This window comes from Sorex fumeus, unplaced genomic scaffold (genome assembly GCF_029834395.1).
Source record: "Sorex fumeus unplaced genomic scaffold, SorFum_2.1 ptg000191l, whole genome shotgun sequence".
Taxonomy (NCBI): Eukaryota; Metazoa; Chordata; class Mammalia; order Eulipotyphla; family Soricidae; genus Sorex; species Sorex fumeus.
Genome location: NW_026606248.1, coordinates 661,768 through 733,856, shown reverse-complemented (window position 1 = coordinate 733,856; position 72,089 = coordinate 661,768). Strand labels below are relative to the sequence as shown.

The 72,089-nt window shown below is 44.2% G+C and overlaps 1 protein-coding gene across 1 annotated transcript; it reads right to left on the bottom strand.

Annotated features, from left to right (window-relative positions):
- Positions 1-25,253: 25,253 nt before the first annotated feature.
- On the bottom strand, positions 25,254-52,145 carry EIF4E3 (eukaryotic translation initiation factor 4E family member 3). The gene is made up of 6 exons (XM_056108034.1): positions 52,126-52,145; positions 39,894-39,988; positions 37,987-38,047; positions 34,565-34,631; positions 30,059-30,214; positions 25,254-25,863 (listed from the first exon to the last, which is right to left on the bottom strand). The coding sequence occupies exons 2-6, from the start codon at positions 39,917-39,919 to the stop codon at positions 25,817-25,819; spliced, it is 357 nt and encodes a 118-aa protein (XP_055964009.1). The 5' UTR covers positions 39,920-39,988; positions 52,126-52,145; the 3' UTR covers positions 25,254-25,816.
- Between the last annotated feature and the right edge of the window lie 19,944 nt (positions 52,146-72,089).

The following is a 72,089-nucleotide window of genomic DNA, read 5'->3' as shown; positions in this document are numbered from 1 at the left end:
ATGCACAGAGCCAGAAAAAAATTCTGAGCACAGCCAGGTATGGCCAAACAAACAAACAACAACAAAAGAAAAACTAAAAGGCAAAAAGTAAAAATTCTGCCACCTCATCAGATTTGCTTAAAATCATAACAAAAATGATTCCTCTTAGGGAAAGAGCAAACACTCTGTTTCTCGGGTGAAAAGGAAATAGCGTTCCAGGTCACTCCACGACTGCCACACAGAATTGCTAACAGGAACAAGAATATTGATAACTTATTGCAATTCTCGGTCATTTCCTTCAGGTGACTTGAATAATGTCAGAAGGAACAGAGCTCAAAAAATTTACCTAAAAGTCAACAAAATTACAACATGGCATCCAACAAGTTATAAATGGCTACTCAGGATGGGGTCATTTCCAAGTCAGTTACTTAAAATATTTTGGTTTTGTTTTTGAACCACGCCCAGCAGTGCTCAGGGGTTACTGCTGGCTCTGTGTTCAGGGGTAACTCTTCGTGGTGCTTGGGGAACCATACAGGATACCGGATATCGAACCTGTGTCGGCTGCATGCAAGGCAAGCACCCTATCCACTATAATATTGCTCCAACCCCTAATTGTTTAATATTAAATAAATTCTATCTTTAGGAAGCTTAGAAAGTTGCAAATATGGAAACATCTTTCCCATTTTCCCACTGTCATACACTATTACCTTGGAATAATGTGTGTGTGTGTGTGTGTGTGTGTGTGCGTGCGCGCGCGCAGTGTTCTCTGCATATTCTCTGCACTTGAACACCACCTTAGATTATCCTCGACAAGAGAGTAAAGGTTATCATTAGCGTGCTGGATAATGGATGGTGTTCATTGTATTTTCTTGTTTAGAAAAATAAATCATCCTGAAGACTTTTATTATGTTCTATGTAAAATGGAAGCACATCAGCACTTGTTATGTTTTCCTCTCCTGAGTCGGTTTGGCAAGGCGCCTTAGGCAGAAAAGAACAGCCAGGGGTTGCCAAGCAAGGGCTGGCTTGATTCTGTGCCCATTCCTCTAGGGGATGTAAACATCCTGCCCTGAAATACTTCACCAACCTGTAGCTAGAAAACTCCCAAGTATGGCAGTGCAGCTGGGATGACTGGAAACCATGAGTCACGGCCCCAGCCAGGCTGGCAAAGGAGGAGGTCAAAGGTTTACATGTGGTCCACACCACACCGTTCCCCAGGATGAGAATTCCTGGAACCTACAGAAGTCAAACATAGACTTTACACTTCTAGTGCAAAGAGATTTCCCAAATAACCTACCAACCGTGGGCTGGACATTATATACTGGACACATTCATGCAGGATATTTTCTGACATACTAAGCACAGTTACCCAGTGGGTGAAGCCCTAGCCGTGAAGGGAGATATCTCTAAGTTACCATGTAGGTTTGTGCTGATGGCATTGAATTAGAAAATTTGTTTCTTCTAATTATTAGTAGTCTCGCTGGACAAGTGGGGACAGAGCAGCTGAAATGCTGAAATGGTTTTATACCATCAGGAGCAACTACCAGAAATTCCCAGAGCACATGCCCTCCCCTCATCTTGAATGAACAAGCCCCTTCTCTAAAATCCATTCTTTCCAGAGTGGGCACCCCACCATGCAGGAATGCTGGCATGAGGCAGTCTCAGTAGTACGCCAGCAAGAGGAGGTGTCTTCTCATGATTGGTGTCCGTGCCATACCAATTGTTAGATAACTTCATAAGACTATCCTCAAGACAGTGGATTCTATAGGCCTATCCCACAAACAACGCCATGATCATTATTATACCCATTATACTGGCAGGGAGAGCTGGGCTCTGAGGTTAGTAACAGCAAGATTAAAGTTCTGGAACCAGGCTAAGGAACCAGACTGAGTTGGTTTCTCGGCTTTACATAGGTCCACACTGATGAATCCTCAGGGGTCAATGAATGAGGGTGTAAAAGAGAATCTCTACTAGAGGGAGCCGTTGGAACAGATAGATTTCACATGCCTGCTCCTCTGGAATGTTCCACTCAAAGATTCCTTAAAAGGCAAGAGTGGACCCAGTGGGGATGTCAATGCTTTAATTACGTTACCAGATTTATCATTATGAGAAGATTTTCTCCAGTCTGATTGAAATGTACTGCTCTCAGCTACAGAACAGAATTTAACAGGGGCGGGATTACTCTTCTAGACCACAAACTGACATAAGGCCATTCTCAGGGTTAGGAACCCAGAGAGGGCATCAACTTATATCTCTGGGATCCTTGCTTTCCCTGCAGGTAGAGAATATGTGCAAAAAGACTCCATTCACCACTTCACTCAAAATCTAATGATTTCTCTAGGCCAGAGAGATAGTAGAGGGAGTAAGGTTGCTTTGCATGCAGCCAAACACAGTTCAATTCCCAGCATCAAGTATGGGTCACTGAGCAGTGCCAGAGGTGACTTGAGCGCAGAGTCAGGAGCAGTTCCTGAGCACAATCGGAAGTAGTCCCTGAGCACTGCCAGGTGTGGCTCAAACCTACCCTTCACCCCGATATTCCTCTCAAAGCTTTTTATCAAGCTGGTATAGTGTTGGACTATATGATAAAACAAAAGACTCATTAATTGGAAATGTGATTCCTATAGAGAGAACTCAGCAGAGGCTCTGTCCCTGCTGTCCCAGGAACTCAACTGATTCTCAATCCTGCTTGTCTCTCAGCTACAGCCACCTGAGCATGAAACAGACCCCTGAGGGGCAGGAGGGTGTTGCCGTAGGACAGAACACAAGTCAGTGGGAGTGTTGGTCGGAGAAAGGAGAAGAGACAGGAGCATTACCGGGAAGAGGCCACCATGGGGATTATTCTAGAAGTAATGAAAGGCTTTGCTGCTCAATGTGGAGCTCAGGGACCCACCACATTGACACCATCTGGCAGCCTGTCAGAAATAGGAATCTGACAGACATCCCCATCTTATAGACCACATTCCTTTTTTATTTTTTAAAGTAAAGGGCCACTCCCAGCAGGCTTAGAGGCTGAAGCCACTCCTGGTCATTTTTGGCCTAACTGTTGACCCTGAGTGAGGACCACCAGGTCACCTGGTAGTACTGGGTGGGCAGTGGTGGGGGAGGGGAATCATATAATGCCAGGAATTGCTCACAAGGCCTTGGATAGTCAGACATGTGCTCTACCATTTACACTAAATGGCCTCCAGAATTCATATTTTTCCTTTGCTTTTGATATTAGAGCCATTCTTGGCTGTGCTCAGGGCTTGTTCCTGGCTCTGTACATGGGGATCACTCCTGACAGTGTCCGGAGGACCAGGAGATAGAGGAAATTGAACTCGGGTCAGCCATGTTCAAAGAAAGCATCTTACCCACTGTATTTTCTCTTGGACTCCAGAATTTAGTTTTTCCATCCAATTCCCAGATAGTTCCCATCTACACTGGGGTTGAGAAGACCCTTTCTAGAGGTCCAGCCTTGGCTCACACTTGGCAGACAGCAGTTGGTGAGGCTGCAGTGCCAAGCAGAAAATTAAGTTGTGAGAGATAAGAAGGTGCCCAAGTGCTTCTGACGAAGAGGTTATCCTGTCTGAGCGGACTGAGGGGAGAAAAAGAAATCTGTTCGCAGATGATGAGCAGGCCATGGCCACAGTTGTGCACAGCATGATGGCCATCTGTGTATAAAAAAAGCAAAGGAGCTGAGGCCGCAATGTAGACTGCGGCAGAGGCTAAGCGTGGCCAGGTGTTTAAACGGGAAAGCCAGTCTTGAAGATCAAAGGCAAGTTGACGGTAAAAGAGAACGTCTTGCCCACCAAACCCAGGCCCTCGGAATGGAGGGAGGGCAACATCTGAATGGAACAGATGTTAGCAGCCAAGGGATCCCAAGAGCCTAGAATAACCTCACCTAAATAGCTCTGTGGCATCAAAACCTCAGTCTCTGCCAGGCCCACCGCTAAAAACAAACATAGTGCTCCAAGCAGATGTGAGCGGAGTCCTCCCAGGCACCCGGCTGTGGCGGGAGGAAATTTCTGTCCTTGGAGTAAACGGGCAGTAATGAATTAGAAGTTAGCTGCCCCACCAGCGGGCTCTCTCAGGGGGAGGCCAGGGAGCAGAGTGCTTGCAAAGAGCTGTGTGAGCATTTCACGCAGCGCGGTCTGGGGACCTGACACACCAGCTCCTGCAGGCCTGAGGGTGGCAAGAAGTGGCCTGATGCCCACAGCCCATGGCCCCAGCCCTGGCCCTGCCACAGCCCTGCACAGAGCCCTGCATCTGGCCTTCAGCGTGAGCTCCGGGACGTGGCGCCTCACCAGCGCCCTGGCAGGCTCAGGGGACGGTGGGGAACTGGGCGTTTCACCCACTACTGCATTTCCCACAAGTACAAGCTGGTCTCCTCTTAATTGCCCCTGTAGAGATTTTCATAAATACATTTAAATATAATAATTATTATTGTTATTTGACTTTGTTCTTCTAGATGGCATCTTTCCCTCAAGCAGCTCAAAGAACTATTCTGAAATTATCCAATTAATCTTTGCAAAGTTCCTGTGAAGAAGGTGGGTGGCAGTTTCTCTCCTCTTCTGGAGGAGAAAGGAGAGAGAGACAAGAGGGCCTGAGGTAAAACGGGGTGGCCAGAGATGTGCAGGGAGCTTCCAAGCCCCATTCTCCCCACGGGCCCGCCCTGGTCCAAGAGTCCCTGCACATGTGCCCCTGTGGGCCCCAGCCCCACCTCAGCAGGCCACGTGACTGAGTGTCTGCCTCTGCGTCTGTGAAAGGTACATTTAGAAGGGCTGTGGGAAGTTCCACTGCTCAGGACAGTCTCTAAGTAGTTTTCTTTATGTAAACGGTAGCACAGCCTCTGGTGTCCAGTGTGCACGGGGCTCAGGCAGTTTTATGCCTTGCCTATGTACAGCATATTCTGGGATAGAATGGAGCAGGAGGGGGTCAGGATGGGGCGTGGGAAACTCTTAGTCTGTTTCAGAGCTTGGCTCCAACACGTCTCAAGTCTTAAGACTTTGGGCAGGTCACAGATCCACACGGAACCTCAGTTTCCTCATCTGGAAGATAGGGGTGGGAAATATCTGGAGACAATCTAAGTGCCCAAGAATAGAGGAGTGGTTCAAGAAACAGGGATGTATATATGCAGTGAAATACTCCTCGGCCATGACAAAGATGAAATCTGGTAAACTCGGATGGAGTGTGTCTTGCTGTGTGAAGTTGAGTCCAAAAGAGAGAAGACAAATCCCAGATGATCTCACTCATATGCAGAGCATAAAGAAACAAAGCAAGTGATTGGGGGTGGGGCAGGAGAGATGGTGGGATAATGGTTGAGGGATTCTGGCACCCCGGTATGTTTGTAGCAGCACCACAACATAAGACAATAATAGTGCTACTCGTGTAATATATATAAATAAGCAAAATTACATGAACTTATGAAAATTCAGTGGCAATGTAGATGCAGAGGACAGGGCATCAAGTAGATGCTCAGTAAGGACGAGGAGAATGAGCAATACTCCAGTAGGTAGGACATTTGCCTTGCATGTAGCTGGCCTGGGTCAATCCCCAAAACCACATGTGGTGCCCCAAGCCCACCAGGAGTGATCCCTGAGTACAGAGCCAGGAATGACTCCTGAGTATCATTGGTTAGTTGTACCTTCCTACCCCCATCCAAAAAGAGGGGAGGGGCCTGTGGTCAGGCCGGCTGTGTTGGCACCATGGCTCCGGGCTTTCTAGCTGAGTGATCCTGGGACCTCGCTAGGTGGGAGAGGCTCTGGCAAGTAATGATGTGTAATTTACAACAGAATTGGGCAGAGTTCGTGCTTGATGCCTGTTATCATTGATCATATCATGACAATTGTTTGATTTCTTATTTCTCTTTTGTCTGTGGAAACATGAACACTGACCTCGACCTTTAAGGAAAGATCTGGGGGGAGGGGGTAACGGGAGGTGTGATGTGTTCACTAGGGGACCATCTCCTACCCCAGCAAATGGGAGAAGTGTCTTTTAGCTCTAATTCCCTAGAATCAGACCATTCTGCTGTTCACTGGCTATATGACACAAGGACTTTCTTTCATCGTTCATTCAACTCTTCTGCAAAATTGTGGTAACAGGCTAACACTTTGATTTGCTAGGGATGTGACATGATCTATGCATACAAGTGCACGCTGCAAACTCTTAAATGCTATATTAGAAAAAAAGTCATGCACTCAAAAAATCACACTCTAAAAACATACAAAGATCTGAATTTTCATTCGAACCAGGGGGCATCCAAATACTTATTTTCATGTGTGCATCGACTTTGTTGCTCTGAATTACGAAACAGCTGAAATGCTCTTGTCTCAGGAAGAGATACTTTTGTTTCCAGCGGTGCCAGCCCCATTCCATCACCTCCAGCTGCTATAAAACCAAACCAAACAAACAGCGTGTCCTCCTACCCCAGCGACTCATAGGAACTCAAGATTTCTTTCTGCTGAGTTTCCTGTGGGCACTTCAAAGCCTGGAGACTCTGCAGATGTCTTGGTGGTGATTTCCCTTTCGCAAACACATGGGAAATAGTCTAATAAGAGAGAGACCAGTTCCATAAACGGAAATGGGGGGTGGGTGGGCAGAGACAGAGGAGGAGGATAGCTTGCCAGCTGAGCCCCCTGAGCACGGGTGCCTGCTATTCATTTCTCAGATGGACAGCATGCCTTCATCGAACGGAGGGCCAGCCTTCAGCCCACCTCAAGACTTGCAGCAGACATTTCTCTGGTTTCAAGCCTGTGAGTAATCAAAACTGAACTCGCCTAGAAAGCATTATCGCAAATATTCACTTTACCAGCAAGAGGCCACCCCTACCCATAGAGAAAACAGTAGCTTCCCTGCCTCAGGGATGGACAGGCAGGGGGGTAGGCACAAAACCATTTTGTTATTTCCATTTTGGGGTTTCTTTTATATTGGTGGCTGGGGCAAGGGGGCATATCGAGGGTTGAACCACACCAGGCAGAGCTCAGGAATTACTCCTGGCTCTGTGCTCAGGGATTACTCCTAGAAGTTCTAGAGATCAGGTGGTACTAGGGATCAAACTGGGGTCAGCCTCAGGTAAGGTGAGTGCCTTAAGCACTATACTCTCTCTCTTTCTCTCTATCTCCCTGGCCTCTCTTTTTTCTTTTCTTTTCTTTTTTTTGCTTTTTGGGTCACACCTGGCGATGCACAGGGGTTACTCCTGGTTCTGCACTCAGGAGTTACTCCTGGCGGTGCTCAGGGGACCATATGGGATGCTGGGAATCGAACCCGGGTCGGCCGCGTGCAAGGCAAACTCCCTACCCACTGTGCTATCTCTCCAGCCCTGGCCTCTCTTTTTAAATAATTTTTATCCTCCTCCTAAAGTAAATTTCCTTTCATGTGTAGTCCAGGGAAGAGAGAGATCAGGGACATTTTTACCTTAAGACACTTATAAAGCTCTGATGAATTAAAATCAGCTTCTAGGAAACTTCTCTGGAATACTGAAATTGGCTTCTTAGAACCAGACAGCTGCTTATTCTTTCCAAATAAGAACTGAATTTGGTTTGCTTTTGTTTTGGGGTGACACCTGGCAGTGCTCAGGGCCTACTTCCGTCTCGGTACTCAGGGATCACTCCTGGAAGTACTCATGGGAACATATGAATCCTGAGGGTCAAACCTGGTGGGCCACATGCAAGGCAAGTACCTTACCCACCGTATTATCACTCTGGTCCCCAAACTGAATTTGCCATTGTCTAACACAACTACCACCTTGTGGGGTTCAGACAAAGAGTTTAACAGCTTGTGTAGTCAGCAAAATGACTGTCACCACACACACACACACACACACACACAGTCCAGGGTGCGCACGCACACACACACACACATACACACACACACACACACACACACACACACACACACACACACACACCAGGGCCTGCGGCTTGCCAAGGCTGGGAAGGGAGCCACGTGAGGGGTGTCCACTCTGTTGCCCAGTTCACCCAGCTGGGCCTTGTAAGGCACTGGCCTGGATTTGGGGGTGATTCCCCCAACAGTTCAGAGTGAAGTCTCTTCACCCCCTTGGGTACCACACCTACAGGGTCTACCAGACCATCCTCTCCGACAGGCCTTCCCTCAGCCGTTGAGCCAAATAGCCCATGAAGACCTGTGATGAGCTAGGCCCGTGGCCTCCTGAGACAGAATATCGGTCTCTCAGGGGAGGGATTGATGCAACCAATCTCTGCTTCATGTGCTCCGTGTCAAGGAGGGTTCTGTGGATAAAAGGAGAGAGGAGAACAAAGGGGAATGCCCTGCCACAGAGGCAGGGCGGTAAGAGGGGTTTGGGGGTGGGTGGGAGGGATACTGGACTAGGATCAGTGGTGGAGAAAGGGCACTGGTGGAGGGATGGGTATTCGATCATTGTGTAACTGAAACCCAAGCACAAAAATTTGTAAATCTACAACTGTACCTCATGGTGTTTCACTAATAAAAATCTAAAAAAAAATTTGGAGGGTTCTGTGGAGCAGGGAGTGGATTTGCCAAGGAGAAAGATCATCCGTGGAAAGAGATTAAAGCAATGGTACCCTGAAGAGGTGAGGCCTTCTGAGGGACATGAGGGGAACGGATGAGCGGAGGGCTGGAGACTTAGTCTCACAAGCTCCTCCATGAGCGAGGGCTCTATCCCCAGGGCAGCTTGGAGTCACAGCCTCCCCATGTTGTTAGCCCACTGTCTTCTCAGTTTATGCTGAAGGCTAAAGCTAAAATGTACTATGCCTGGCTATACACATAGAGCTAAGGATCCTACACAAAATACAAGGAGCCACGCTACAAGGGAAAAGACAGAGGGGATGGTCACATTCAGGAACTCGCCTTTGGGTACCATCTATGAGAATTTTATGATGGGTTACACTTGGGGGGTGTCACCCAGTATCAATGCACCCCTTCCAGCTTCTGGCTCTAGGAGGCATCATCAGGACGTGACTTATGCTTCTCATTCTTCCTATGTCTGGCCCTCATCTAACCATAACAATGAACTCAGATATAAGAATGAGAGCCATGGAGAGTCAATGGTACCTTTCTTGGAACTTGAGGGGAAGTAAAACATTCTCTTCCTTCACTTAAAACTGGGAGAGTGCAGGATTAGAGACAAAAAATGACGTGCCTACCAGGAGAACAGCCAAGAGATTAGAACGCCTGGATCAAACCCTTTCTGAAGACTCTGTCCCACTTCTCCCTTAGACATTCATTCTATCCACCTTAAAACTTTTTAAAGTCTAGGTTGGCTTCTCTGTGCATTGTGATGAAACAGCCTTAATGCAACGGTGCTCCTCCTACTGTTTGCCACATATGATAACTTATGAAATAGAATTCATGCTTGTTTCCTGCTAAATTCTTACATTAAATAATGATGCCAGGGCCAGGGAGAGACTACAGGGGTTAAGACTTTGTCTTGCAAGAAGATGACTCTGATTCAAGAAGCTGACACCTGATACGCAGATCTCTGCCACTGCATATGGTCCCCCAAGCACATTCAAGAATGATCCCCAAGCACAGAACCAGTGGGAAGGCCTGGAACACCACCAGGTATGGCCCCAACCCTTTCCCCATCCCCCAGCCCTTTCTCCTGCCGCCCCCCAGATGATACCAGTGAAACTTTCAATTATGGAAAAAACAGCTCTGAAAATCTGCTCCGGAAATAGAGTAAGCAGGTGAGCAACTGCATGGCATAAGCAGCTGTGGAAGCATGGTTCTTTGGGGAGAGGGGAGCTGGATAAGGAGTCAGAGGGCCTGGGGTAGAATGCCTCTTGGAGCTTTCTGAAATTTCCCTTCCAAGCTTCAGGAAGGACCCCCGGATATAAGGTAAGGATGTGTCACTGGATGGGACCCTGGCCCAGCTCCAGTAATAGCTTCCTAGCTAAAAAAATCAAATATCCACGAGCGGAGATCCAGGGACTTCAGAGGTAAGAGGAAGGCATCTGCCTTCTAGAAAGTTCTCACCTATATGAAACTGGCAATTGCTGCTGAGAAAGGCTCCCTACTGGGTTGGTTTCCAAAGAACAGAAATGATGCAACCGACTGAGCACGGAGGAGCTAACTCACACCAGAATTGGAACCCTCCAATGGCAGCGCTGGGAGGGGAATCCAGCCTGGCTGGAACCCAACTGTGCTCAAGACCACCCTCTGCCACTGTGCTGGCACTAATGAGCTTCTAGGGTGCAGTTGGTCTGGAAGGCACCCCAGAATCCCTGCAGAGTGCTGTGGTCTGCTCACACAGACAATGGACTCTGTAAAGGGCCCGAGGCAGCGAGAATGTGATGTCTGTGTGCTTTTTTTCCCCCCTCCTATCTTTCTTTCTTTTAAAGAAAAACATAATCCCCCACAAATTATCCTGAGTATTTCTACAACTTCTACAAACACTCTGCTCAAGGATTCTGAATCTCACTCTACAAAGAAAGCCGAAGAACTGGTGATAAGAACTCTACCACCACCATTGACTTTTCACAACATCTGCCTCACAGACCTGTTTTCTGACAGAGATAAAGACATTTTGTTCTCCAAGAGTTGACTTGATGAATTAATTAGGTGGTTTTGTCTGCAATATGCATCTAAATTTCTTTTCATTAAAAAAAAAAAGGAAACATCCAAGAGTGTACATGAAGCATCTATTAGAGAAGGCTTACAATAGGGTGTGCCACGCTCAGCATTAAGCCCTTGGCAGAGCTCATCTCCTCAGCCCCCCACTATGCCAGGGAAGAAGCGAACCGGGCTCATGTTCCACATCAGGGCTATTAGAGGGGGCTTAGAGAGTTACTGAGGACAAGCAAGGGCACTGAAAAAGCAATGATCATATTTACACCGGGGTGGGGGGTGGGGCGACCCGGAAGTGTCTTCAGACCAACTGTTTCTGCTTCCTGGTGAGAAGAGAAGGCATCTGTGGGGGAGGAGTGGGGTAGGGAACTCTGTCACCTACAGGCAGGTTTCCAGGTTTGAGAAAGTCCTCCAGAGCTCCTGCAGGTTTCCCTGCCTTCAGGCTTCCCTCCAGGTGCAGTGTTAGGGCCTCCCACTGACTTTGCATCACAGACATGCAGCATCATGGCTAGTGCTTTAAAAGGATTTCCCAGAGGGGAGCGAGGTGTTGCTAATAGCTCTTTCATTGGTACCACTTGGGCACGGTGGGTGCCTCTCCAGGGCTCCCTGTAGTTCTTTGAATATCTCCCATAATTTCCCCCTCTTTCATACCCCTTTCGCTGCACTCCCTTCACTGGGACTGAGCAGCCTGACAGTCTTTGCAAGTCTAGAGCAGCATTTCTTTCTCATGTGGGGGCCGAGAGCCCCCTTTGGGCACCCAGAATATTCCAAGGAGATTGGACCTTGCGACTAAGAGGGTCAACTGGGAGAAAAATGCTGAGAAACACTGTTCTAGCACTATTAGCAGTTACTTCCTAAAAGTATCCATTTGGAAAGCGTTTCTCGGAGCCAGATATACAGTGGGTAGGTCACTGGCCTTGCATATGGCTACCCTGTTTTGATCCTCAGCATGCCCTCTGGCCCCCTGAACACTGCTAGGGGAGGATCTCTGAGCACAGCAGGACTAAACCCTGAGAGCCATCAGATGTGGCCTCCCTCCCAGAAAAAGCCCAAAAAAAGCATTTTGGAGGAGGGTAGCTATTTTCATAAAAGTTGAAGGCTTCTGGACTTGGGAGTTTAGATCCACTCCTCAGTAATGGTCAGGGAGCCTGCGGCTCCTCACCCTAGCACCTGGCCTTGTTGTACGGGCCTACCATTTGGTGCTGGGGCTACCAGGGCTACACTCTTCGGTGCAGGGGGAAGAGAAGGTTGGGGCATGTGATAGCAGGGATCTAACTCAGTCCTGGACATATAAGACATGCACTCTAGCCACTTGGGCTAGCCCCCGCCCCCCCCCCCCCATCCATTAAATACTCTGAGAGGGCCAGGAGACAGTTGATCCGGGCACCACATGGGCTCCTGAGCATCTCTGGGTGCAGGCCTGGAGGCCCCCAAGCATGGCTATGTTGGCTCAGAGGATCCCACATCTCCAGCAATGGCAGAGCCTAAGCAGCACAAACCACATCCACCCCTCTTACCCCGAGGCCCCCTGAATATCACTTGAGACCCTCCCCGCAAACGTCCAAGGTGGTAACATGAATCAGTCATGGAGACCTACATATGAGCCATCCTCGACAGTCTAGAAAGCGTTCTCACAACTAATTTTCTTCATTTCAACTTGCCACTCAGTCTTGGGAACTTCCTTCTTCCTGTTCCTGGGTAAGAAAAACCAACGCTCAGCAGGGAGTTAGGAAGGTCACCCCAGGTCACGACACGGTCTTCTCCCTTCGAGCTTGGAGTTCTTTCCATGTCCCAAGCCTGGAGTATGGGTCTCCTGAAGATGCTAGCTGAGGAACTGCGGTCGCACCTGCCACAGCCCCACAGAGCCTCTGGGGAAGCAGAGATGGTCGGGGCTCCAAGGCCTGGGAATGCTCAAATCTGTGCCACCTTCCAATAGAACATGCTAGAATGCGCCAGGCCACTGAGGCCACTGAAACATTCATGTGGGTCCTGAGCAGGGAGGAAGGAGGCACCAGCTCAGGCTCATAGGCTCAGAACATCCGGGGAGGAAGCTACAGTGCCTGCTCAGACCCCCGGAGGGGTGAGGTCCTGCGGGCACAGGCGCCCTGGCTGCCCACAGCTTGGCACACATATGCCAGAGAGCCGGTGAAGGACATTAGAGCCTGCTCCTTGCTGAATCTGAAATGCAGCGTGAAGTTCTGAAGGGTCCTGGAATGCCACAAACATCTTTTGCAAACTGCCTGTCACGACCCAAAGACACAGGAATCTTCAAACCAAGTGTCAGAAATGAGAGATGGGCTGGCGTGCCCCCACTTCACTCTGCACGTGTTTATCAACCCCCAGCTTGGGTGGCTGGTGGTGGAGCAAACCCTCAAGAACTTACCAATGAGGCCCCCACGCGGCGGCAGCAGGCATTTGGGATACGGGGTGGAGGGGGGGTGCGGGGGGAGGTGAGTGGGTGCTGTGCGCTCTGCCCACATACTCAAGGGAAAATATCATCCAGGACTCCTTTCCTGAATGGCGACAGGAAGACCTGAAGCGTCTGCTTCAAAGGCTTTCTGGACAGAGTGTAAAGTGCTCCCAGGACAGCCAGGGGACCATATTTTGTGCAACAGCAATTCTCCTAAATATAGAACGCAGAGCAATCACAAGAAGGATGCGAGCGGTGTCCTTGGATGCTCTACGGAACAGGCGGATGACAAAGCTGCTAAGAGGGTTTTGCATCGAAATCCTGCATTCCCCGATTTAGCAGAAGGCTGATTTCACTCTCTCACATGAGTGGGCTGCTGAGCAGAACCTCAGCAGTTGCATTTTATAAGCCGTTCCTTTCACCTGGCCGAGGCCTGCCTGAACAGGTAGAGAAAGCCCTGGTCCTTTCTCACCAGGTAGATGTGAATTTTCTGATCCAAACGGGCCCCCACCTCTAATGTCTGCCAGAGATCCCAGGCCCAGGTCTCCTCTGGGTTTTTGAACCTCATCTTCACAGCCCAAACATAAAAGGGGAGATCTATAAACATTTCAGATCCGTAATATACTGCTTCCGCTGGGCTCCTCCAGACGGAAGCCTTGCTCTGGAGAGAAGGTGAGCACGGGCTGGAAAGTCATTTTCTCTGTCAAGAGGGCTCGCTGAGCACGGGGTCGCAGCTGAAATGTGTTTTAATAAGGCCTTTGTCCTTTACAAGGCGGCTGCCTTTCAGCTCTGGGGCCCCCAGCCCTGGAGGGAGGAGATGCTCTCAGGTATTCTTTTGTTACCCTAATCAGAGCCAGAAGGGCCGTACTGACTCCTGGGCCTTAGGGAGTTGTAGTTCTTTTGTAGCCATCTCATCCAAGAAATCAAGTTTGATTAATTTGTCATCAAGGAAGAGTGTGCGATCCAGTCCGAGCCAGGCCTTTGAAGTGAAAGGATCAACGTGGACAGCAACAGCCCAGGTCAGCGGGCAAAACAGCAGTAGTGCCCAATCCAGCAAGTTCCCCGCACAGCTGCCTGTTTTCATTTAGAACTTTAAAAAAAGAGAGAGAGAGAAAACCCAATAAAGCCCCCCCACCCCAACACCCAAAAACGTTTCTCCACATGAGTGGTCAGGATCTCCTTTGGTCTACTGGTTTACTTTAATTTTTAAAGGAGTGATCAGGGCTACAAGGCAAGTGAGACCCAGAAACCATTTAGCCAGGCTACTAAGCTTAGAGGGGCGGAGGGATTTGACCTCCTGCCAATCCTAAAAGACCACTGTGAGTGGAGCGCTCAGGGGCTGAACTCAGTGTCAGCAAGCGCTTCTGGAATGAATAATCGCGAGGGGTCTCCAGCTGGGTCATGGGACAGATGCTCATTTATGATGCTCTGGTCTTGTTAACCTGCACTTAGTGGAGTTCCCAAACTGCTGAAAATGCATAAGGTAGTGGCCCCAAGATATTATTTAATCCTAGACTTAGTGTCATATTTCTTGTTCAGATGCTATATATGCTTTATAAGGAATTACAAGGCTTTAAAAAATTACAGAGTAAGCAATCCTGAGACATTCCATCGTGTAAGAATCCCCATATTTAACATGTTGGTGCACAGGCCTTTTTATGATGGTTACCCCTCAGGTATATATACATATATATAAATTACTGAATTACTAAGCAAAAGTCAAGGGCTCGCTTGGTTTTTAAAGATGTTTGAAAAGCACCAACAAATTATAAACAGCCTTTGTGGTTACTGGGTTCTGTGTCAAAACTATTATTAGAGAATTTTAAAACAATAATGAGATTAGTGAAAACACTCAGCTTTAGAAATGTAAAGATATTTTTACTTAAAAAAAATAAAACACCAAACCTCTGCTTATGACAACACCCAAACATTTCTCTATTCAAATATTCATTGAGTTTCTAATATATGTGGATATACAAAACTCACAGATGTTTAAGATACACTTACTGCCTCTTGTGTTGTCCTGTAGCTCAGATGGGTATTGATTGTTTTATTATTTTAAATCTTGGGGGTGACAATTGCCAGTGCTCAGGGCTTACTTCTGGCTTTGTGCTCGGGGATCACTCCTAGCAGTGCTCAGGGAATCATAAGCAAGGTAAGACTGACACAGGGTTGGCCAGGTGCAAGGCAAAAGCCTTAGCCCCCGTATAATCTCTTCAGTCCGTAGCTTACAGTTTTCATGAAACTCACCAGGCTACTAAATTGTAAGTTCCGTGATGAAGGGACAATATCCTGTTTGTTTTTGCATCTTCAGTGCCTAGGTCATCATTGTTATTTAATAAATATTCACTGAGTAAGTGGGCCAATATCCCATCTAATATATATCTCAGCTATATTAATGCCTCTATCTTTCCTCTAGTGGCATAACAGGATTAAAGGAATTTGTATCCAATATAGGGAACGCTCAGGAGCTACCAACAATTTTTTCCCAGTGACAAATTTGAGTGCTCAATCCATAGGGAATAATACAAGACTTATGTTTCAACAGAAATTTATTCAATCTTAAAAACACAGTTATGAACTAAACAGCCTTCTTATAGTCCTGAATAAGGATGGCAATAATGTCCTTAGAAAATGATGGAATTTCATTGCTTTGAAATTGGTTCATGACAAGTCAACACAGAGATCAGGTAACAGAGCTCAGTTGAGTAAGGCACGCTTGTTTTCTCCAACATGGTGTGTGTGTGTGGATAGGGGGGCTGGATTGGTGTGTGTGTGGGGGGGGGCGGGGGGGTTCAATAAACAAGCAGCTAGGACACTACTGGTTGTGCCAAGTGCTGCCACCAACAATCAACTCACAGCACCACAAACAAATTAAGCTGGACCCATCCCCCAAATGGCAAGTGTGGAAGTTTCATTGGATCCGGAAAGCAGAAACTGTTTGTTCTCTATATTGTATGTATGGATGAACAGACACAGTCAATCTAATGGAAGGACTAATGCTACATATTCAAAGTACAGAACTGGGGGTGAGGGTGGAGTCTTTGTATGTTATTTGCTTTGAAGCAGATCTGTCTCCTTCCCTTCTAAGAACATGTTACCCATTGAAGGTGCTAGCTAATGGGGTTTCAATGCAATCCAGCCAACTCCAGAACGAGCCCTTTGCATGATTCCAGTGAGCTTCCCTTCTGGGACATCCAAGGCTACATCAGGCAATCCCAGAGGATTCAAGCTCAAAAGACTCCGACAGCCTCTAACCAAAACCACCAAACTTTTCACCAGGACACCTTACATTCTGGTCAAGAAACCAAATTCCATCTTCTGTTCTCCTTTCCCATATCTGGCAGACAATCTTTGCAAACACAAATAGTGAAAGGTCACCAGTAAGAAGCAGAAGAGGGATTTTCCACGATCCATCTGTTCTGGGATAATCCAGAGTTGGCCGTGAAGATGCTGAAGGGCCTACACGACACCAGCAATTCTTTTTCACCTGCCATCCACAGCCAGTCGAACACGTTATTCTTGTACATTCTTCAGAGAGGGGTTGGCACGTGCATGTACAGATTGGGCCTTCAGCACGGGAGATGGAGAAGCAAGTTTCATGGACACATTTTTTAAATTCCCAGTTAAAACCTCCAGAAAATAAGTCAGTGGAGGGAGTGTCCTGGTTGTAAACTGCTTTCAGGTCAAATCTCTGTGTGGAATGGAGGTAAAGTAGACTGAAAGATGTGTTTATAAAGTATAGAATGAAGAAAAGATTCTTGATTTTAGCAGTCAGGAGATTCAGGGTTCTGGTTGTAACTTGACCACAGTTGTGTGACCTTAAACAAATTCTTTTAATTTGGGGCCAGGGGTGTTGTTTAAGGGCTGGAGAGAGACAAAGTACAGAGACTCTGGTGCTTGTCTTGTACATAGCTGAAACTGTGTGATCTCTGGCACCACATAGCACCCCAGGGCATTGCTGGTGCCTCCAAGCACAGAGCCAGTGATCTCCCAATCTATTCCTAAATCTTACAGATCAGTTACAAATAAGCTCCTATAAGGAAGCTCAGGAATCTTATGAATCAGAAATTTCAACTTCCATGGAGCCAGTCAAGCCTCAGGACAAACCTTAGAGGAAGCCCTGTTCAGCAACGGTGACCCCAGGCAAATGACCCAAGTCTCCATACACAGCCAACCAGGGTAGCAATGAGAGGACTGCTCATAGGGCTTAGTTGAGGAGAGCAAATTAATTACTGTTTTGTCTGATGATATGGAACTCCAGTCTTAGTGACTCTCAGTTAGCTTTTAGTTTTATTTATTCCTGATCATTATTATTACTGTTATCACAAGTCCGAATAGAAGAGCAGCCCAAATACTGGCTTCCAGCTGTCATTCTGTGCTGAGGTTTAACTGACATAAGTAACTTTTCTGAATCCAACTTTCCTCAGTGAAAAAGGGTCTACACTTAAAATGAAAGGAGTGAGGTCTGTCGAGATGAAGCCAGAGAAAATGCAAAGATGAGCTTACTGTACTGGAAGACAGTTATCTAAGAGGGGCTCCAGGCTATGGTGAATACGGGGTCCACCCGGGGCAGCTTGACTAGCCAGCAGTTTGATTTCTCGACCTGGGAGTTGTTAAACGAGTATTCTCTTTGGAACAATTCATGGCTTACACATTTGCTTGGGCTGTTGTTTTCTGTGTCTTTGTTTTAGTTTATAATAAAAAGGTTTTTAAAAAAGTAATGTTTCATAAAACAAAACCAGTTAGTATACAAATTATGCTTACTGGCTTCCAAAATGTTAACATTTTGCTATGCAATGCAAGTCAGTATGGATGTGTTATTGTTTTTGCTACACTTTTAAAAATACTTCTAGAAACATATTTTACAATAGGAACCTTGTTTGCTGCATCAAAAGTACTTCTGGAGAACCAACCATTTGGGGAACATTCTTTGAAAGCCAGAGGACGATTAACATTTTATTATGATTTCATGAGGTTTGGGGTGGGGGAGAAGGGGGAAATACATTCTGAAAACCACAATCATGTCCTTTATAGCTTGGCTATCTTCATGAAGTCCCAATTACTTTTGCTTTGAAAGGGGAACTTTGTGTTCGTGTATAACTTTGATTTCTATTATTCTCTAGTAAACCCAAAACTTTTCTAAGAACCTTACCCTAGGTTCATTTTTCTAGAATGCTCTATATGAAAAAAAATGATTTAAGGTCCTGGAGTGAAAGAGGAAATTGAGGAGTAAGAGCCTGTCCACATCTCAAGCCTGGGAGGAGCACACACATTTAGTCATACCATCTGTACAAATGGTACCAAAGTTCAACATGCTTGTGATTATGAGGACTTATGATTTATGCTTGCTAGTTAAATATGCTTATGATTTAAACTTATTTTCTCTGGCAAGAAATAAGCTAGTCAGCCCCACAGCCAGCCAGATGATGGGAAATAAATACATATTTCAATGATATACATTTTAACTTGCTGAGCCTTGTAAATGCTACTGTTTTCTTTTCTTCCTATAACAGAAAAGGGGAAAAAAAAACAACGATCTTCCCATAGGATTCCAGAGATTTTTAAGAATACATTCATTAGTGAAAAACAGTTGAAAGTTATTTTGTGTAGTTACTACACGAAAAGAACCAGTGGTGTTGATGTCTTAAAAATAAATTATCTTATGTGGAAAAGCAGAGACTGCTAATAAAACCATCAAGACCAAGTCCCCTACAAAGTATGTGATAACCATGAGAGAATAAGCCAACAGAAGACACAGTACAAATGATCAGATTCAAACGTGAGGGAGTAGGGAATTTTAAAGCCTTCAAAGTCGTATGTCCAGCCTCTCAAAGATTTCACTAAATTCACTGTGTTAAAATTAATTGGGCATCAAAAACATAGTCTTCAACCGCTTGCTTCTATAATGGCAGACAGAAAAGTCTGCAGATAAACGGAGAAATAAGAGTTTGCTAGTATTTTCATTTGTTTTTAAATCAGTGCATCAAGTCACCAAAAAAGAAGGATAAGTTCACTTTACTTGGCTACAAGGGGAGCCTCACAGGCAAACTGGTGAACATGAGAAAGCATAATTACCTTATTGTAGAATAAAAATCACTTTTAGAAAAAAAATTTTTTTTGGAGAATGAAAATGTGCCTCCATGAGGCCAAGACAAGCCCTTCCACTACATGTGTTCAATAGGGGAGAGAAAGAAATAGAAAAAGCTGCTTCCTGCTGGAGTGGCACCATCAATCTACTAGGTATCAGGCACTGTGTTAGAAACCTCACACATATTACAACATCTGGGTACAAAGCTTCAAAGTTGGAGATGTGCTAGAATAAACATGGTTAAGGCAGTCACCACACACACATTTGAAACTTACTGGAAGCAATGCAGTTAATAAAAATTGCATAAAATTTTAAATGAGGGAGGAGAAAACATTACTGGGAGACTCCAAACAGAGTTAAGAATTAGTGGCAATGATTAGAAAAGATCTCACATAAAGTTCTACGAAATGAACACTTCTACAAACTCCATGAAATTATAACTTAAAAAACTAAAGGGCACAAAATTCAGTCACAACACCTCAAATTCGAACACTGCAAAGATCTTTTGTATAACTTGCCCAGATATTTGCACTGAAAACACAAATCACTACATTTTCAAATAAGAAAAGTACAGTCTAGCCTTACCTTATTGCTGCAAAGGACTGGAATAAAAATTACTGACTCATAGAAGCAACTTTCACATGTATCTGAACATCAAACACAACACATAATATAAAATCAAAAATAACTGGAACAGAAAAGTTTTCAGTCTGACCTTAAAAATACTGAGCAAATCACTAGATGAAGCCAGATCAAAAGGAAGGGCATTACACCAGCTTGTGGCCATATGTGGGAAGGCCTCACGCACACAGGGCACAGATGGTACACAATAAGGAGGAAGGGGTACAAGCAGATCCAAAACATAAGGCAAATAAACCTGGTTTGACTTACACAGGTAAGACAGAATGTATAGCTTTGAATGCACAGATAGAGATTTTAAATTTGGGACAAATGTGCTAGATGTCTCAAGGTAAAGCATGCTCACTCGCCGAAACTCTGAAACATTTTTTGAAATAATTTAATGGAAACAAAAATCTTGGGAAGGATATAGGCAAAGAGGTGATTTGTTATTAACCAATTACTGAGAAGACAGTTAACGTTTTTTTTTTTTCAAAAAAATATACTATGGCTATAAGCCTATAACCTAAGGTCTGAGAAGTTTAGAGGGAATTTAAAGCATGCTCACAAAATGAATGGCTCTATTTGAAAATGGAAACTCTTCAAATTTATTAAAATGCTCAAAGTCCTTCATTGTTCCTCACTGATAGTATAATGCAAACTACTACAATTAAAATGTACACCTTCTTAAGCTATCATTGAAATGTTACTTTTTGGCATGTAAAAAGTTAAGGGGGATCACTCACTAAGTTTCCATAGAGAATTCAGAAACTACCATTTCCACTTCATTCTTTCTCTAATACAAAGTTGCCAATTCCAAATAAATACTTATTCCAAAATAAAATTTTAAGGAAAATTTTTTTATTTCAACATCGGAGACAAAATTTTTGTAATGAAATCTTTCACTTGACTAAATATCAGATAACTAATTTTCAGACAGTAAACTCTAAACAAAACTAGCTGTATGCAACTAAAAAACATTTAACACAGATTCCTTCAAATTTATGATTTCTGAAGGACACGAGAGCTTAGAATATCCAAAAGACTGTTTTATTGGATATTCTAATAAAGTACATCCAACACACATATACAATGGGGTCCTAAATTTTAGTCTTAATGATGAACAAAAAAATACGGACTTCACAATGACTTCTGCTTATCATTCTCATGGGTGTAGGGAATACTTATTTGATTGTTTTGACAGTTCTTTGCATTAAAGAGTCCCTCCAGTTTAGTAATGCTTTTGCTAAGCTGAGTCTAGGAGTGGCAATTAATTTTAGTGGAAATTCATTCCCAGGCTACTTTGATAGTCATTTGAACCATTTTGCGTTATTTTACATGCAATTTTATAGCTCTATAATGTTCATTTAATCTTGTTCAATGATGCTGAACCCCAGATGCCGTAAGACATTATAGAAAAGTAGTTACTGCACATATGGAGTAACTACTTTTTCTGAACATTAATTTCTTTTCTCTTAACAGGCTGAAACGGTATTTAGAAAAGAGAAAAGCCCCCTTCTATATTAAAGGTATTAGATTATGGGCTTGCAGAGATGGACTACCTCATACTGTTGTGGCCCTCAGCATAAAGTTCTTATTTATGAGAATCATTGTCTCAAATCTTAGCAACCATTATATCTCTCCAGCCTCATCCAATTGTCTACATTTAAATCAGGTCACCTAGAGGGTGGGTGGAAGCGAAAACGTTCCTTATCTGTCTCAGTGGGGGTGGGCTATATTCGGGGGCTCCTCCGTGTGGTCTGGGGACCAATCACACTAAAACGTCTGGGTTGCTTGCTCTAAAAGCAGAATCTACACATCCCACATCTGAGGACTCAAATCTCTGATAGGAGGGCCAAAAATGCTTCGTGTTCCTTAAGCTCGGTAGTGGTCCCCCTGCATCCTCAGGGCTTAGTGAGAAGCACTGGTCCATGATCTCGAAGGTCCCTTCCACTGTAAAACTCCAAGAGTCTGTGAGTTCTCTTTAAAAATCGGAGATGTGTCAGCAAGATCAAAGGCTTCACATTACATGGTGGCTTCAAGCTGGACTGAGGTCACCTAAATAAGAAGTATTCTAAGAGGGTGACAGACATGTGAAAATAGGAAACAAAGGTGGCATAATCAAGTCTGCAAGGAAGCTGCTCCGGCTTTTTTCTTCATGGAAGAAGTGGAGGAAGAATCCACTCTAAATGTCGCTCTGACTACCAGCTATCGACCCTGTTTCTTGTTTTTTCCTCTTTACCTCCCGACTCTGTTCAGGTACTGAGAAAATTGCCCAGGCCTTTGTACAACCCTGAGTCACCAATTCCCGAGTCAATTTTAATTGGTTTGAATATATTCTTTAGAAAAGTAAACTACCTACAGGCAGTCCTCTACTTCACTTCATAATTAGCAAACTATTATAGAAATATACAATGTAGGAAAAGTGAACAGTTAATACTCATATTTTTAAAAGAGTGCCATATTTAGAAAAACACTTTCACCCCTAATTTTAGTTCTCCCTTCGGACACCGTATTTGATAAATACGTAGTTTTTGGTATTTTCTATAATGTTCAGTTCTTTCTCTTTGGCACACATACCTTCTAGGTTCAATGAGAGCCGAAGACTTAAAATTTTAAAACACATCCAGAGAGTTCTAACTTTGGTACATTTTTATTAAGTGTAGGAAGCGCTACACCTCAGTCTAGTTTTTATAAAACATGAAAGCAGTCAAATCTTAAAATGACACACAGAGGTGATCAAAGTACCATCGGCTGGAGGGCAGCGCCACCAAGTGGCAGCTCTGAATGCTGTCAGTTTGTGGGAATGTCCAAGTCTTACGGTAAAGGCCTGTTTCTTCACAAAATAAGGTAATTTTCAAACACCAAACTCCAATGCCAGCCTGGGGTGCCGAAGGAGATCAGAGGTGTTTATAACAAGGCCATACAGTTACCCTGATCTCGATTGGGGTGACTTGCTGGGAGGTGAGGCTGAAAGACTGAGTGATCCTGAGTTACGGAAGCCAGGAGTGGAATGTGTCCTGCCAACTTTATCATCCTGTTCTCCACTTGCTAGTGCTTTGCCCCTTTACAAGGAGCAGAGGAGCTCGGGGCTCAGTTGGTAGCTCAAATATCATGTCTCGCTGACCTAATCACACCAACATTTCTTTGCATTATAAAGTCTTATGTGATTCATAAACTAAATTCAAGAAGAGTTGAGCAGGCTACAATTAAGTTAGACTCATTTAAGAGTTGTGTTTTCATGTTTTTTTTTCCATTCTATCCTTTGTAACCATGAACTTAATAATCACAGCATATTAAATGGACATTTTTTTTTTTTATGAAACACCCCTCAGTTTGAAAAGTGAAAAAGTTGTGGGGAAGCAAAGGAAACCTTAAAATTGAGTAGGCAATGCAGAAAGTGCAAGCAAAAGACAACAAAGCAAGTAACTTAGAATAAGCATTCTTTGTCTTTAACAACTGTGACTGTCCTGATCTAGAGAGCCTGGAATAAAACTGCCTCGTAGGGAGTTCGGTAAATTAATAGGTGAAGAGAAAAGCATATGGATTTCAATCAGAGTCATAGAACCTGAGAAATGGCAAGAACAAGAAAGTGAGTGCTTGGGCTTCTGGGGGGTTCTTTTATGGATTGATTTTTTGTAGAGTCAAGCAAGCAGCCCCAGCTAGGGCTCGGCCAAGAAATGAAGGAAGCCTTTTCCCACTGCTGGCTTGCCCTGTCCCCTGCAGCCGGAGGGGCGCCGTAAGTCCCTCCCCACAGAGCATCTCCTTGTATCTCAAATGAGCAGTCACTTACTTAATCCAAGGAGTTAAGGAAGGGGTTTCAGACTGATTAAATCCGCTTAGCCTATTCAAAACCTATTATGAACTAAGTAATCAATTAAAACAATTTCCGAAGCAAAATCTGGCAGAGTCCTCTCTTAAAGTCCTTTAAATGATAGGCGCTTAAAATCTGACAAATCAAAGCCTTTACACAGCTGGCATGTTGCACTTGGTTAGAAATAAGTGCAGGAGTTCTCTGGTACAAAACTCTGCTTTGTGAGAACTAGGTAGATCTGTTTCATATAGTATGTCCCATGATCATAAACAACAGAAACTAGAAAACACTCATGTGATCCTAAGATTCCTGTTTATTTTTTTTTTTACTTCAAAGGTGACATACATGCAGAAGTCAAATGTTATCACAATGTGTTGAGTTCAAAATAAAAAATATTTCAAGATCCACTAGCTTATGGAAAATGTGACAGTATAATGAAGCCAATCATATCTTTTTTGTAATTCAGCAGAAAAAATATATTGTAAAAAAATTTTTTTAATTTACGTTCAGAATAATTTTTTAAAATCTTGACAAATAATTTAAAAGCAGATTAGGCATTAGTACATGTTTAGAAAAACAAGCTCCAGACTTTTGAAAAATGGGTCTGATATCTTTATTCCTCATTTTGAGATGACTTTAAAAAAGCTCAGATTTAGGAACAGTGCATTTAAAAACAAAACTATTATTGTCGTTGTGGTTGATGTGGTTATTAAAGCAAAGAAAGGCACAATTTCATAAGTGAATATTGTTGAGAGTTTTTAATGTTTGAATGGGATACTAGAGAGACAACGGGGGGGGGGGGGCGGGGATTGGGCATACAGCTGGCCCAGGCTCCAATCTCAGGCAGAGCAATATGGTCCCTCGAGTGCCCTCAGGGTCACTCCTGAACCAAGAGCCAAGAACAGCCCCTGAGCACCACAGGGCATGACTCAGTGCCCCCTCCCCACTCCACTGCCTCCAAATGTCTGAACATAAGCTTTTATGTGCTTATAGTTTCTTCCTCCCTCTCTGGGTGGGTCAACAGTGCAAGAGGCATGAAAGATCCCGGGTACAAAAAGTTCTGAATGTCCGAGTCTTATGTAAAATGTGTAAGCATGCCTAGCTCCCTGGACTCCCGGAAACCATGCCAACAGGGAGGAGAGTCTTCAGCCAGCCCTGCTCCGCTCAGCATGGAGCAGCACAGGGTTGATCAGAGCAGGAGAAGGAAACGGGCACACTGCAGCAAGTCTCGGGTGTCAGGCAGTAGCCATTTCCTTCGATCAAACCTGGCATTTCTTTGGTAACATATGACCATGTAAATATATTATTATCACTTGCTTGAGTGAATCACATGAAGAGAGAACACTCAAAATTTGACTCGGTGCATGCCCACATCCTCCTGGGAATGATATTTAACTTCCTGTTTCTAAATGAAAGGGGAAGCTGCCAAGTGGGAGAACTCTGGTATCAGAATGTGAGCAGGACAAGGAGAACGTTCAACAATGTTGTCTGAATCAATCTGGAAGACCAAAGTGGGGACACATGCCCCACACTTGGAAGAAGCTTGATTAACACAATAAATATGTCACCTCGTCTTCAAATCAAAAGCAGAAGGTTTCCTACTGGAAAAAAAAATCGCTCAGTACCATCTTATGCCTTCCTTTGCGAAGGCCAAATCAAGTTCCTAGTTAGAAATAGCTTCCCAGAGGATCTGGAGATCTAGACTTGATTTCTAGTCTAATATCCAACAGTGATTATAGGTGAATGTAAGGTAACCCATCTAATATTTTCTTTTGATCACTGAAAAAAAAGTTTCCAAAAGGAGAAATAAAATATGTGTGTGTTCTCAGAGCAAAACCAGATTAAGTATGGTTTATCTTTTCCCTGGGACAGAAAATAAAAAAAGCAATGCCTGGTGCATAGTGTGTAGCAATGTGTCACGATAAATAATCAAAAGACAGGTTTCATCAAGCTAGAATTCCTAGAGTACAGCATGGTTTTCAAAAGCAGTATTGTCATGATTGTGTATATTCTCATTAACTAGGTACAGCAGAGCTGTTTAAAGGGAAACCATTTTCTTGTGCCTCAATGAAAAGAAAGTGTAGAAAACAATAATTAGACTGAATAAGGAATTTTAAAGGGCAAAAAAAAGTTTGAAAAGAATAGAGAATTTAGAAAGCCAAAAAGTAAAAATTAAAAAAGCAAGTAATGTGACGGTAGAACCCACACAGTCTCCCCCATCCTAATCGCCCAGTCTGCACGCGCAGAAACCCACTCTAAAGTGACCAGCATCGGGCTTCGGCAAGTCTTCTCTCCACTCTCCCTCCTGTTAAGACCGTTTCCAAAACCAATCAGCAAAGGACAAAGAATTCTTTACAGAGTGCAATTAGTGTTTTCCACGTCCACCTTCAAAAGCATGATGCTCTTCATGGGCTAAAGGACAGAAAAAAACAAAAAAGAAAAAAAGGAAAGAAAACTTTAAGCAAAGGATGGGGCAACCCTCCTCTACGCATCTCATTCACTTTCCCCAAATGTTGGAAAGAACTCAAATACCTTTTTGTGCCAGTAACTGTTAGCTAAGGCGTGCATTTCCTGAGAAACATAATAATGAAAATTAAAACAAAGAATAAACAAGAAATGGCATGCTGCCTGCTTTCTGGGCTGTGCTGGAGAGGATGAGTAATCCCGGCAAGCTGATTAAGAGAGCATGTTGGGCTGTGGGCAAAGGCTTCGGGGAAAACGCACCCCACAGAACGGACGGGGCGGCAGGGAGGGGGCTGACGTTACCCAAGGCAGGGCTGTTCACAAGTCTAACTTGAAAAACAAAATAAAACTAAACTAAAATGAAGAACAACACAAGGCTGGTAGCAACTGAGTAGGTTACCCTCCCTCCACCTCTCAACACCCTCTGTGGCAAATCGACTTTCATAAAACTGATGACTTTTTTCTGATCATGTCTCCCCGCCCTCCCCAACTCTGTTGTCTGTCTTGCAACAGTACTGATGATAATGTTAAACACCAGAACAATAACAAAAATAAAATCATTCTGCTCTCAAAAAAAAAAATACTTTCAAAGACTTAAAACTTCATAAAGTAAAAGTGGGAAATGGGAGACCCTGGAAATTCATGACATTTCTACCGAGGCAAAGCGCCACATTTGAAAACGGGCTTTTGGGCCAAGGCACACCATCACCACACTGTAAGGGCAGGCCCTCTCTTCTCGGGGTCTGAACAAACCCAGCGTGACCCTGCTCGAGTCTTCACCCTCACTGGCCCTCTGCTGGTAAGTGAGGTCCAACAGAGGTAGAGCCGGACTGGCCTGTGTCACGTGCTAAGTCCCTCCCAACTCCTTGCCTTCCAAATGGACTCAATCTTTCACACTGGTGCTGGGGTGGGAAACAGGACCACCTGCCCCCCTCATCACCTGGATGAGACAGCAGCAGAAGCGCACTGGGTGGCTCCCGAAGGCTGGCCAGATCTCAACTCTGGCCTGGAATCCAAACTGGACCTTTCTCACATAGATGATCTGACCAGTGTTTGACTTTTTATGTTGGTGTTTTGTTGCTATTGCTCAGGTTTGTGTTGTGTTGGCTTAGACTGACACTGCAGTGGTCTGGGCTGCTCAGCAATAAAAGATAAAAAGAGCTTCCGAGGCCAGTGAGGAGCCAGGGACTTCTAAGTGATGCGGGACTCCGTATGACCAATCAGGAACTAGAGACCTCCAGAGGTGGGTTACTTCTAGGTGGGGGCCAGCATAGGTGGTCAGAGAAAACAGTGGAACATTGTGCTTTAGATCTGAGAGTTCTGGGGACAGAGGAGGTTTGGCCCGCCTTAGGTGGGCCTCAGCAGACAGGGAAATAAACGCTTTAGGCCAGGAATCGGCACTTTCTGGAAAGAGGCAGAGAATAAACATTTTAGGGCATCTGTCTCAGCAATTCATAAACACGTGTGGGCTTCAGTCTCTGAGCTGTAGCACTAAAGCAGCCACAGAGGACGTGGCTCACGGGAGCACTGACCGATGCCCGTGTGCTTTAGACATGGAATTGGCCACCTGCATTCCAGACAATCCTCACGGGAGACAGAAAGCCCTTCTTTTGATCTTTCTAATCAATTGAAATGTGAAAACCCTTCTTGGCTGCAGCCCACACCTAAATAAATAAATAAAATAAAATAAAATAAATGAATAAAAGAGACTGGGCAGGGCCAATCTGCCCCAAGGCCCATAGTTTGCCCCATCCACTCTGAACAAGTCTCACATCAGACTTTGTTACTTGGGGTTCTGAAAACCTTAACGTAATTTGGGCAGGAGAGGGCCTGTTTCTGTACAGTGTGCCTTTCTCTGTCAGTAAACGGACCATCTGTAATCATGGAAACCTTATCAGCAGCTTGTTCCATGTCAATCCTGCTGGAGGTATTGTCCCAATATGCTCAGGCTCTTTTCCACATGGAAAATCTGCCAGGTCGCAGGCTTCTGGACACATGTGAAAACTCACACCAGGCTCCCATTAACCAGCCAGCGCCCGTGCACACTGGTGGAGCTGGCACCTCTAACTTATCCCCCGCTGACTGTTCTTCATCGTGCACTAAGACTTCTGTCCAAACCTCATTTTTCCAAACCAGTTCTGCAGCATGAGGTGTACAGCCCTACGGAGTAAAGGACTGCCTGCTTTATATAAAGAGAATTTCTTGCTTTTTCCAATTCAGGTTTTGAGTTTAATGGTCTTTGTGGTTTTAGAAATGTCAGTGTATGCCATCCAAGTCCAGAGCTCAGGAGCCCCGAGTCAGTTCGGCGTTACTCACAAACTTCACGGTGGCCACCGTCCTTAGTGGGATATCCCGTTAGACTGAACTGGCCAAGTGTGATGCAGCCCCCTGTCTAGCTCTCGTCTTGCCACTCCCTGTCGACCATCACAGCAGCTATGGTGAGGACCTGTCCCTGTTCAGTCTTACCTGAGTGCCCTGACATACTAGCCTCGCCACCCTGTGACCTCAAGAGCTAATGACACACTCAACTTGGCTCCAAAACCAAGTTCCCTAGAAATTTAATCACAGATTTGGGAAGCAGAAGGGACCTTGGAGATCACTGAAGACCAACCTCCTCCGTACTTAGATGAGAACGTGAGAGGATGAGAAGCTGTGGGAGGGCTCCAGCCTAGGGTACAGGCTCCCAGGCCTCTCAGATGTTCTTCCCCTCCTCTGAGGCAAGTGTGCAGCTGACTCCAATGGTGGAAAGAAATGTTTTAGCCCCAGCCCTAAGCTGCCATGAAATATTTCCTTCTGGTGAGTTTCCGCTGATGGTAGTCTTGTGGTATAGAAAAAAGGACAAGCCCCTCCATGACCTTCTATTTAATATTTGGACTGAAAACACAGCTGACATTTCCTGAGGAATGAAAACTACATCTACTACTGGGCAGTTTTCTCATAGAACAGCCAATAAACTCTGGTAGTGCCATCTTTTTGAGTCTTTTGTTTAAGCTTTCTTTTCAAATTCAGAGTCAAGCCCCCCTCCTGACTATATATAGCACCCGCTCGGCCTTACTGCTTAAACTCAAAATCATTTGGCCTGTGACTATAGGATTCCTTAGAGGGAGGTCTTAGTTTCAATATCCTCTATTATCTAAGGACAAGCATGAAAGAAAATTTGATTTTTCTCCTTTCTGCCAAGTGGCTGAGAAAAATGAAACAATAACGAAATGTCTTTCAGCAATTCTAAGATGCACTCCTCTCCCATCAACACTTGAAGACTTCTGGAATCAATAATGTTTCAGGGTTTAATTGAGAGCATTTTGTGTTCCTTTCTTAGTAAGACTAAAATCATACTCATGATTAAAGGTATCTTAGAATCAATGAACTAGAGTAGTTTAAAAACGGGGTTATTGACCCTGGGAACATATTGGTAAATAGAAAATTTATCATATATGTGTAGGGCTGTCAATCTTTTCCTCTAATTCATTGTTAAATGTGTAACCCCCGGTTTGTTCTACCAAACATTGATTTAAATAGCACTACACTGTTTTCATTATGAAAAAGATGACTTTTTCAAAAAAGCACACAAAAGCAATGAACATGAACCAGGATGGAAACAATGGGTCCACACACCTATTCATACCGCTCACATTTCACCACTATGCGTGAATTCTCTTTCGGTTCTATGTCACAGTCATCCATAATGAGGAAGTATTAGCATTTCAGTGGAATATTCAATCATCCCTGTACTCAGGAGCTCCTCCACAGATACAGATGTTATACATTATAAATTCCTGTTTATGAAGAGATGATTGAATATCTACCTACCAGCTCATATAATAACGTTTTTGTTATTGTTGCTTCAAATAGATGTAATTTTTCTGATAATGACAAATTTTAGATCTGGTTTAAGTTTTTGAAATAACAAGTACAGCGTGTCTTTCCTTTTCTGAGCCATGCATTTTAGGCAACAATAAAATCTCACTTTGATTTCTGAAATGAAACTTTTTTTTTTTGAACACGGAAATGTATTTTATTGAATTATTTTCTGGCTTGTAGAATTTCAAGTGACTCTGCCTTCACCTCATTTGCAAAACAGTTTCTATCTTTAAAAGTATGACAGAATAAGCTAGAAGGTAATAACTGGAAATGAAGCACTTACGTTTATAAAATACCGCTTTAAAAGATATGTGTGGCAGAAGTTCATAGATCTTTTCTAAAATGGTTGCTTCGCCCACTAAAGAGGCATTTACATTCCAGATTTGGACGACATCTTCTCTGTCCCGAATGCTGACATTAACTCCTATGACTTCGTCATCTGAGGGGAAGGCAGGAAAAAAAGAAATGAGTGATAGTTTCAGCCCCGAGTCCATGGTATTATAGGTATGGGCAGGGGCTAAGGGGGATGGGTGAGGGTGGCACAAGAGACCCTGGAATAAATACTGACTGTAAGGGGAATTGGGGGCGAAAGCACAGTAGAGGGCAGAGCTGCTGGACTCGTATCACATCTACCCACCCAGGGACTTAGATAAACAAAGTGTTCCAGCCAAACAAATTTTCCAGATAAGTAATCTACCCTTCTTTGCACATTACCAAAGCGTTCTGACTATTTCTTACTGTTTCAATGAGACGTTTTCTAAAATGGGTTGCATAATGCCCTGCCCTCTGAGAGCCAAGTGAACTCAGATGAACTCTTTCTCGATGCTTGACTGTCTTTGTTAGGAGCAGCAAATATTCTCCCAATTTCCTGCTCAGGGCTCAAAGATTCTGGGGTGCTCAGTGCTAACTGGACCCCCAAAACTGACTGGACCCAGACTTGTTTTTTTATGCAACCTACTGTGCTTTATCTGCACTTTTCCAGTTAATTCTTTCTGTTCTCTAGTGCTTTGTGATAGTCATACACCTTCTAGTTTGGGGTTTACCTGTGAGCTAAAATCTAGATTCTTAACTAGAGGTCATGATCCTGTACGGGGTCAAAGGAATGAGGAAGTTTCAAGAAAAAACTGGCAATGATAAAAGGCTTCCTCAACTATAAAATGATGAATCTGAGGTGTTTCTGGCAGCACTAACCCTTATTGCATCCCTTGGGGGAAAAGGGACAGCGAGTGGGAAAAGTTTAAGAAACCCTGGACTAGCACATAAATGACCATCTGTTAGCATGTCTATAAAGGAAGAGTAAATATCTTCTGAGTGTGGTTCTGCTATTACAGAAATTCAGGAATGGGCATTAAAGCACTTATCTAACTGAATCATATAGGTTACTGATGAAAAAATAAGCAACTAAATTCTGGTGTTGGGAACATCTTGTTGATATTTGAGAATGATGGCAAGGTTTTTCAGTACTCTCCTGTCATATGCTGTGCCACAAGTCCTTTGTTGCTGTTAATCTGCAGTGAGTGACAGGGGAAAAGCCTTGGGACTCCTGGCTTAGATAAACATGTCATATTAATGAAATAGGGTCAGTGCTCTATACTTGCTTATGTGGCATCAATCATAAAATGCAAATAATCAGCATTATAAAAATCAGGAATTTTTGCTTTAGTTAATATGCTTTGCTTAAATTTCCCAATTTTCTGTAATTTTGACATTTGACTTCATATTTTGCAGTTGTCTTTGGACACTGAAATATTCTGTTATTTAGATATAATAAGAACATATCTAATTTACTAAAGTAATTAATATTTACCAAAATAATTCCTTTCTTCCCTTCTTCTTCTCTCTCCAGAGATGGTGGTGGGGCAAGGGTGAGGGTGAGGGGGTAAGGGCAGGCAGCGGTGGTTAGGTCATACCCAGTAGTGTTCAGGGCTTTTAGTTCTGTGCTCAGGGATCACTCTTGGCTGTGCTTGGGACCTTATGTGGTGACAGGAATTAAACCAGGACTGGCCATGTACAAGGCAAACACCTTTATCTTTTCTTTTTCTTTCTGGGTCACACACAGTGACGCTCAGAGGTTTCCTGGCTCTGCACTCAGTAATTATTCCTGGTGGTGCTCAGGAATAATATGACCATATGACCATATGTGATGGTGAGAATCAAACCCGGGTTGACAAATGCCCTGCCCGCTGTATGACTGCACCAGCCCCCAGCAAGCTCCTTAACCCTTAACCTCTGTATTATCTCTAACCCCAAGGTGTGGGTAATCTATATAGATTATTTATACACACATTACAAAACCAATAAATCTTAATCCCATTCAAACAGTGGGTTATGTGTAAGTTATTATTTTTTAAACTCACACCTTTCAAACAAACTAGTTAGGGCCCAATGCTAAATTTCATGTAATAATAAAGAGTGAAGTTTTCTAGTTTGGCATGTTCAAAGAGTCACCATGAGGTCACTGGCTAACATTTTCCTTTTGAAAAATTTTCCCAAAAGGAAAATATTAGCATTCCTCAATCATCTGGCATTGCCACTATCAGCCTGAGGGTCCTCGAACTGATGGATGCTGAATTTTCCTGAATGGAACTACTTCACTCTGGCTTAGTTTTCAGTAACTAACTGTATACTTCAGGCACAGAACTTTTTTTTTAAAGCCTGGTTAAAGACTGCAACTCATATGCAAAGGAGATGCTTCTACAACTATATCTTATTCATAAGTAGAATCAACCAGCAAAACCCTGATGATTTCAGAGTAGTGCTAGAATAAAACATTAGAGCTGGAAGGTGTTACTGTTAAAGATGAGGGAAATGAAGACTGAGTTGCTTTAAGTTGTGGAACCAGGTTAATGGAAGAGTCAATAGTTATTATATAGTTAAGAGTTAATAGTTATTATATAATAGTTAATAGTTATTGGTATTCAGCCAAATGGCGAGTACCAATAACTATTAACTATTATATAATAACTATTAACTCTTAACTATATAATAACCTGTGATGTATTCGATATGCTCGAGCGGGCCCAGTAACGTCTCCATTGGAGACTTTGTTGTTACTGTGTCTGGCATATCGAATACTCTCGGTAGCTTGCCAGGCTCTCCGAGAGGGGCGGAGGAATCGAACTCGGGTCGGCCATGTTGGCAAACACAGTAACAACAAGTCTCATGATGGAGATGTTACTGGGCCCGCTCGAGCAAATAGATGAACAACGGGAGGACTGTGACTGTGACTGTGAATAGTTATTGGTGCTCTTATTTTTCAAATCAACCTCAGAACAATAGGTCTTCTTTACCCACTACCAACTCTTTATTAATAATAAAGATCATTAATAAAGATGGATTATTTTCTCTATTTCTAGAAACAGGAGTAATTCATACAGAAAATCTCCTCTCCCAGCGATATGTGTGGTTATGATTATACATAAAGCCTGCTTTTGGCCACATATTGTAAATTTGCTAACTACTTCCTACTAAAACAAAAAGAAATTTACATTTTAAGAACAACTTTGTCTTAATTCAGGCTTTAAGTGAAAAGTGATATAAAGAATTTTAAATACTCATGAAATAATATCAGTAAAAATAATATATTTATAGAACTATGACTGTACAATTATAACTGCTACTCACTTCATAACATTTAAAATGCATTTGTGTAGTTAATATTCTGACATAATTATCCATCCACAGTGTATTAGGTTAGTAGTAATGCAGGTCTACTTTAGTATTAATGAAGAGTTGTGTTTCATCCTATATAACTCTTCAAAATCACCACAGCACTTCCAAACCTATCTTATATTACTTAATTTTATCTATTTTTTCTAACCTCCATTCAATATAAATATTTGCAGACTAAAAGAAAGAAGTAAATAAAACAAGAATCACTGAGTTGAATTTAAAATCTTGTAGTGAGTTGAATTTAAAATCTTGTAGAGCTTGCTGGGCCTATTCCCAAAATAGTACAATATGAGAATTCTGAAGCAAATTAGTCTCTACTAATTAATTTGGGGGAAAAAACCCTCTCAAACCCTGAAAGATGAGGAAGAGTGACTAGTATTCTAAATGCTACTTCAGAAGCATTCAGAAGTGACCCTAGAAGAAAACAAAACTTGAAACAAGCAATTAAAATCTTCACTTGGTCTGGTTTTCTGCTAACAACACAAAACAAAAATTAACTCAAGGGACTCTCTAAAATCCACTCAGTATTTGAGAGTGGTCTCCAAAGCAAAGTCCTTAAGACACTGCCCTTTAAATTCAATTGTGGGGATAGTAGGAGCAAATGGTGAGCGTCTCTGCCTACCCTTTAACGCTCCCTTTAAGCAAGGGGACTGAAAGATGAACAGGTAGGAGAGGGGAAGGGGCTAAGAGGGACAGAGAGGACTGAATCTAATCAGGGACAAGCTTTATCTGACTTCAAGGTACTTTTCCTTTCTGGGCAAATTGAGGGAGATTAAGGAACTCTACCCAAACTATTTTAGGTTACCGACGATCTTAAACTTTTTCTGTCTGATTAGTCTGACTAATTCTGGACAGATGGTCATGGGTACTATTAAGACGAGCTATGAGGGAAAAATTCATGCATACACACGTCTACACATCTAATACCCACATATACAAATAAACATATGCACACACATATAACACTATATGCCACAATCACATGAAAAATATCTAAATAACTTTAGTTATGAAACAAATGTCAAAATCTGTAAAATCTCAAACACACAAACACAAATTTATGCAAGAAATAAGCACAAGCTGGACACACGTAGGGATGAGCTGTGAGCGTCTTTACCTGTGGCCACACAGTCTGTGAACTGTTCCCCGGTAGTCGCTAATAACAGCTCTTTCCAAACTGTGGACTTGAATGAGGAAAAAAAATAAAAACAAATAAAAACAAACCAAAAAATTACATATTTTTAAACAATTATCTTCTGGAGCTAAACAAGTTACAATTTCTTCAAATTTATATGAATTTTCCCTGGTCAGAGCCTACAGACAGCCAGCAGTGGCAGAGATCTTGCTGCTTTACAAATGGCTTTGCACAGAGTGACACAAGTGAACCAAAGATTAACCAAACTTTGTGCCCCAAAAACTAGATGTGAAAATTGTTCAATTAGTATCTCATATGGACTCTGATGAAGTTCAGAAGAATGACAGAAAATACTTTCAAATGACAAAAATTTCTGATTTCTTTACCTCTCTGAGATTCAACATTTGAATCTGGTGACATTTGAATGCTATAAAGTAAATCCTCTTCAACCTTCCTTCTCTCAAGTTTTCTGCAGTATGACACTGCAAAGTTCTCACCTAAGGAGCATTTAAGGAAGTGTATGGAGACTCGCACAGTCCATTCACCTGGGGCACACTGGTGAAGCCAAGTGGCTGAATTATGTGTATGGATGTACATTCCCCCCGGATTATAGCACAGCACTAGAATGCCTGCTGCAAGTAGGGAAAACTAGAGTAAAGACCTATTCATGCCATCCACTGAGCTGGCATCTACTTCAGGTTAATGGAAGCCTAAGAGTTCTTCTCATTTCTTCCACTTAAAAAGTTCTTGGTTCCATTTCCTGTCATAGTTCACAGGTTCCAAATGCTCCTGGAAGTAGGTCTGAGTCCTGACAGGATGCTGAGCACCTGTGTCCTTGCAGGTCTCAGTATTTCTGAGCATCAGCTTCCTCAGGTGTACAGGGAGTGATCAGAGAGTAACCCACCAGGGTGGCTGCAGCTGGGAAACTCCTCAAAAGATGCACCACAGGGCACAGTGACTGCAGTGGAAGGACTGGATATTTAAGATCTTTCCATAAATAGCCATGAGAGTCAAGTGCTTGATACAGATGAATCATAATAACGGCATTTATTATTCTAAGAATTTGAAAGCCTAGCTGCATTTAAAAAAATTTTTTATTAATGTATCATGGGGTACAGTTACAGACTTACAGACTTTCATGTTTGCGTTTCAATCATACAATGGTCAAGTACCCATCCCTCCACCAGTGCCCATTTTCCATCACCAATGGTCCCAGCATCCCTTCCACCACCCCTACCCCATACCTTCCACCCCACCTCTGTGGCAGGGCATTCCCTTTTGCGCTCTCTCTCTCTCTCTCTCTCTCTCTCTCTCTCTCTCTCTCTCTTTTAGATGTTGTGGTTTTCAGTAGAGGTATTAAGTGGCCATCATGTTCGGTCTATAGTCTACTTTCAGTCCACATCTCCCATCCTGAGTGGGCCCTCCTAGCACCCTTTTTTTTTTGGTGGTCCCTTCTCTGAGCTGCCTTTTCCCCCAGAATCGAGGCTGCCTTCTAAGCTATGGAGTAATCCTCCTGGTACTTATCTCTACTGTTCTTGGGTATTAGTCTCCTATTCTGTTACTTTATATTCCACAAGTGAGTACAATCTTTCTATGTCTGTCCCTCTCTTTCTGACTCATTTCACTTAACATGATACTTTCCATGTAGAACCATTTGTATGCAAATTTCATGACTTCATCTTTCTAACAGCTGCATAGTATTTCATTGTGTAGATGTACCAAAGTTTCTTTAACCAGTCATCTGTTCTCGGGAACTCGGGTTTTTTCCAGATTCTGGCTATTGTAAACCATGCTGCAATGAACATGTAAGTGCAGAAGTCATTTCTATTATACTTTTTTGCATCTATGGGGGATATATTCCCAGACATGGTATTGGCCTAGCTGCATATTTAAGCAAAATGAAGGTGATTAACTCTTGCAAGGCTCTCACTCTCAGGAGGTGCGCTTTTTTAGACCTCCCTCCTGGTCCACTTGTCTGTTGGGAAAGTCTCTCCCAACTGTGTCTTCTCCACTATTTAGTGACAAAGTTGAGGACTGAGAGAGGAAGATAAGGCAGGGATGCTGAACTACCTGCTCTACATTAACACAGGTGGGCCCAACAGACTTCCAGTTGGTATCTCTTATCAAGACAGACCTGTTGGCATGAGGACGGCTGTACACTCATGAGAAAATTTTTCTCTGCTGACTGAGTGGGGCTAACAAGGAAAGAAAGAACAGATGTGCCCACCAGTCATGTCCCACTGAACATGACATCATGATTGTTTCTACTGGAATTCTATGTATAGTGGGAATAAATAAGAATATGAAAAAGAAAATCTTGCTTTTACGGAAATTTGGAAAAAATCTGCAACCTGTCATTCCCTTATATTCTCTGCTCCTTTCTAGTAGAGAATTAGCTTCATATATTTTGCCTGATATGTTATTTGCCCAGCTGATGTTTATGATGTATGTCGAGTAACAGGCAAATCTTGAAGCTACACATCTGGGCATCATTTAAGCCTATACCTTGAACCAAAGCATTTGATCATCACTTTAGGCCGTGCTCAGGCACACCTGGAGGGATCTCAATTCTTTAGGCTTACCCACTTGAAATAAACCATGAGAAGGTGAAACCAGGAAGCAGTTGCCCTTTGATCCATTATCCGAAAAGCTTTTGGGGGATGGGGAGACATTAAAGCAAGAAAGGCACTTGCCTTGCAAGTAGCCTACCTGGGTTCAATCCCTGGCATTGCATGTCTCGAGTCCTACCAGGAATGTTCCCTGAGTATAGAGCCAGGAGTAAACTCTAAGTATAGCCAGATATACACCACAGCCTTCCCCCCTGCCAATTCCCCTCGAAAAGAAAGAAAGAAAGAAAGAAAGAAAGAAAGAAAGAAAGAAAGAAAGAAAGAAAGAAAGAGGAAAGCTTCTTGAATCCCTAGAGCTCATGAATGTTCAGTTTCAGTCGTATGATGAATTAGAAGCTGCTCCTGAGGATGGAGTTTTCTGAGGTTGAGCATTTGCAAAACAGCATCCCAGCAGACCATCTCCGAACCAACCCCTTCTCAGCCCATAGGAAGGCCATCATTACCTCACAGGAGTCCCCAAAGAGCAGAGTCATAAGATGCAAGGTCTCCCACGCATTCCTCCTTGCATGCCACACCCACTCTCAGCACCAGTCTTTTAGTTTTGATTTTGGCTTTTGCTCCCAGGGGAGAAAAGTCCTGCATGGGAAGACTTCTGGGTTCTACTCTATATAACCAACTTTCACGTGTCACTTGTAGCAGGTAAGCAACCGACCACCAAAAAGTCCCCTCCTAATTGGAGGCTTCCCAGAGTGCTGTATGAAAAGCACGCACACATCATATGCAGTCAACAACCACCCCAGGCTAGTCGGTTCTTGAAGAAGACCAGAACAAACCTACCGTGCTATCCTTGGGAACTTTCATCTTCCATACGCCACCCTGTGCATTACTTTCCTCTTTCCTGGATCAAAGACAATGTTGAAAGTTAGGCTCAAGAAATAAGTTGCTTCAAATCATGTAAAATCACTTTTGCGATGTGCAGTAATTAGGCACAAAAATTAATGGCTCACATACGTGGTTGATAATAATATTTATAATATTTGTGTAGCCAAATAAAAGTGTAAAATTTCAAAAAAAGAAAGAAGTTGCTTGACGCAGAAGACACTTTTTTAAAAAACTCAAATTTTCAATGAGTTCACCTTCCACATCTTTTACTGGAAACTGAAGCAAATGAGAGAAAAAGAAAAGGCAGTAGGATTACATAGGGAAGAAAGCAGAATTCAGTGGCCTGAAAGACAGAGAAAGTAACTGTTCTGACTCTCCACCTTAAACAGGTGATGAGAGGCTCTCCAGACTATCTGGGTATATCCAAGTAAATACAAATAAACTCCGCGTATTGTCTGAGTTCCACGTCAAGCGTAATCTTCACTCTCATTGGAGACACAGCCCCGAAAATGGGTATAAGCTGGGTTTCTCTGTTTAACATTTGTTCCTGCTTTGGGTAAAAGCAGCTACTTTCCATTTAAGGAGACAAGCGTCCTCTATTCTTAATTTCAGACTCACTGCAAAAGGGTTGATTCCACATCCCAGTCGCAAAGATGGGGTTACAACCAGGCTGGCCTATGAAAACCTACCTCTGACTAATCTTTGTGATCAGTTAGGGGTGGAAAGGTAATTACGTTAGCTACAGGAAACCAGTCCTGGCATTTTACTGGCACATCTCGACACTGAGAACATCACAGGGTTACCCTTAGAGAGATAATACAGTGGGTAAGATGCTTGCCTTGCATGTGGCTACTTGGGTCTGATCCCTGACACACATACAGTGCCTTAGCAAAGAGCCAGGAGTAAAACCTGAGCATAATTAAGTGTGGCCACAAAACAAACCAAATGCTATAGGGTTAAGACTGGAGCTTAGGAAAACCATTTTCCTATCACAAATAGGATATTCTACTGATAATTAAATGCAGAAGCAAGCAAGGCGAGACGGGGGGTGGGGGGGTACGGGATGGGGGAGGGCAGCAACTCACAAGCAACATCTGAGCACCTACACAGGCCAGGCTTCAGTGCTACCAACAGACTTCTCAGTTGGGGCTGACAAACTGTTTCCCTCCTCAGATAATGTTCCTGTCATGTTTCCAAATGAGCAAAGATATGATCCCATTTTACAAAGGAGTAAGTAACTGAGACCAGTTAGAGGCTATGACTTCTTACCAAGAGGGACCCCAACTCCAGCAAACCGGATCACTGCCCACCCAGCTCCTCACTCCCCACAGTAACAGAAGAGGAAGAACACCCTTCCCTCAGCCCCGGGCCCCCGGTCAGCACCACAGGCTCTCTGGATGGTTTGTGTGAAAGATGTTTGAAGGTGCCAGGATCTTTCTTCAATCATAAGTAAATGTACATACCGATCTTGCCCCCTCAACCGCTCCTCAGCCTGTAAGCAAATTCCTTTCACTGTCTAAGTCTTTGTTCAATAAATAAACAAAACAGAATGATGTGATCCCCCTCCCCCTTACCATTCCTGACCCCAAAGGACAGCTTCATTCCTTCTGTGCTCCAGTGATGAGCTATATATGGTAACCGTGCAGTGTAGTGTGCAGAGGGCAAGCCTGAAAAACCTCCTCACCATCCTGGAACCCAAAGCAAGGGGGAAGTTATTTCATAATTAAGTAATAGCTAAAATTACTTTCCATCACCAAGAGAAAACTACTTTGACATTCCAATTTGGCATGAAGTAAATATTTTATGAAGTCCATAATCAATTCCCTCCCACCTTAACCTCAAATTATATGTTAGACACTTACCGAAGTGGTCGCCTCTCTCCTCTCATTAAATGATAACTACATCTCAAAGGCAGGCTAGTCACAGGAGCAATATTATTGTATACACTCCAGAATATCTTTAAAAGAAAAACACTTTGTTTAATAACCCAGTATTGACTTACTAAGCCATTAGATTATAAATTAATGCATTAAAGAAGGAAATCAGATTCTCATTAAGTTCAATCCATTCAAAATATTTTTTTTCCTTCGGTGATTTCTCCCCCTCCCAGCTTTTTCTTTCTAATTTTCTCCTAGGAAGTGGAACATCATTGTAAAGAATGTTTCTTGCTAAAGTGGACCAAAATCTCTGTTTCAGGAATCTCTGGTTATAGACATTATTATGCTAAGTATCCTCACCTAAATCTTGGCAAGAATCTTTCTAATGATTTTTCTGACAGGTTGATGGCATCTAATAAAGGCTATAGTGCTGAATATATGTACTGAGTCAATTTCCTTCTAACACTGACTGTGATTTCTCCTATGGCATGAATGAATCCGTAACGCTTTGCAGAATAGAACATGAAGGAGGAGGCAAAGAGAAATCAGCTCTGGTGCTTCATCCTCTTTCTCTTCTCTCCTGCAAGGAACACGGACCAGCTCAGTTGTGAAAGCCTTATGTTGCTCACAGGTATAGTAAAGTTGGTATGGAGAGTAGGCATGGGTCTGCCAAAAATGCATATACTGATGTCCCAGTGCCCTACTGTAATGGAAGCGAAAGGTGGGGCCCTTTGGGAGCCCACATGGTTGGGGATCCATGTCCTGCTAAGGAGAGGAAGAGCTCTTTTTCTATTTGCTCTTCAAGGATTAAGTGAGAAGATGAATGGGTGGCTGGAGATGAGGATGAGGGTCTTATCCAACAATACTAGTACCCAAAAATGTGAGAACCCAACCTCCACTGGGCGAACCATGCAGTGGACCTATTCTGTTATAAAAGCCAGAACTAAGATAAGGGATGGAGAAAAACATATTATGTGAAATTTATTATTAATAATAACATGAGTGGAGCGATAGCACAGTGGTAGGGCATTTGCCTTGGGCGCAGCCAGCCCAGCTGAGCCGGGTTCGATTCCTCCACCCCCCTTGGAGAGCCTGGCAAGCTACTGAGAGTAACTCGGCAAAGCCAGACAAGCTCCCCATGACGTATTTGATATGCCAAACACAGTAACAACAAGTCTCACAATGGAGACATTACTGGGCCCGCTCAAGGAAATAGATGAACAACGGGAGGACAGTGCTACAATGCAAGAATAATAACATGGTAAGAGTCACAGAGCCATATCCACCACTACCGACTTTTATATGGGACATGTTCTAATACCTCCACCTGAAATGATGGCTAATAATATATATGTGTATATGGGAGCTGGAGCGATAGCACAGTGGTAGGGCATTTGCCTTACCAGCGGCCAACATGGCCGACCCGAGTTCGATTCCTCCACCCCTCTCGGAGAGCCCGGCAAGCTACTGAGAGTAACTCACCCACATGGCAGAGCCTGGCAAGCTACCTGTGACGTATTTGATATGCCAAACACAGTAACAACAAGTCTCATGATGGAGACATTACTGGGCCCACTCGAGCAAATCGATGAACAATGGGAGGACCATGATCCGTGATCCGATATATGTATACATATGTCTTCATAAAAATAGTTATCACTGATAAAGTTAAATTTACATTAGAACAATAACAATAATATGTAACAATATGTAACATATTATTATTACAATATGGTAACAATATGGTAAGAATACAATGGACTAGTTCAGCATGTCCTTTACTGTGCAAGGAATGCTGAGAGAGAGAAAGCCACAAAAAGATGCCTGTCTTCGAAAACTCTTGAGCTCATTCTCCAACATGACGTGGTGCAAGCCTCAGGCAATCACAAGTGAATGTCCAAGCTCTCATAGCAGTGCAGAGAAGCAATAAAGGAAGACCTTAAAGAGAGAAGAGCCGCAGTGCTGACTGATGCATCAGAAACCCGGAAAAGCATTTGCAACGCCTGCCTGTCCTTCACTAACTACAAGACCAAGACCCTCTGATGTCCTGATGGATAATTCACATCTTCCAGAAGGGCAATGGAGAAGATTATCCATGACTTCTACTCAGATCTCTTCGATAGCCACATCAACCTGTCCACATATCAAATTTCACAGGATGGATATATCATTCCCAATGTTCTCCCTTCCAAAATCTGACACACCATTTCCTCAGTAAAGAAGCAAACAGCACCCGGCCCAGTAAGGTCAGACCCAAACATCTGAAGAACCTGCCGTCAGTACTCATCAATACACTGGCTCAGCTCTTCACACACTACCTGTCTGAATGCAAGGTTCCATCCCAATGGAAAACCAGCATGAATGTTCTACTGTACAAGAAGGGAGACATCCATGACATTGGCAACTATCACCCGATCTGCCTGTTGCCTGTCATCTACAAGCTGTTCACTCGAGTCATTCTGAATAGGATTGGCAGAACATTAGATGAAGGACAACCATGTGAGCAAGCTGGGTTCAGAAAAGGATTCAGTATGATCGACCATATCCACACGATAACCAAGCCCATTGAGGTTTCTTGGGAGTTCAAGATGCCGCTCTGTCTAACATTCATTTATTTAAAGAAGGCCTTTGATTCTGTTGATACTGAAGTGGTAATTGAAGCCCTAGTCAAACAAGGCATTCAAACTCAATACATCAGGATCCTTCGTGAGCTGTATTACGGATTCACTACCAGGATCTCACCATTCTACAAGGAAGTGATCATCGACATCAACAGAGGGGTTCGGCAGGGTGACACCAGTTCACCGAAACTCTTCAATGCCACCCTCAAGAACATCATGTGATGACCGGAATGGGAAGGAGTGGGAATGAAGATAGATGGTCAGCAACTATACCACCTCCGCTTTGCTGATGACATCATTCTAATAACACCAAACATTAACCCAGTGGCACAAATTCTGGCCGACTTTGACGGTGAGTGTGGAAAGGTTGGATTGCAGCTGAATCTCATGGAGACAATGTTTATGAGAAACAGACTCGTTCCTGACATTCCATTCACTCTCAACAGAACAAACATCTCCGAATGCAACAGTTATGTTTACCTAGGTCGAGAAGTCAACATGACGAATGACCTGCACCTGAGTTGCGCAGTAGGAAGAGAGTGACTTGGAACGTCTTCAAGAGCGTTGAAGAAATAGCTAAGAGGATGAAGAACCTCCGGTTTTGGGCACATCTCTTCGACTCCACCATTCTTCATGCATTAACATACGCCTCAGAGACCTGGGCTCTATGAGAACAGGATGAGAATGCTATTCGGGTCTCCCAAAGAGGAATTGAAAGAGCTATGCTTGAAATATTATGCTCCACTCAAGTGAGAGAAAGAATCCAGAGTTCTGACTGCCATCAACAATCAAGAATCAGGGACGCTGTGTCATTTGCCAAGGCGCTGAAAATCAGATGGGGTGGACACGTAACGCGATTTGGAAGACGAACACTGGACTAGTGCCATTACTGACTGGATTCCACAGGATGTCAAAAGATTGAGTGGCTGCCCACCTACGAGATGGTCAGACGTCTTCGTCAAGACCCTGAATGATAGGTTTAAGGCTCTTCGTGTTCCTGGAGCGACGTCATTGGGCTATACTAGCATGTAACAGGGGTGAACGGAGATGTTACTGGTGCCCCCTCGAGCAAATTGATGAGTAATGGGATGTCAAGTGATCAAGAAGAATAATAACATTATACCATAATGAAAGTGATATGACTATGTTCTCTTTCTCTCTCAAACTTCTATCATGTTATTAGATGTTTGAACTGAGAGTGATGAAGACTTACTGCCACCTATAGAAGGGCAATGTCAGATAAAGGGAAGCTACTATACAATTAATAGTGACATGCTTTGGTTTAAGAACTTAAACATATCTGCTTACTTAAAGACAGCCTCATTCAGAAGTTATCCTCATTGTTTTATAGATAAGGAAACAGAGGTACATCCCTACTGTCCAAGTATTAGGTCTGCTGTGACTATTAAGATTAGGTTAAGAATTGAGTTGATGAAGATGGAAACCCTGTTTGGAATGGATCACAGAGTTGTATGCATAGGGATACAACACAAGTGAGAAATACTCTGCCAAGTGAGGAAAATAAAGTGTGATTGTGTGAAACTTCTGGTGGGTCTGAGGGAAACAGCAAAATAATAGAACACGAATCCTCGGGCAGCGAGAACAGGGCAGCACTGGTGGAATAAGATTTATTTACCTTGTATGTCTTGCATGTCTTGTGGGCTGTTGGAAGCTATCTTGTGTAAAAGTGAAAACCTAAGAGTTGCAAGGAAGGCAACACCTGTAAGATAAAACTGTAGGCAAGGAACATATCCAACAGTTGGATAAAGAACACCTTAGATTCTTTCTGTGAAAACAGTGCTGACTGAAAACAGAAAACAAACGTCCAGCAACCATAGGTCCTAAAGCAGATCTCCTGGCGGAGGTGCTCATCCACTGATATTCTGCAACTTATGTAAATGAGAAGATGGCTTTGGTGTAAGAAGGCAGAGTTTTTTAAATCAGATAGTTTTTTAAATCAGAACTGTGTTCTTAACCACAAAGCTATTTACTTTCAAGACTTTACTGTATGTTTTAAGCACACCTTGGTCCAATCCTGAAAGCTGTGGGTCCCACCATTAGAGTCACGACATGAGGGGCACCTATTGGAGGTGTGTTTTCACCAGTAAATTTCCTTAATTATAGTCACTATTGTCAATTCCTTGGCTCTAGCCTGGCATTGTTCTTTGATGCAGAAGTGGTCTGTGTAGGAGGGATGGACAAAAGTAAACTAAAACAAGAATCATTCCCCTGAAGAAAGGACAAAAAGGACTTTGGTGCTGGTTAATTCTCCCAAAAGGCAATACTGACTTCAGCAACAGCCCTCAAACATCTGCCGGAGTCCTCTGATCCTGACTTGCTACCTGTGAAGCCACTTAAAACAAACAGCGAAATGCTGCCTCTGTTCCAAAGGGAAGAAAAGCACTCGAAGCATTGCACTGAGGTTTGGAGATCTGGAAGTATGTCTTGAACCACCCCCTCATCTTCCCCCCCAGAAAAACAAACAAAACTAGACAACTGATTCTGCTCATTGGCTATACTGATATTCTGAAGTGGATCAGTGCTCAAATGCAGTGACAGACTAACCTCTCCCTGTAATATACTTATTAGAGCATATACATGAAAAGGAACAAAATATCTGATGACATCATTGAAAATACACCATTATAAAAGTATTGGAATGAAATCAGTCCATTCCCTTGTTGCCAACTTCAACCAATATAAACAATATTTACTGCATTTGGTTTGAGGTAGAGTGTTCCTTACACCCTCTTCCACCTCTAGAGAAGTGAAAGATTTGACTCACTCGTTAGAAGCTTGAACTCAACCATATGATGTCGCTTTAAAAACATTTTTGTTTCAACACTGAAATTTTACTATAGATAGAACTTCATAAATAGACTTCAAAAGCCATTGCACTTGTTAATTCATTCTAGTTGGTCTACCAACAGAAACCATAAGTAAAGTCTTAGTAAAACTCAATGTAAAGTTAACTTTCTTCAAGTCTCAAGGATGAGAAGGGGTATAAAAATTAATTCATTCAGTCCATATTTGTGAACACCGGATATGAATCCCAGTCCTCTGAGAATGTAGGGGGGCAGTCATTGTCCACTAGCACCCACTTGTCAGTCCTGGGGCCTTTCCCTACTGTGATTCTGGCTCCTCTCCTGAGGAAGTGAGCCAGGATGGAGAGTTCTCCAAAGAGTGATATTTGAATCCAATGAAGTCTACCCAGATTGAAAACTAAGGTTCTCTGGATAATCTCTCCAAGCCACAAAGCCCTAGAAACCCAAATTTCCTCCTGTTTTTTTTGGTGGATCAAACAAAGCTATTTCTTGGGATTAATGACTAAATGCAACATGAAGGTGTGCAACAGATCCTTGGACTATGGCAAGTGACTATGAACCACCAAATGACTAGTCGTTGTCCTGCAGGCATTGCATTTTGTTCAAGGTAAAGTGTTCCTTACAACCTCTCCCACTTCTAGAGAAGTGGAAGAGTTGATTCACTTAACTAGATGCTTGAACTCAACCTTATAATGTCGCTCCCCTAACAGGTCTCTCCAAACAATCATTCATTACCAGAAAAATACACACATTTCCTCCTCAATTTTCTAGCGCAAAGTTCTGAAGGACAGAAAGGAATGTACTCAAAGGAAGTCAAGAAGAAAAGGTGGTGACAGACACCATGGTTGAGAACTATCAAAACACCCCATGTCAAGGCTTTCTTCTGAGAGCGTGTGAGAAGCAGAGTGTTTTTGAAATATTAAAGCCATTCATCCCTTATTTCTAGTTGGCTGAGCTTCTTCCCACCAATGGAATCAATGACATTTCTAGGGAGGGCAAATCAGAGTTCGGAATAAAGGTGCAACTGAAGAATTTGATAGATGTTTTAAATGCACAGCAGATCTGACAGGCTGAAAGCAAAATGCTTCTGATGTGCAAGGGCTAGGAAGTAGAGAGAGAAAGTGGGTTCGCTATGAATTCCAAAGGTCTTGACTGAAAGGGAGATCCGAAGTTTGAAAAACTGCTCAGGGATAAAACAGGAAATAAGGTATTAGGGTCCCAAATGCACAGGCAGCAACAAACTGCAAAGTCCGCACTGGTGGGCTCATGTTAGGTCTGTTAGGTCTGTCGGCGCTTTGAGAGAACAGAAGAGTGGCCCTGGGGAGAGTATGGGGAGACGGAGCAGAGCTATGCTTCCTGAGTACAGACCAACGTGTACGTCCCCTGGCTGCTGCCAAATAGCTTTAAGTGTACAGTACGGGGGTCTTTACAGAAGTAAAAACTTAGACAAGTGGTTGGACACAGACGGTTTACTACTATATGCCCTTTTAACAAAGAGTGATCCATGGTGGAGAAGCAAAACAAGGTAAGTGGGTTTGGGTTACTGGAGGTGGTAAACTGTGTGTAGGTGCCCAGTAAACAGGCTAGTTAAGGTTTGTTATGCAGATTCCAGTGATAGGGAGGAAACTGCTTCAGGGGGAAAGCTCACCTCACCCTTTAGCAGAGAGACGGAGAGGCATGCCTTACTCTTAGGCAAAGAGGAAGGCAGAAAACTCCCACCTTCCAGCTCAAAACTGGCCTTACGCGAAAGTGGCCGTGTTTTTTGATGGCACAGTTGACTCCCTTCAGACGAATCAAGTTTCACATTTGAAATGAGAACATAACTTTGACTTTGCAGGACCTAATCTCTGCCCTCAGCCCTCAAGTCACCAACATAATGGCCAGCAGACCATACAATAAAGGGTACCCCATGATAAAGGGTAACTGACCTATTGGCAATATCTCATCTGCTGATGGTGGGGCAATAGTTCCACTTTTCACAGCTGGGCTGTTACTCTAAGTGCTGACACTATTCTACATGCAATAAACGCATTCCGGGTCAAAGAACCTTGTTGAACTTGGCATTGCATCTGTGTTAAACAGAACTATAAAGCTGGCTGCAGATTCTTTCTTCCTTTACAGCATAGTTTCTCTTTCTCTTCCCTGCACCCAGGTGGGCTACTCAGTTGTCCTCCATGTCTAGGACTGTGAATACTCTGAATCAATCATGGTCTCCATTATCAACACTGATTTATAAAACTTCTTTTGAAACGGGCTTCTTCCTTTCCCAATGATTTGGCATGCAATAAGTTGTCCTAACGGAATGTCTCAAGAGCAAAGTAACTCCGCATCTTTCTGATAAGGAATAATGGATATTGCTATTATTGTTGGCAATACATGAGTGCTGAAAGAACATTTTCTTGGCTTAAAAGATGGGATTCACTTTGTTTATAGTAATAAATGTTACGGGATAAGCCTTCACAGGAAAACATGAAGTTTTATACCTTAAGGAAGTAAAAAGTTAATTTATGGGAAATACTGGGTAAAGTATAGTACAAGTGGGACACAGTGTGGCAAAATCTTGAAGGTGACAACAAAGAAACTGTTAAGGGATAGAATGCGTAAGGCGTAAGTTTTTGGGGGTGAACTCTTTCGGAGCAAGACTGAAAGCTACTGAGAAGAAGACTACTCCCTGGTCATTCACACATGGCAGGTACCTCTTCATGCACCCATTGGTCACAGACCTGCTAAGAAGCTGTGTTCTCTTCTGCATTGCATCTACTGAGCAGTAGACATGCAGGAAAAATGAGGCTCATTTGGAAATCGTTTACAAAAGAGTAAAAGGAATCAATAAGCATCTGGAAAATACATGTAGATGAAAACTGGAATTTTCCAAGAAAGGCAGGAACGAAAGCATTTTAACTCCAAGCAGAGAGCATTATTGTTGGCCCTGAGGCGCGTGTCCTCAGGCAGGGGTTATAAGCATTGGGCCTTTGGAGGAACATGCCTCCTCACCCCAGGGAAAGTCAGGATGGAGGAAAGAAAGAAGCGGAGAAGAGGAGGAGGTCTGGTTCCAGAGGTCCAGGGGACTGCATGTTTCCACAGGATGTTTTGGGCCACTTACCCCTCAGCTTCTCTCTCTCAAGCTAATCACGGGGAATACAATTCCTTGCCCACCCATCAATATCTCTAACTTCCAGAAGAATCTACAACATAGAAAGATGTGTCTTTTAGGCCAAGTGACTGTTATTAGTACAGTTTTTACAGATCATCTAAATACGGAAGTGGGTTGGGAGGAGTGGGAAATACAGTTATGGCTAGGGAAGCAGGTTTTTAGTGAAGAGACAAAGACTTCGAGAAGCTATACTCCCAAATTTTAAAATCATGGGATAAAAAGAATGTCCTAAGGTGACTTTAAAAGTCAGCACTCCAAAAAAACACAGTTGAAATGGCATCTGCACCTGTATGTTCATTACAGCACAATAATGGCTATTCACAATAGCCAGAATCTGGAAACAATCCAAGTACCCCAGAACAGACAACTGGTTAAAAAACACCTGTGGTACATCTATACAATGGAATACTATGCAGCTGTTAGGAAAAATGAAGTCATGAAATTTGCTTATAAGTAGATGGACATGTAGAGTATCCTGCTAAGTGAAATGAGTCAGAAAGAGAGGGACACAGAATCACTGCACTCATTTGTGGAATATAAAGTATAATATGAGATTAACACCCAAGGATAGAAGAGATGAGGGCCAGGAAGATTCCTCTATAGTTGGAAGCCTGCCTCCTGAGCTGGGGGAGAAGGCAGATGGGATAGAGAAGGGATCACTAAGTTAATCATGGTTGGAGGGAAGACTCAGAATGCTAAATGCAGATAAAGGATGAAACATGAAGGCCTCTCAGTATCTGTATTGCAAACTATAGTGCTCCAAAGCAGAGAGAGTAAGAAGGCAATTGTCTTCCACAGAGGCAGGGACAGGGTTCGGATGGGGCGGGGGGGGGGGGGGGAGGTGTGGGAATACTAGGAACACTGGTGGTGGAAAAACGCATACTGGTGGAGGGATGGGTATTTGATCATTTTATGACTGAAACACAATCATGGAAACTTTGTAACTGTATCTCCCCGTGATTCAATTTAAAAAGAAAGCACTCAAAAAATAAAATAAAATAATTATCAGCAAGCAGACTAGTTCTTATATAAAAAAGGACCATATTTAAGGGCTCTGTGCTGCTGAAGCTTCAAAGTTCCTAAGAAGTTTGATGTTTTTACACAGAGGTGTTAATGTCATAATCTGAGCATTCCTGCTAGAGACAAAGCAGCTTACACTAGCTTGTGGCGGTGAAACTAGCACAGCCTAGGTAGTGTGGCTGCTCTACTATCGTGCCGCCCTGACACACATCCTCACCATGCAGTTGCTGGCATCCAGATGCAGAAACCAACTACTCTTCTGAAAATCTGCCAGCATTTGGGCTCTTTCTGGATGCCAAGCTTACCAGGAACCTCATGCAACCGCATCTACTTCTCTCAGCCTTAGGCCGCTGCTATTATCTGTAGCTAACTGCTATTGCTTGGCTTTCAAGATGAGGGAACAGACGTCAGGGACACACAGGGCTTCTTGACCACTCAGAGCAAAGTTTTATTAGCATCATCCCAAACCCAACCTGAAGGAGTCCTTTTCACTGATCGATCGATCCCTCCTGCAATTTTAATCCAGAGGGACTGCGCACCACTTTATGTGCTATATATGTGCTTTATATACTAAGGGATTTTTTTTTCTCCATACCAAGACCTAGTTACTGCCCCACTGGGAATGCGTGATATGTCGTTTAACCAAGTGTTCCTCAACCAGGGTCTATTTGGCCCCGGAGGGCTTCTGGGATCTTGCAAGGGAAACACAGGTAAAATTTTCCATGTTATCAGAGTAAGGAGCCAATCCATAGGGTGGGTGGTGGGGGTGGAGGCTCAGGAAGGAAACAAAACCAGAAGTGGGCCACGAAGATAGAAAAAGCATGAGAAACACTTGTTTAATTGACCCTTATCTGAGCAATCTGTTGTGACCCAGAAACTAACAAATGTGGGTCATTCGTTAATTTCTCATTTATTCATTCATTCATTTCACCCGCTAGTGTCAACTCAGTGAAAAGAAATGTATTGTAGTGTAATTCCATACACATGAGGATCAACAACAGACAAAACAAACAAATGTTACAATCAATGATAGAGATGAAAAAAGGGGACTGGAAAGAGCATGAAGGAATCCCTGACGTGAAGTGAAAATTTTTTCTTAAATTTTTGGGATGATGGTTATGTGTTTGTGTGCTTCTGTCAAAGTGGATCAGGTGTATACACTTTGTATACCCTGAGAACTTCCCTATTAATACAGTCTTCAAAATCAAGTGGTCTGAGGTTCAGACAATGCAGCTTGGCAGAGGTAACTCGAATACAGTGACTGCAGGCGAGGAGAGAGGAGAACCTCTTTGGGATTCAGAGAGCTTCCATGCCTCAGGCAGAGCCCAGGTGCTGTCCTGTGTCACTGCTTGTACCTGGCACCAGAAGATTATTTATAACAGCATTGTGAGTTTGCTTTCCACGAGCTTATGTCATGTTCCCAACCAGATCAGAATTGGCTTGGGTTGGGACTCTGCCGTTAGATCAGCACACAAGCACACTGCCCTCAGTGGGCAGGCCTGAGGCCTCATGGTCAGATTTCTGGAATCCCTGGAGTACAAAGGCCAGATATTCTGATTCAGGTATTGGGATGACAGCAGGGTCTGGAAAAATGGGTCTTGTTTTGCATCTGCATATGGAAGGTGACCTAAGAGATACAATCTAGACACCAACCTATTGGAATTTTCAAGACACTGAAAGATTGAGAGATTTACAAAGGAAAGCTATTTATGTTGGACCCTTGTGCAACATTCAAGGCAGTCTTTAAAGCTGCCTTTGGACTATGACAATTTTTGGTGGTGGTGGTGGGGGAGGCACACCTAGAGGTGCTCAAGGGTTATTCCTGGCAGGCTTGGAGGACCATATAGGGTGTCGGGGATCAAACGCGGGTTGGTTTCATGCAAGGCAAGCACCATTGTATTACCGTTTCACTCCTAAATTATGACAGTATTAAACTAGACAGGAGTCTAAGAAACTTGACAGAATTTGCACTAGAGGATGATCAGCTACATAAATCACTTCTCAAAAATTCACCCTCAGGGTTGGATGGAGGAAGAATTAAGAGAAGGGAAAGCTCATAATGTAGAGAACCTATTCTGAATGAGGTATTCTGCTAAGTATGGTAAGAATGTGATCTCATTTGCACCTCACAAACCACTCATGGGCGGGGGGGGGGGGCTTTATACCCATCTCATATAAATTAAAGGCGTCCATCTAGGGACAACAGAGTTGAGCATGAGGCGACGTGGGAGAAAGATACTTCATTGTCCTGCTCCAATACGTGATGCACAGCTCCTACACCCCCGTAGGTGGGGCCTCTGCCACTTGCATGGTGGGAGACAGCTGGGAGGGAGAGACAGAGCCAGTATGTGAATGGGCGGTGCCTTGGGGGGACACCTGAGAGGGGCCACAACGACTCAGGAGGCTGCAAGGAGTACCCACACTGCCAAAGAAGGCAGACCATTTGGAAGTCTGTGTAGCTGGCTCAGGATATATCTGTCAAACCACCAGCGAGCCTGAGCAGAGCCTGGGAGCAGAGGTGGGTGCAGTTTGCAGGATACAGAACTCAGGGGTCTACTCCAGACCAGGGGAAAGGGCTTGCCCTCTCTGGAGCTTACCTGTACTGTCTGCACTGTGGAAATTTCTTCAGATTAGATGCACACTCAGCTGCTGTGGCACCAGGGAGAGATCTACGCAAACAGGACAGAGGAACAAAAATGCAAACAACACATCAGTCAGTGGTCACGAGCCATCCATGATCTAAGTCTGACTGGGCTTCATGCCAGTCAGGCCACAGAGCTGGACCTTAGGAAATGCTTTCGGATTCAAGGTGTAAAAGCCATACTCCCTGATGTGAAGCTTGCTTCTAAGAATACACACATTCTTTCCTTTTGGTGATTTAATAAGGGATTGGTGAGAGGAAGGATAAGCAAGAAAGGTAATAGAAACCTTTAAAACAGCATTAAAAAAAAAACTAAAATAATCTTGTGAGAGACTGGACAACGAGGGAAGGAAAAGCACACCTGGATGGAGGGTGTGGACATGGAACACATCATGTATGAAACCCGACTAGTAAGAGTTTATAAACTCCAGTACCCAAAATAAAATAAAATAACCTGCAATAACCAAGCGTGTTTCTAGTGCTTAAAGACAAGAAACCATGCCCATTACATAGAAACTATAAAAATGCTGGCTGTATGTTCGAAAAGTGTGTTGGTTTCTCGGTGGTACATCTTCATGAACTTCTCAAAATCAGAGTGTTCTATAGCCAACTTTAAGAAAATGTGATTACAGCACATATGCTGCCCGAGCCCGTGTGCTGCTTGTGCCTGCGTGGCCGAGCACATGCGGTGACTGAGCACAAGTGTCACCCACATCTGCCCTCTTGAGATGTGTACTTTTATGCTTTCCTATCTAATGCCGGGGTGTGTGTAAGGGCTCTCTCCACCCTTGGAGAAGCCAGCGGTCTCTCTTGAGCGCGTTACTATCTCTCTTACTCTCCACTCTCTCCTACTTTCTCTCCCTCCTTCCCTTCAAAAATCCCTCCAAATAAAATCTGTTTTACTTCAGAAAGAAAAAAAAGAAGAAAGAAAGAAAGAAAGAAAGAAAGAAAGAAAGAAAGAAAGAAAACGTGATTGCTCTAGGCTGTCTGTAACATCACCTTAATTTGCACGTGTTTCCAAAGCACTTGCCTTTAGAAAACGTTTTCAAGGTTTTAATGAGCTCCACTGAATGTCTGTGGCCAGAATACATTAATCTTTACTTTTCTATACGTTCCACTAGATGGCAACCTACTACAGGGTTAGTCATCAGCACATAGGCCGGCTTACTCCGGCACCATTTCTAGTGACTGGGGGAAGAGGACACAGGCGTACTCACCCTCCAACCAATGCACTGAGAGTTAAGACTTTCCATTCTGACCACCTTTTCCTTCTCCCTGTGCTGAACGAGCAATTCTTGCTCAAGAAAAGCGGGATCCAGGTCTGTCAGGCCTAAAATGGTGATTCAAAAAAAGGCCCTGTTCGGTTGCTAGGTGAGATGCAAGATGCTTGCTGAGAGCATAAAATGAGCCCTCAGCTGACCCACTAGGATCTGGGGTCACGAAAGAAATCCCCCTTTCCAGTCGTGGACTCCGTTGCCCCCATCACATCAGACAAGGCCCAGGGACTCTTAAGGGGTTGATTTTTTTCAGAACAGTCATTAAGTCATTGCAGTATCACAGTCATTAAGCCATTGCAATATGACTAATATTACCACATTAGTGATATGGATGAAAACCTCGTGGCTTGTTCTCAGTGAGGACAAGACAGATGCAAGGGCCACAATGACCAGGTGCGCGGTGGGCTTGGGGACAGTGGCAGCACTTCCAGGCTACATTTCACACCAAAGACTGGTCCTCAGAAATGCATTCCTGGGGCTAGAGAGGTAGTACAGGGGTAAGCTGCTTGCCTTGCATGCAGACAACTCTGGTTCAATCCCCAGAACCGAGTATAGTCTCTCGGCAGTGCTCAGAGCACAGAGTCAGGAGTGAGCCCTGCACACAGCCCGCCATTGTCCAAGACCCTCAGCCCCAGAAGCATTTCTGAATATAATCCCTTCTCTAGGGGTCACCAAAGCGGCACAATTTTGGATCAGTCTGGGATTAGTCTGAACAAGGATCTCTTCAGAGCAAGTGAAGTCCAATAAATAAATCTACCCCGAAGTGTATTTTTCTAGTTATTTGCACACACAATAGATGTTCTTAAAAAGCAAATCCAGGGGCTGGAGAGATAATGCTAGGGTTAGAGTACATGTTTCACACCCAGCTGACTCCAGTTCAATCCCCTGAACCACATGGTCCCTCCGGCATTGCTGGGGTGAGGCGGGGCACCCCAGGCACCAAGAGAGAGGACTCCATCACAGCCGCACCACCTTGCATTGAATTGTCATCTGTGCTAGCAAATCCCGCACTGAGCAGAAGGCAGGGCTGGAGTCTGTTGGAGCCTGGAGTTCCATCCCTGACACTGCACTGTGGCCCAAGCACTTTTCCCTGTCCCCAAAGCAAACCTGTAACAGAAACTATGATTGCACTTTATTTCCTATTTTAGGCCTTAAGTCTGGCAACAATGTGTCAGGACATGCTAGGCTGCACTGCCAGCTAGCTGGAATTACTCAAGAGTTCGGGATGCTGAACAGCAAGTTACCTTTCAAGCAGACTTTAAGGACTGAACAGAGCAGGTGCTTGCCTGACACATGGCTGATTCCATTCAATTCTTGGCAACAAGTATGGGCCCCAGAGCACTTCCAGGGTCACTGCCGGGCACACAGTCAGGAACAGACCCTGAATACCACTGGGTGTGCCTCACCCACCTTCCAGAAAACCAGTAAATATTGCACAATTTTATACTGCTTTTCCGCTGAATTACAAAAGGACTGGTAAGAACTTTTTAAATTAACTTTTTCTGCATTCTTCACACACAAAAAATCTATTGCTTTTATATGACAATCTAGAGGCATGTATTGCTACATAGATTTTTCTTCCTTTGTAAATTTCCACTGATTTCTCCATCCAGTGTGTTCAGTCAATATATTCTTGGATAACTCAAAGCACACAGGAGAGTATATATAGGACTTGCTTCCTAAAGGAATGGGGTGAAGGTTCTTAGGGTTCAAAGAGAGGAAAGACATATGTTCTGTATCTTTTCAATTTTAGTATACTCCAGCTTTTAATTTTTTAAAGTCAAACTTCAATTTATGGCTTAAAAATCTGAACATTTGCCTTATACAGCAGTGTCAATTGAAACACACATGATGTGAGAAGAAAATCAATAGAGTATCTGCTTTATACTTCTCTTTTTAAATGCCTCTATCTCCATGTTCTAGACCCTTATCAATATTCCAGGTCAGAAGACAATTACTGGCCACATTTCCAGAGTGCAGATAGGGCTCCAGGAAAAAAAACAAGATGGCAGCACTTCCTAGTGTAGGAGAGGGAGGAGCGACTGTGTGTGGGCCAGGCGATGGGGATACCAAGTGACTCACCTTCATTATAGCACTGGGCCCTGGCAGCTGTCACTATTATTTTACCATTTTACAGGTGAGCAAGCTGGGACTTTGAGAAGTTCATACTTTGTCCAAAACACAAAACTCTGATTTTAATACAGGGGGTCTATCTAAAATTCCCACACTTTATCTTTCACTGTGAATGATACAGACAAGTTATCTACACACTTAAAACATTTTTTTCCTGGGGGGAGCACACCTGATCACGCTTAGGGTTTCCTTCTGGATCAGTGTTCGGGGATCACTCCAGGATGTGCTTGACCATATATGGTTATGCGGTGCCAAGGATTGTGCCAGGGTCAGCCCTGAACAAAGCAGGCTCCCTACCTGCCACGTCTCTTACCCACCCTGAACATTTTTCATGGGGTCTGCAATTCACTCTCAGTGTGTTCTTTTTAAAAACAACAACAACAACAACAACAAACTTTTCAGTTGAATCACTGTGAGATATACCCTGATAAATCTATTCATGATTGGATTTCAGCCATACAGTATTCCAACACCCATCCCTCCATCAGTGTACATTTCCTAGCACCAGTGTCCCCAGGTTCCCTCCCATCACCCTCCACCTCCACCCCCTGCCTGTCCCTATGGCGGGCACTTTTCCCCTCCCTCCCTCTCTCCTTCTTGGAATTGTGGTTTGTAATATTGATATCTCAGTGTTCTTATCCAAACCATCAATTTTCTGACTTGCGTCCAAATGACTTCTTTTAGAATGGAGCAGGGTTAAAAAAAAAAAGCTTTTACAAAAACCAAGGCTCACATTCTAGTAATATAATATTAACATCTAACATCTTATGATGCTGATGCCTTGGCATTTCAAAGGAATTGGGCTGGATTCTCTGACACTTCACTTTCCCCATTTCTAAAAAGAGGAGACTGGATTCTGTGATCTTAAAGTTTCCTTCTACCTATGTAGCAATGCAAACATCGAAGTGTCAAGATAACAGATGAAACAGTGTCAGATGGCTTCAGTGGCTGGCTTGGTCAGCTCCAGTCTCAAATCCTCTTGGAAATCAAATCTGCTACATGACAGAGAAAAGGACCAGTGTGCCTGAACCTCATTCCTGGGCCTCAGATGTCATTAACAAGCAGAACTAGGGTAGATCCACAAAACTGATTTTTAAAAGGGTGGATGGGTGGAGATTATTTCTGTCTAGCACTGTGTTCTTCTGAAAAAATTAAAAGTGACATCGATCCCAGTTTTCCCAAAAGAACACTAAGATTAGATTCCTGGTATTAAATGAAAATAAGCCCAGATTTTTAAAGAATCTGTGTTGTAAAAGGTCAATCTGCCCTGGACTCACTGATGCAAAGTTGAACCAGAAGCTGCTGCACTGCCCACTGTCACTGCTGTTTGTGCCTGCAGGGGTGAGGACCTGTGAGCAGCTGCCCACAGTCGAGGGGTGGGGGTTGTGGGGTGGGGGGAGGAGTAAAGGTACAAGGGAAATGTTTGTCAAAGACTTCAATGAAAGAAACATTTTAAAGTTTGTAAGTCTACAACTGTACCTCATGGTGTTTCACTAATAAAAAAAAGAAAAGAAACCTTTTACCGGCATATATATATATATATAATATATATATGCACACACATATATGTATCTGTATTACATATAATATATGTATATATGTATTACATATAATATATATAATATGAATATATATATTCCTGTATCTCTAAGAGATGCTTTTCTACCTCATCGATATTATGAATCTCAAGGGATTGCTAATCAAAAGCCCTCTCTGCAGACCAAGGATCACTGCCAAGGAGGGAGAGGTGGTCCCGCCCCAACAGGAAACAGCTGGACGCGGTCGGCTGACATAACTGAGGGGGATGCTACTGACATCTAGTGGGCAAAGGTCAGGTGTGCGGCTGGGTCTCGGACAGCGCCCAGAACAACCCACAGCAGAGTCTCAACCATTCAGAGTTGACGCTGGGAAACCCTCATGGAGATGTGGAATGGTCTGGGCAATCTGACAGCTGATTAAATCAGCCGAGATTCACTGCACACTTCTTTCAGCTGGCGAGCATCCTTGTGGAGTCCATGTTCTAGATCTGGCACCCCCTTTCCCCGAATCCCCCAGACTCCCAAAGTCAAAGAAACAGTGTTTAGGTCCTTTTGTACTGGCGTCAGGAGGAGGCATGAGAGAAACCTACGAGAGGACTCCGCACTCTGACTATTGCAAGAAGGAGATAGATCAGAGATACGGGGTTTGGCTGTGATAGTGTTTGTAGTGGTGGAAGGGCCAGTTGGTGCCAAGAATTGAATCCATGAAATGTACTCTTCTTAAACTAGAACTGCATTCCCAGACCAAGGAATTTCCTGTTGCCCTGCTACAGTCTCTCTGTTTCTTTGGTAAAGTATCTTTCTTGCTTATCTGGCCCCAGAATAAAGAGGGATGACAGAATCAGCAGGACTTATTTGCAGCAGTCTGAGCCTGAGGCCATCTTCTTTACAGGGCATACATACGGAAACTCCCCTGGATGAGTCAAGTTACAGTTTGGACTGTGCCCGTTGATGTAATGATATTAATGTGATAATCGTTTTATTTTCTTGTCCTGGACCATGTCTCATATCAGAAGTCTTGAATATACTATCTCTAAGCCTTACTACAATCCTACCAAGTTTGTGTTGTTATGCCCATTTTACAGGCACGGACAACTGAGTCTAAGTGAGCCCATGTGGAGGCCTCTTCCTGGGCTGCTGGGCTCTGATTCTCTTCTTGGATGAGGCTGTACCTTCTCAATAAAATCCAAGCAGTTGTAATCAGTATGAGCAGACACACTGGGGCACGTCTTATGACAAAGCCCTTTGTAGTCTTCTGACTTGGGTTCACCTATGATTCTGGAAAGCTGCTCTCTCCTTGATCTCCATCAGGTTAGCCACACCATGGAGAAGAGGCAAATGCAGAGATGCAGGTAAAGGTGAGATGGTCACCAAGATCCCTGGAAGTAATGATACCCCCAAACAGTGCACAAGTAACATGAGGCAGGATGTCCACAAGGTAATTTTTCTGGGGCCAGAGAAGCAAGACACTTTACCAAATAAAACAGAGAGACCGAGACCGTGGCAGGATGACAGGAAATCCTTTGGGCCAGGGATGCAGTTTAAGTTTAAGAAGAGAACATTCGTGGATTCAATTTTTGGCACCGTGTGGCCCTTCCACCACTACAAACACTATCACAACCAAAGACATGATTCATACAATCAAAAGCTATGAGTTCGAATTTCAGCACTGCTACCTACCTGCTGAGTAATAAGCCTGACCCTTTCTAGCCTATATTCAACTTGCTGATAATATGGTGTCCACTCCATTGTTTTTTTACTTGGGCTACACGAGCTAGCTTTACACAAAACATTTACAACAGTGTCTGGCAGCTAATAAGCAGTTGGTGCTGATATCACTGTCACTATTATGGGCAGAACAAGAGCATATGAGAAAACAATGAAAACGTAAGAGGCAAAATGCATTTTCTAACCTGCAGGGGAAAGAGATGTAAGAAGTTTGTGCAGGGGCTGGAACGCAGTCAACCCAGTTTCGATTCTCAGCATCCCATATGGTCCCCTGAGCACCGCCAGGAGTAATTCCTGAGTGCAAAGCCAGGAGAAACCCCTGTGCATCGCCGGGTGTGACCCAAAAAGAAAAAAAAGAAATCTATGAAAATTCCATAGACAGCTCAGAAACTCTCCCTGTCCATAGTGGACAAGTCTCTCTAAGCATAAAGCTATGGCTACTGTAAGTACCGCTGTATTTCCACTTAGGCAGGGTTATGGCAGAAGCAAGATAATTAAGGTAGAAGTAGGGACAGATACATTCAGGGCTGCCCAGTAGATGATTAATCTGAAGGATGCCTGGAGTGTTAATATCATGTTTCCTACGGTCAAAACTCCCAAATGCTAGCTTTGTTATTCTTGAATGTCTTCAACTTAAAAACAGAATACCAGAAAATACATCTTGTGATTCACTACAGAAAATTAAAGTTCCTTTACACTGGAGAATTAGAAGAAGGCAGGAAGTATAATAAGGTTGAACAAACTTTTCTACCTAACATGTGTCTGGTCATCTAAGTACCATTTTCATGCAGACGGTGTGCTATTCACAAATCATCTTTGTCTGCTCATTAAAGCAAGTCTGAGAATATCTACAACACATAATCAACTCAATTTAAATCTGAATGCATCAAAGGCATTTTAACTTCTCTCTTATACAAGAAATGAAGGGGTGAGAGTTGGGGCAAAATGCGCTTTGTGCGTCATGTGTGATATCCACTTTGGGGTGTTTTTTTTGGTTTTTTTTTGGGGGGGAGGGGTTGGGTCACACCCAGTAAGTGCATTACCTGCTGTAGGTCACTCCAGTCCCTGATCTTTGCTTTTTTAACTCATTTTTCAATACTTAGATAAGCAACAAAGCTAAACAAAATTTCTGGGGAAAAGGCTCCCGTAAATATCTAAGGAAATGATTTAAAGCATTATCTGGATAACTCTTAATGATCACAGTACCATTTACACTACTTGAAACCCAGACATGCTTCTTACAAGAGAAAGAAACTACAAAAGAGTTCTCAAATCCTACCTGGACACATACCTTCTGCGATTCAATTTGGCCCATGACTTGGCAGTATCTCTTGGAATACTGACATGGCAACTCTGGGCCCCATTGGATTCCCAGTGATTCTTCGGGAGAATATAAGAATACTTAAAAGACTGAGGCCACAGAGAGAGTACTGTAGATATGGGGCTTGTATTTGCACATGGGGTTTGATTTCTGGCACCACATATAAACCCTTGATCACTATCAAGAGTGATCGTTCAGCACAGTGCCAGGAATAAACCCTAAACACAGCAAGGTATGGCCCTTCTACCCCTTGCCTCCCCAAAAGATTATATGCTTATGTATCAAAGTGTATCTGTGCTGGCCTCTGCAATCTTAATCAGATCACCATAAGAGATGGTAAGAGCAATAATAGTTAGAAACTATCACTCTGGACAAGAGCTGAGTGTTGAAAGTAGGTAAGGGATATACATGATACCATTCCAGGATTTCTACTGCAAACCATAATGCACAAAGTGAAAGAGAGAGAGAAAAAGGCAAGGGGTCAGGGGAGGGTAACTTGGGACAGTGATGATGGGAAATATAAACTGGTAAAGGGATGGGAAGGGATGGGTTTTGGAACATTATATGACTGAAATCCAATCATGAACAACTTTGTAACTGTATGTCTTACTGGGATTTAATTTAAAAAAAACTGGTAATAGAGCAAGGAGAGTCTAACATTGTGAAGAGAATCACAAGAAAACTGTTATTTACAGAAAAGCATTATTCCCACTACCCAAAGAGATTTTCTTAGGACAGGGTTATCATTAAATGTGAAGGACAAACTGATAAAGGCACTGAAATAGGCAAATTTTGAAGCAGCTGAGTCCTGTCTTAATTTATCTCTCATGAAATGGTCCTTGTCACCTCAACTGTGGAACTCCCGGATCAGCTCTCAAGTCCTGTCTACTTCCTGGCTGGGAGAGCATGTGAGATCTGGGTGGACGGTGTCCCATTCACTGCTCATAAAGGAAGCAGAGTCCAGTGGACTAGAAACACTGGTGCTTAAGACTACACATTTCTTAATTCAAATTCTATTTCTGTTCTGCATTAGCTGTGTACTTTCAGGCAACTTACTTTCTGGGGCTCAACTTCCTTTTCTGGAGATGTTGCTGCTATGTCCCACTTCAACACTGAGAATATTTTTTTATATATAATTATGAAGAATACCCAGCCCAGTCCTACCACACTCAAGTAAATTGATATGGGAAAATTCAAATGGAAAAGTATGTTCAAAACTTTATACATGGGACAGACAACCAAAGTAGAAGACTGACAGACACACAGACACACACACACAGACACACACACACAGACACACACACATACCACATACACAACCCAAGTGGTTGGCAAGAATACAAATGATGCCAGTCTCCCCCCTCTTATGAGTCTTTGATTTCAGCCCATAGAACAAGTGTAAAGGGGAAATGTAAAAGCCAGCACTCTGTCTTCTTTTGAATTTATTGAGATCAGAGGGAAATTTACACAGGCCCAGTTACATGCTGAAGGCTGCCCTGAATTATCAATCATCCATTAAAGATGTTCTCTGTTTAATCACTTAGATCTGCAGCTTGGGGATACACTAGCTTCCTACTTGAGAAAAGTCATCTACAAAATGGTTCGGGACTTAGTATTAACATTTAATACAGTATCTATCGAAATGACATGATCTCAGTAGTTTGCTTTTGTATCACTGTTTATTTGAATTTGATTTCACCTCGCTTACAATGGTCACTCCTAGCCTACTAGCTCCTTCATGGGGTAAGATATTAGCGGCATCTTCATATCTAACACATCTTATATATAGTACACAGAGAAGCCTTAGTAAGGCCACAGTGGGCACTGGCACCATGCCAGATACCACGGTCTTGCTAGCCAGCCTAGGTATGGAAGTAAGGAGAGGACGGAGGTTTTGTTTGTTTCAGCAGCAAGTTTCGGGGAATGGCTGATAACTTTTCCAAGACATAACTTTTCAGTGCCTTTATCCAGGACAATTAGGAAATAACCATGAACCCACTGCAGGCCTGGCTCAAAGTCCTGGGTTTATGCCCTGGCTGGTCCATGCAGGGGCCCTTTGCCCCTTGTGGAAAATAACATTCTGAGCCCCTTAAGAGAAACTGTGGGTTCAAAAGAACAAGCTGGGGAAAGAAAAGGAAAGGTGCCGATCAAGCAGCTAGCCAGTCCCTTTCTGCTTCCTTGGCCTTCCCCACTGGGACCTCCTCACACAGACACAGGAAGTCACTCAATGGATAAGAAAGATCCCAGGGTCGCCTTTCAGGAGGAGTGCCCCACTTGCCCACCTGAGTTGCTTTCCAGAAACACACTGCAGCCTGACAGGTGGGTCCTTCTGGAGTTCTAGTCCTGTGAGAACTTGCCACTGAGGCCGCTTCACTATGGAGTTATGGGGCCTCCTTCCTGGGAGGCCAGCTGGGTCCTGCTGCACTCTGAATTCTCAGCATCAGGAGAGTGACTGGCAATTCACACGCTCCATTAATCCCCTCAACAACAGAGCCATTAAGTTCCAGGGCTTTTTATGTTGCATCCCCGCCTTCTACACCTGAGGCCTGACTGCAGATAATTGAGCCACACTGGGGGGCCCTAGACTTTAACCTACACAGTCAGGCAAGCTAGCTGGAAGCAGTAAGGGGAAGCTTCAACCTTGGCAGGGGGAATAACATCTGAGTGGATGGGTGGGCATGCAAAGGGACATCTTTGTTATTAAAAGTCCAAGCCTCCTCTTGAGCACCCACCATAGCACCCACTGACACGGAGACGGACTCAGTCTAGCCTGGCTCAAGGCCCATTTCAGGACAATTTCAGAGACTCGGCACCTAAGATTTTCAGGTAGACCCAGTAGGGAAAGGCATCCTCCCTGCAGGCAACATCCTGAGACAGACATCAGAGGCTGGCACGTCTGTGGTTTATCCAGAAAAAGGGTCAGCAACAGCTGTCACGGGAGTGAAAGGGCAGACAAATGGCATGTGGGAACGGAGGAACATAGGGACAGGCAAAATACCCGCCCAGAAGACTGGCTGTCATCTCCACAATTAGCCTCCGGGCACCATCTTAGCACACCAACAGCCCTGGCTCAGAGATACAGCAGCAAGTTCCAGATGACACCACAGCACCGGAGATTTCTCCAGACCCTACACTGAGCCAATATCACCAGAATACCCCAGATGGAGCACGTGCAGTCTCCCCACCTACTCCAGATGGAATCCCAGTGACTAGGAGCTTTCAAAGCAAGGCCTAGGTTGTGGGTTTGGGACTAAATCTCCAGGCAGCATGGTGGCAGAGGACCTGGGCTGTCCCTCCCTAAATCACCACCTACCCAGAAGACTGGCTGTCATGCCCACAATTTGCCTCCCAATGCCATCTTAGTGCACCAACAGCCCTGGCCCAGAGTCTCCCACTTGAATCCCAAAATGGATTAGTGCCATACAGAAATGTCTCTGGACTCCAACATTTATAATCTAGAAATTTACATTTACAGTTGCGCCCATGTGAGCTCTTATGATATTCAAAAAGAGCTGTGGAAAATATATTATCTAGCATCTAGATAAAATATGTTATCTAGGCTTGAATGGTCATGGGAAAATTCAAGCAAAATTAATGCCCCAAATTAGAGAGAGAGTATCGGGGAAACTGTCTGCCATAGAGGCAGGGTGAGGACTGCGATGTGTATGTATGTGTGTGTGTGTGGGGGGGGGGGGGCGGTGATACTTCGGACAATGGTGGTGGAAAATGTTCACTGGTGGAGGGATGGGTATTTCATCATTGTATGGCTGAATCTCAAACATGAGAGCTTTGTAACTCTATCTCACGGTGATACGATACAATAAAATAAAAAAGTAGTGTGGAGTTCATGCCCAATTCAATCAGCTTAATCAATGGCTGAACAAATAGCAGTACTCTTACATTATTGAAAAAAAAAAGGAGGTGGGTTTCATTCTGAAAACAGCAACATAAAAAAAAAAACCTATGCCATATCCATACAGAATTTTCACTTTTGTTGAAGCTCAGGAATCAGTCCCTCCCTGCCCCCAAAGTAAAGTGGTTTGTTTCTAGGAATAAACACCCACAGTACCACCATTTCAAGCTGCTGTGGTAAAAGAAGGGGTGGGAGGTGGAGAGATAATATAGGGGTGAGGTACTGGCTGTGCGTGTGGCTGTCTCTTGCTCAATCCCCAGCAATGCATATGGTCCCTCGAGCACTGCCTGATGACGGAGCCAGGAAGGAAACAGAAAAACAGAGGTGGAGCACTTGAACTGCACTTGTCAGGCCCACTTACCCACAACAGAGGCACCCTTGGGTGGCAGGAGACACTGAGTCAAATCTGCAGCTGACCAAGGAGAGGAGAGGGGAAGCTTGGGAATAACTAGGGCCAGTTTCAAGGCTACCTTAAAGTCAGGGATGGCTCTTTGGAGGAGGTATGGGCGCTGGACTCAGACTGGCTAGTTCAGATCACAGTTACAGAGGAGGGCAAGGAAGGCGGCATTTCAGACTCAGAGCAGAGCCTCTAAAGTGAAGGCACCAAGAGAAGTTCAGAACTGGAACTGATTCGGGAACTGAGGGGGAAGAGGACTCCAGGAAGAAGTGGAATTCTGAAGAACTGATACTGTTAACCAGCTCATGACAGATAGAAGAGTGGAGAGAAATGAGTCCGATTACAGAGTGGTCAGTACGGCTGTGTAGTGCCTGGGGCCTACGGGGCTCACAGAAGAGAGTGGCCAGAGCTCCGGGGAGAGAGAACAGGGCAAAGGACTGAGATCTGCACCTGACCAGCAGCAGCAGGAACCGCCACAGGAGGGGAAAGTCCCAGTGGGTGGATAGCCACCAACCCCTCAAGCTTTGCCTCCCACGCAGCGACCTCAGTGCCTATCCAGGGTCCAGGATAGAGATGTGGGGAAGCAGCATGCATTCCCAGGAAAGAGATGGTGGGGAAGAATCTGACAGTGTCTGCCACTGTGCCAGAGCCAGGGAGGGCTCACTTGAAAAACGCCACTTAAGCTGGGAAAGGAAGTGCAGCATGAAGGAGCACAGAGAGCTGAGACAGGAGGGGCTGTTGCAGGGAAGCCTGTGTTTGGGAGGACAGTGGAGAAGCAAAGGTGGGCACAAGGACCAAGTCGCTGTGCCGGGAGGGGCAGGAAGGACTGAGTAGTGTGGGTGATGTGGTCAGCACTTTGGCCTCTGCTTTGAGTGAGAGACCAGGAGTGGAGAAATGATGTGCTTTAAATTCAGCTCTCAGAGGGATTCCCATAGTGGCTGTGTTTTGGATGAACTGAAGAAGACAGGGTTAGAAGCAGACAGACCTATCAGGATGCAGCGTACTGACTTCAGTTCTAGCTTCTGAAGGAGAGGAAGGAGAGAGAAGAAGAAGGAGAGAGGATATGGAAGGGTGGAAGAGAGGGGATGAGGGAGGAAAAAAGAGAAGACACAGGAGGGGGAAAGAAAAGGGAGGAGCAAGAGGAGAGGAGGAAGAATGAAGGAGGAAAGAGGAGAGGAGAGGAGAGGAGAGGAGAGGAGAGGAGAGGAGAGGAGAGAGGAGAGGAGAGGAGAGGAGGAAAAAAAGGGCGGAGGATGGAGGAGAGAAGATATGGGAGGAGGGAGAAGAGAACAGGAAGTAAAAGGGGAATAAGAGAGGATGGGGAGAGGGAGGGTTGAGGAAGGAAGAGGAGGAGGAGGAGGAAGAGAGGGAGAAGGGAGAAGGGAGGAAAAGGAGGAAAAGGGACCAGAAAGGGGCAGAATGTAAGGAGTGGGGAGAGAAGAAGAGGACCTTGAACAGAGCTGCAGTTGAGGACTCTTCTCTGAGACTGGACCTGGGCAGAGGGCACAGGGAGGCTGAGGTGCATTGCCAATGTCGCACCTGGAAGTGCATTAGGTAGAGGCCTGCTGATGGAGGGGGAGGATCCGGGATTGGGTAGAAGTCTGGTGACAGAGGAGGTGCTAGAAGTACAAAATCTGAGGGATCAGATGAGGTCACTGGTGTGGAAGGAGACAAAAGGAGGCCCAAGGACTGAGTTCTTTGGACAAAACTCAGAGGAAAGGGCATCAAGAAATCATAACAGCAAGGCAGACACAAACCGGGAGCCACCACCAAGGATGAGGAGGATTTCAACTATCCAGAAAAGCGGAGGACACTCTTCAGCCTAAACCCCAACCTAAGGAATCTCCAAGTGCTGAAATCCTTAGCCTCACGACCTGTTATATTTCAGAGACATGCATGGCAATAACATTTCATTTGATCACCGTCTTTCAGAAAACAAAAGCAAATAAGAGTGGGAAAGAAAGAAAACAGTCTCTGTCTTCCCTGAATTGTTAAATGCTTATCTTCGAAGACACTAGAAATTCATAGAAAGTTTTTGTGCTACATCATATTGTTCCTGTCAGAAGATTCATGTTTGAGCTGGCTGAAGAACTCTCTTGAAGCTGTGTTCATCAGTTAACAGTTTCCACAAGTCAGACCGCAGGGTCAGGTTGAACACCTTGAAAACAGGCAGTACAGCAGTTATAGCTACACCTTTGAAAACAAATACACACATGATTTCATTCTGGGAAAATGTGCCAAAACCACATTTTTGTTCTTTTAGCTTCACAGAATGAAAGTGAAAATGCCTCAAAAGCCTCGGCTATCTATCTCCTAGCCCACCTTCTGATCCTAGAAACATTACTGCTTCTGGTGTCCATTCTGATGTGCTGATTCCAACTGAGGAAAGGGATGAGCTCTGCCCATGGAAGGGATGCCCGTGCTCCTAAGAGATGCGCGTGGTCTAGCTGAGGAGGGTTGGGAGGATGTGTATGGGACACACACACACACGGACACACACACACACACACACAGGTACCTAGATATGAGTGCCTGGATACTATCCCCAACAGTCTATCCCTAATACACACACACACACACACACACACACACACACACACACACACAAGCACGGCACGTGCGCTATTGCTTCCAAAACAAAAGTTTGGCAGTATTTTAATGCAGTCTTTTAAAACTAGATTTGTGTCTATTAAGTCAATTTCACAAACCTCTATCACATATGTTTCCCCCTAAGTCTCAACAAAGCAGATAGAATTTGCTCAAAATCCTCAAAAGCTCCCTGGGCCGCAATCACCCACTGCCAGGCAGAAGCTAAAAACAGGACAGGCACTCATCCCTCCCTCCTGAGCTTAGTACTTCCTGCGTTCCTTTGATGGAGCACAACTGGTCCACAACTGTGGGTGTGGCCAACCACAGGTCTGAAGGCAGAGCAAGGGTCCAATAGTCCTTGCTTCCTGGCACATTGTGACTCACGGGAGAGATGCAAATTCCAACAGCGGCTGTAATGCACAGGAGAAAAACCAGGGTCATAGGAGCTGGGGAGCGTCTGCGAGCAGGGGCGAGCTTGGCCTGAGCATGGGCAGTGCTCCATTCAGCAGCTCGGAGACCGCACCTCGGCGGAACTGTCCCCACGTACTGCCCAGGTAAGGTGCTGCACACGGAGCGCCAAAGCACGTGCTCCAGAAATCTCCGGCCCGGGAGGAGAGAGATTTCCAGGAGCTCAGGGGAGCTCGGGCCACTTCTCACAGGGCGGCCACTGAGCGCCCCAGGGGCCCCGTGTGTGGGCAGGCTCGGGAAAGGTGAGAAAGGGGGAAGTGTTACCTACCCTTTGGGGACTGTGTGTCTCCCCGCTCCCGGCTCACAGCGGGGAGGAGTGGCCACCCGATCCAGTCCCGCGCCCTGAGCCCTGGCCCTGGCCCCAAGCGGCCCTGAGCGCAGCTACCGCTGGCGCTGCCCGGTGCACGCGGCGCGACCCCCTCACCTGTCGAGTCAGAAGGTCCAGGGCGAGCGCCAGGGGATCTCGCCAGGCTAGGATGCAGTACTGACAGCTGCCTCAGGCCAGAGGGGGCAGCATTATCCTCCGCCCACCTACCCGGCTGAGTCACCCCACGCCCCGCAGCTCCCCAGCTTCGCGACTGGGTGCTGACTGGGTGCAGGCTGTCGGGCGGACCCGCGGCGGCAGCACCAGCACGGACCTCTTGTCTAGGGTGAACCATGAGCCCGCGGAGGGCAAAGCTGCTAGGGGGTGGGGAAACGCGCGGTTAGGGGATCCCCAGGGCACTGGTCCTGCCCCTGGAGGTAGGTTCGAGGTGGCGAGGCAAGAGACAGAGGGATGGAGGGATGGAGCGGCAGAGGGAGGCGAGACTCACGCGCGGAGGAAAGGCAGCGGCGAGACGGAGCACCAGCTGAAGGCTGAGCGGGCAGATGGTTGGAGGAGGGGCGGGAGGGCAGATGGAAGCACAGGATGTGACACATCCATGGTCAAGGGGGAACCGCTGGCTCCATGGGCAGCTCACTCAGAAGGCTGATCCGTTCCGAATGGGTCTCACAGCCTGTTTCCTGAGACAAGTGATTTGAAGGAACCACAGCTGCCACCCTCACTTGCTCTGGGGCCCCAGCTGTCCAGAGCAAAGGACCCAAACCTTGACCCAAAGAAGAACTCCCAACATCAGCACAAATTCTCCAAACTTGCCCGAAACACCTGCAAATGGAGGCGGGAGGGGGAGGAGGAGGAGGAGGAGGAGGAGGAGGATGGGGGAAGGGAGGGAGGGAGAGAGGGAGGGAGGGAGGAACAAGAGGAGGGGATGAGTTGAGAGGCTCCAGCACCTTGGGGACATCCTGCAGGCTTGCCTTTCCTGAATGATTCTGGAATGAACCCAGAGTGACTCCCAGCCCCTTATGTCTCAGTGGGTCATGCTCTTTTTCAAAAGCAAAGCAGAGGCACTTGGGTGCAAACACACCTCCCTCCAGGCACCTGTCTGCAAAGTTCCCACCCCGCCCCCACCAGTGCAAAGGTGGACCTGCATCACCTCTTGGGAAACCCCAAGCATCACATAGGTCCTGCTCTCCGCTAGAGCACTCACGGGGACATACGGGTGAAGGAGCTGAAAAAGCAATGTGTCTTTCTGGTCTTATAAGCACCTACCACACAGCTGCTACCCTTTACAGGTGCTCTATAAAGTGAAAGCTATCAGATAAAACACCAACAGAGTAAAATAGAGACTTCTGCTTTGCGACCTTTGCCTAAATAGAATTACTATATTATAATAAGAAGTTGGTCACTGGGACATTTAAGGCTTTCCAACTGAGTAATATAGGTCCTTTCAGTAAGATGTAATTTTCATTCAGTTTCCCCTTTATTTTTTTTCAAGGAAACACATATATGGGGCCAGAGAAAGCACGGTGCAAGTAAGGTGCTTGCCTTGTATGCAGCTGATCCAGGTTTGATCCCTGGTACCCATATGGTCCTCTCAGCTTTGCCAGGAGTGATCTCTGAGCAAAGAGCAAAAATAAACCCTGAACATTGCTGGGTATGGCCCAAATCAACACCTCAAATACATACATGATATTGTTTAGGCTATTCTCACAACAATCCAAGGGAGAGGTACTATTATTAGCGCATTTTATGAAGAACTAGAAAGTAAACTAATTCTAAGGTTAAACAGTAAGTGATAGAGCTGTGATTTGTACACAGGCATTCAGATCTAAGGTCTAGGCTTTTAACTGCCAGGTTGTCCTGCCTCCCAATTAGAAAACGGGTCCATATAATACAAAGAAGGAAATGAACAGCAAGTTGCCTTCCTCCTAAGTCTATCATTCTTCTTACTCAAACTTCTGAAACAGTTTCCTTTTGAAAAATGCAAGTATAGGGACTGGAGAGACAGTAGAGTGGGTAGGGCACCTGCCTGGCAGGTGGCTGACCCAAGGTCAGTCCCTGGCACCCCATATGGTTCCCTAAGCCATGCCATCAGTGATTCCTAAATGCAGAGCCAGGAGTTAGCCCCAGCACAGCTAGACCTGGTCCAAAACCAAAATAATAATGATAATAATGCTTAAAAGTAAATATAAACATAGAAGCACATATCTATATAGCTATAAATTATATGCCTTATTTTCTCTAGTATAAACATACCACTTATATGATTGCTGCACCTCCTTCTCTTAACACAAACTTGAAGATTTTTTTTCTTATGAAAAGATAACTACTTGAGGTCAGAGCAGTAGCACAACAGGTAGGGCATTTGCTTTGCATACAGCTGATAGGTTCAATCCCCAGCATCCCATATGGCCCCCTGAGCAACTTAAGGCATACATAATTCCTGAGTGAAAAGTCAAGAACATCACTGGGTATGGGCCCCAAACAAACAAAAAAGTACTTAAGGATGGCTAATTACCACAATAGCACTGCACTGTCCTGTTGTTCATCGATTTGCTCGAGCGGGCCCAGTAACATTGTGAGACTTGTTACAGTGTTTGGCATATCGAATACCTCATGGGTAGCTTGCCAGGCTTTGCCGTGTGGTCGAGAAACTCTCGGTAGCTTGCCGGGCTCTCCGAGAGGGGCAGAGGAATCGAACTCAGGTCAACCAGGTTGGCCGCGTGCAAGGCAAACGCCCTACCTGCTGTGCTGTTGCTCCAGCCCAATTCCCACAGTATAAAAAATAATAAAATTTAATTCAATAGCACTCAAGATGTGTGTGGTTGACAGTTATTTTATAAATAATACTACTACATGCATTTATATACTTAATGTTTTTTCTCCTCTGTACAAGTTCGTTTCACGAATAAATCTAGAGAAGCAGAATTTTCGTCTGCATTTTCAAAGCCGATATATAGTTCTAAGTTACTGTGCTAGTTATGTGACTTTATATATAATTGACTTATAAATAATAGTCAGTTCTGGACATTATATTTACTAGGTGGCATTTATCTTTGTAAAATTTGAAGGCACCAGCATTTGTTTTACAATGATTAGAACCAGCCAAGCTGTCAAGTTTTGTTCCTTCCTTATGTCCTTTACCAGCACTTTCTGCAAGAAAGGGTTATTTTAAAAGTTCCAGCACATTTTCTAGGAGAGTAGGCATTACCCAATAAATTATATTCAGAATTTAGAACTAGAAATAATCTGTCAATTTTTATTTATTGGATAAGAATTATGTGCCTCCCTCTATTTTTGCTCTGGCTTCCAGGATGCTCAAAATGATATGTGATTCTCAGTTACCACATCACTATAAATCAATGAAAAGGCATCACTTTTGATAGTAACTTATTTCTAGCATAATCACTGAACTGCACACATGCATTTGACAATATGAATCTCTCTGATATCTTTTCAAATTAAAAAGGTGGCATGCAAATGAATAAAGTTCAAAGGACCTTAATATTAAGAGATGCCAGGCAAGGGAAGAGGTAGGAGAGCCCAATGGGCAGAACGTTTATTTCCCCCCTTCCTGTTTGCAGTGCCTCAGAGACTTAACTATTGTTACAGATCTTCAAAATCCCCCTCAGAAGATAACAAAATAGAAAAATTCCCCTCACCATCCCCACTTTGCAACTGGACAGCAAAAACTCAAATGTGGGGTTAGAGAAGGAACCAGGAAATTATAATAAACAACGCCCCTCATTTTAGAAATGAAGAAACTGAGGCCCAGAGAGGTGAGGTGACTTACCTAAGGCCACAGCGCTAGGAGAGAAGAGGCAGGACTAGACCGTGGATAGCTGGAGATCCAGGCCAAGGTGCTCTCCCGCCGCATAACACGCAACTCGGAAGACTTGGGGTGGCAGAAGGGAGGAAGAGAAGGTGACCCCACAGCCCCTAGCAACGAAAACAACAAAAAGGACTTAGGCACTCATAAATAATTAAGCAATTAGCTGCAGCAGCGACTCCCCTCCCCTCCAGTATCCAGTCACCAAGGCAACTTGGGCAGGGTGCCTGCTGGTTGCCTAGCAACAATATGGTCTGCTCCCCTGACATGCTCCCTAGGCATCAAAGGATTTGAAGGCTGGGATGAGTCTGAGACAGGGACCACTATTCCAACACCTTCATTTTCCAAATTGGGGACTGGAGGCCCAGAGAAGCCGAGTAACCTCCCCAAGGTCACACAGCTAGTCGG

Excerpts from the sequence above, each read along its gene's own strand:
- EIF4E3 (XM_056108034.1), bottom strand. The coding sequence starts at position 39,919 with ATGAGAGGAGAGAGGCGACCACTTCG. Across the intron at positions 34,632-37,986 it reads AAGTTCCCAAGGATAGCACG|TCCACAGTTTGGAAAGAGCT; the intron begins GTAGGTTTGTTC and ends TCCTCATTCAAG. Across the intron at positions 30,215-34,564 it reads CACAGACTGTGTGGCCACAG|ATGACGAAGTCATAGGAGTT; the intron begins GTAAAGACGCTC and ends CCTTCCCCTCAG.